We start from the raw sequence: 72,089 nt of genomic DNA, 5'->3' as shown, positions 1-72,089 counted from the left end.
TCTCTGTGTTTTCCATGGGATCGTATTTTTGAACAAGTCTTTCAAAAGGAGCAGAGCATTTCCCTAATCATTCAAAACCATAATCTTTCAGTTAAATTACTTGAAAATGAAGCCTGGATCACCTGAATCATGGCCTGAATTCTATCCTTTACTCACTAGTAGGGACATGGCTGGAGAATAATAATAAGTAAGCAACATAGCTAAAGAACTTCATTTGATTTTTCATGAACAGAGGGCTCAAAATCTAAGCCAAGAATAACATAAAAAACAGTGATGAGGGACTTCCCTAGTGGTCCAGTGGGTAAGACTCTGTGCTGCCAGTGCAGGGGGCCCAGGTTCGATCCCTGGTCAGGGAACTAGATCCCACGTGCATGCCACAACTAAGAAGTCCACATGCCACAACTAAGACCCCGTGCAGCCAAAATAAATAAATAAAATAATAAATAAATAAATATTTTTTAAAAAACAGTGATGAAAATACGTTGCACCATGAAAGTAAACCCTTATAAAAGATGGCAACCTACAATTTAATGGGCTCAGTTACTCTAATCTTTTCATCTCTAGATATCCCTCATTATTAAAAGCCATTATATGAAGGTACATATATGAATCAGGCAAAGTGATTCACAAAGGTACCCAGAGAATTTTGGACTCCTAACAAATTCTAGAAGTCTGTAGCATTACCCAGATCACAGGAGGCAACTAGATAACTAGGCAGGTAACCGGTAACTAGGCAGAAATCTACATATTATTTTCTGAACTTGATTGTTAAGACTAAACTGGTTATACATGTCTAACTTCTCCAGCTAGTCAGACATTCAAATATAGATTAAGGAAATATACTATTTGTTTATGTAGACTTGTACATGGCTATAACAACAGGTACCCCTTATTGAAAACAATATCAAAATATTTATGACCCCCCACTAAACCAGTCCCAAACATTTAACATGTTCTACTCTCCTTTGTCCCTAAGTCACCATCTTAGATTGTAATTTATACTATATGACATTAACCCTTTGAAGACACCAAGATAGACTTTAGTTCTGTGCTCTGATATACTAAATTAGCGGCATTTAATTATGAAATTCTGGACATTTGACAGTCCTCTAGCAGAAAAGTTGCAGGTTTCTATATGTCTTCTAATGTATTGCTTCTCAAACTTTATTGCATATATGAATCACATGAGAATTTCTGATTCAATAAGAATGGGTGGGACTTGAGATCCTGTAGATGTAGCAAGCTCCCAGGTGATGCCAATGCTGCTAGCTCATGTCACAGTCACAGTGACACAGAAAAATGATTTGAAGAGTTTCAGTAGATACTGTGTTCTAAGTAAAATTGCTCTCCCTGGTATTCTCAATGAATACCTACTGCACATAGCACTGGACACATTTAACCAAAACAGGAGTAATTAAAGATCTTTAAAGTAATTAGAAATCTTGTCCTTGTAAATATATACATATATGTGTGTATATATATATATATATATATATATATATATATACACACACACACACACACAATTTCCACTAAATAACAATAATAAATAAGACAATTTTATTTTACTGTTTTAGATATCTTTAGAGTAATCTTTTTTGAAGTAGGGAAAAATTTATTGAAGAGGAGGTACCAAAATGAAGGAAAAGAATGAAAGACATATGAGAAATGAGTTGGAATAGGAAATTAAAGACAAAAATGTAAGTTTTAAAGATGTGAGGTGGCACAACTGGACAGGAGCAGAAGTAGCAAATAAGTAACAAAATGAAGGCAGAATTGGCAGGAGAGTTTTGGGGAAGGGAAGGAAAAGTATTCTTAGTCTACATTCCAAAGGGCTCCAAATAAGCAAACCAGTCACACTAAGAAGTTTCATTTGGCCTCTATTGTTTCCCTGCTTCTTCCTCTGCTCGGTTCTGAGGAGCTAAAGAATGCACATTTAGTCTTTAATGTATGACTGCAACTATTACACTGGCTAAATTATAATCCAACCTCCAGTTTGTAAAAAACATCCATTCTACTCATCATGAGTCCCCACTATCAGGAAATCCTTCCTGGTATATCATTCCCAATTCCTTAAAGTAATTCCTTAATTTTCCTCAAGGAAAATTGAGTTTTCCTGTCAAAATAAAGTCTATACTTGGTATTGTAAAGAAAAGGACAAAATTTTATTGCATCTTATTTTAATCACTTATTTAGAAAAAAAGTCACTATGCCAATACTTTACAAAGCAGCTTATGTCAAAAGTTGGAATATTTGGAAACCTAATTAGTTTAAGTAATTTTTATTTGTTCTATACAAAATAAAAAACTTTTTACCCAAACTTAAACAATTCAGCTTTAGGAGGTAAACCAGCACCATAATTCCAATATATAACTCCTTCCTAATCCAGAAAAAGAAAGAAATAAAGTGGCATCTTTTCACCATCCTTCTGTCTCCAAAAGTAAGGAAAGAGATCACAGCCTATGAAGTATAGGAGACATGACCTAGGCCTTCTCAGAGAGCTTCAAGACACCCCTACTTCAAGAGAAGCAGCAGTTAATTAGTGGGCTGTCAGGACATCACATCCAGAAAGGACTCTCAATCAGTGCACATCACAGGAGAGGGCACTGAAGGGTTCCTAGCAGGCCCCAGAAAGCAGTTTTCCTGGGAGCAGACAATACAGACATGAACTTTAAAGGATGTTAGCATTTATTAATCTTTCCATTTCTGGTATCTTACATAGTATCTGGTGAATATAGGTACTTAATAAATGAATAAGGGAAAGACTCAAGACTTTTTAAGACTTATGATCACAGTAGATATAAAAAATAAAAATGTTAGAGTTTTTCTCCTTCTGAGATCGGAACAAAAAATGATAGTTAAGGAAAATAGTACTCAAAAGCAGTTGGGGCTTTCCTGGTGGCGCAGTGGTTGAGAATCTGCCTGCCAATGAAAGGGACACAGGTTCGAGCCCTGGTCTGGGAAGATCCCACATGTCGTGGAGCAACTAGGCCCGTGAGCCACAACTACTGAGCCTGCGCATCTGGAGCCTGTGCTCCACAACAAGAGAGGCTGCGATAGTGAGAGGCCCGCGCACCGCGATGAAGAGTGGCCCCCGCTCACCGCAACTGGAGAAAGCCCTCGCACAGAAACGAAGACCCAACACAGCTAAAAATAAATTAATTAATTAAAAAGAAAAAAAAAAGCAGTTGTATTCAGTAAGGATACCTAAAGGGTCTGCACATTCATTTGTTTTCTTTTTTTTTTCTACTTTATTTTTCCATGTTTATACCTAGCAAATATTTTATTTATTGTTTATCTGTATATATATTTTTTATTGAAGTATAGTTGATTTACAGTGTTGTGTTAATTTCTGCTGTACAGCAAAGTGACTCAGTTATACACATATACATTCTTTTCTATATTCTTTTCCATTATGGTTTACCCCAGGATATTGAATATAGTTCCCTGTGCTATACAGTAGGACCTTGTTGTTTATCCATTCTATATGTAATAGTTTGCATCTACTAACCCCAAACTCCCAGTCCATCCCTCCCCCATACCCCACCTCTTGGTAACCACAAGTCTGTTCTCTATGCCTGTGAGTCTGTTTCTGTTTCATAGAGAGTTCATTTGTGGCATATTTTAGATTCCACATATAAGTGATATCATATGGTATTTGTCTTTCTCTTTCTGACTTACTTCACTTAATATGATCATCTCTAGTTGCATCCATGTTGCTGCAAATGGCATTATTTTGTTCTTTTTTATGGCTGAGTAGTGTTCCATTGTATATACGTCCACATCTTCTTTATCCATTCATCTGTCAATGGACATTTATGTTGTTTCCATGTCTTGGCTATTGTGAATAGTGCTGCTATAAACATAGGGGTGAATGTATCTTTTTGAATTATAGTTTTGTCCAGATACATGCTCAGGAGTGGGATTTCTGGATCATATGTAACTCTATTTTTAGTTTTTTAAGGAACCTCCATACTGCTTTCCAGAGTGGGTGCACCAACTTACATTCCCACCAACCATATAGGAGGGTTCCTTTTACTCTATACCCTCTTCAGCCTTTGTTATTTTTGGACATTTTAATGGTGGCCACTCTGATCGATGTGAGGTGGTATCTCATTGTAGTTTTGATTTGCATATCTCTAATAATTCACGATGCTGAACATCTTTTCAAGTATGCCTTCTTTGGAGAAATGTCTGTTTAGGTCTTCTGCCTATTTTTCGATTGGGCTGTTAGTTTACCTAGCAAATATTTTAAATGGTTAAATATGCATACTATGTATGTTTTATGTTCACAGAAAAATATATTGATATTGATTGGTAATTACTGATATTAATATAAAATGTTAACAATGGTTATTTTGTAGGAGGTAGAGGAGTGATACTTAGAAAATTGGGATAACTTTCACCTACTACATTTACCCACATCTGTTGAATTTTTATGTACAAACATGATTTTTTATTGGAAGAGAACCTCCATTCCCTTGCCTCGTGTTTACTTAAAGGGACCATACTAGTATTTCTTGCCCTTCTCCCTCCCTTATAGGCTCAGGAATTATCTGATAACTGAATTAGGACAAGAAACCAAGACATTTCACAGGAACTTTCTCAATCTTTTCAGAGCCAGTACGTCAGTCAGAGGCATGCATTTCTTTATTCTCTCTATTGCCCCCTTTTACCTCCCCATCCCTGACCTCCATAAATGAGTAAATAAAACCATGCAGGAGAGCAAAGACTTTGTCTCTTTCCTTCACTGCTCTGTCTCGAGAACCTAGAAAGATGCTAGCATTCATAGAATGCTCAATAAATAAATACTTTTTGAATAAGTTAATAAGTTCCCTCCACTCTCTACCATGTGGTGAGGGGCCTGCCCCCTCCAGAGTGGCTGGCAGTTGTGCAGCTGTGCTGGGAACTGAGCTGGTTGATGTGATTCAGAGACAAAGTTAACAAGTCCACTGAGGCTGCACGGAGGCTGTGTGTGTGTGTGTGCTTAGTCCAGTGCTGTTCAGCACTGTCTGCTGACTACTGAATTCATCTCTCATTTGGCTCCAAGTTCAAAAGAATAAGAAAGATATTATTTTGGGGTATCCTCGAATCCCAACATTTTTATCATTAAAACTTTTCATTTTAAGTGGACTTATTTTATTAGAGAGCTATATTGCTTTTTAAAAGCAATGTTAACTAGATCATGTACTTCTATTACTCTCTAATACACATGGGTAAAGAGTATTTGTCCAATAAGCAAATATATTCATTTCTAAATGCACCATGCAAACGGGGGGCAGTAAAAAATGAGAACCTGAATATAAAAATCAGCAGTTTAAAGGCCCAGAATAATTTTCAGCAACTAAGGCTTACGCATAACTTGAGACTCATTAGCTTCTTAAATTCTTAAATTTTCAGAGCCTATGAAAGCAGTATAGCCTGGCTATATATTTCAACCAACACTCAAAGCACGTAACACCAGGTAGCGTCAGAAAATTTTTTAAGAAATTGATAAAATGCCTCAGCTGCCTGCTGGAACAGAGGGAGGAAACAGAGCAGAAAAAAACAAAAGACAAATACAACCAATAACAAAACCATTCATCTCACAAACTTTTAGACTGAAGGCCTACCTCCAGATTCTTGCAGGATTTCCTCCTTTACCTGATTCCTTTTAGATGTAATAATTTATATGGTGATCCTATGGTAACGTTTTATGTGAGTCACCAGTTTGTTCTATATGTCAAACAACCTAATCCCTTCCACATATTCTTCTCCTGTAACTCAGAGCAGAACAAGACAGGAAACCTGTACTCTCTCAGAGACAAGACTCTGCCAACATAGGCCAACTTCCTGAGAAGATGAGGGTTCCCATATTTTTAATTTGCTGGTAACTTATTGTAAAGGGAGACTTATTTTGTTCTCTGTTTGTTTTGAGGGGACACCTAAGTTAGCTTGAAATTACCTTTGATTTCAAACTCAAGACTAAACTTTATCAGACAGAACAGGAATCTGCCCAGTTCTGCCACTTGCTAACCAGGTAACATTGGGAAAGTAACAGTAACTGAGTGTTTGCTACTAAAGCACTGTTCAAACTGCTTTACTTAGATTCATCCATTTAATCCTCAAAAAGACCCTTTGAGGTGAGACCCAAGGAGACAAGGTAACTGAGTGAGAGAACAGGTAACCCACTCAAGATCACAGAGCTGGTAAGACAAAGAACTAGGATTAAACTAAGGTAACCTTTTTGCTAAAGCCTGTACTCTTAACAACTTTACTGGTGGGTTTAAAATTTTTTAAATGTAACCCACTGTAAGAAATATTTTTACTATGACCCATAGTAAGAAATATGTTCTACAACACAACCCAATACATATATATTTTATCAATTAAGACTCACCTATAACTTGAGAGTCTTTATTATATGTATAATTGAAACCAAATTTTATGAAAATATACTTATTCATTTCATGCAGTACACTGGTATTTTTCTACTGTATTTTATTGTTTAAAATTGCTTGTCAATCCTCACCAAATTGATTTCAATTTCCACTGAAGCTCATGACCTGAACTTTGAAAAACAAAGTACTACATTTCTTTTTACCACCATGAATTTTGTGAGGATTAAATATGATACCGTGTACAAAACCTTTAGCACAATGCCTGACACAGACTGTGCACCCAGTGCATGATAGTGATTATTACTGATCTTGTAAATTAGCAGTAAGTAAGGGAGGTAAGAACACTTAGGGGGAAAACCTGACTGGAGTATAGATGAATTTATGGCCTGTTGGGATCTTTCCCGGGCAGTGAGATAGGGAATTTCCCCAGTATTTTAAATTTATATTGTAATGGAAATCCACATTTAGAAAGAGACCTGGCTTGTAGCTAACTCTGATTTCCTCTTCTTCACTATAAAGGACAATTTACAAGTTGCTATGTCTCTCTGCTGGAACCCTCAGTAAACCCAATTTATTCATTTATGTTCCCATCCCACACTACTCTGGACACTATGAGCTTTACGAAATTGGTCTTCAGCTGGGGAGGTACACACATTTCCTACTGATGCTTTATTAATTACCACTAACTTAGTGGCTTAAAACACAAACTTATTATCTTACAATTCTAAGGGTCACAAATCTGAACCAGATCTTACTGGGCTAAAAGCCTTTCTGGTGGCTCTGGGAGACAATCCCTTTCTTTAGGTTTTCCAGCTTCTTTTTAGACGCCAGTATTCCTTGGTTCTTCTTCCATCTTCAAAGCCTGCAACAGCAGGTTGACTCCTTCTCTCATCAAATCACTCTAACTCTGACACTGATTCTTCTTCCCTGAATCTTCTTTCTTCGTCTTCCATCTATAAAGGATCCTTGTGATTATACTGGGTCTACCTGATAATCCAGAATAAGTTCCCTATTTTAATATCTTTGATTTAATCACATCTGCAAAGTCCCTTTTGCCATGTAAGGTAACATTCAGAGGCTCTGGTGATTAGGATGTGGACATTTGGAGGGGGAAGAGGGTCAACTATTCTGCCCAACACAGGAGACAAACCATACAAAATAGCAAATAAGATTTAACAACAACAACAATAACACAAAGCATTTATTGAACATTTACTATACAGTAGGCATTGTGCTGAGTGCTTTACTTGATAACTCATTTCCTTGTTGAGAAACCAAGGCTCCAAAATATCAGATAGTGTCAAACATAGGTGTGCCTGACTTCAAAGATCATGCTCTCAACCACTTGACTACATAGTTAAGTACTAGATGTGTGTACATTTAGTGGTTTGCAACTTCTCCCCAGCAAGTACTCCTTTTTCTCTTTCCCCCCAAGAACGATATTTTGAAAAATTGTGTATGTTAATTTTTTTCATTAATCAAAGATAATTGTAACAGCTGATAGCTTTGAGCTAAACTTTTTGCCTCTTTGGATTTATATAGTTACAGTCAAATAATGCAACTTAATATTTTATTTAACATATTTTGGCATCATTTTGGAATACTGAAGCATAACTCACTTTGTAGATGCCTATGAGTTCAGAGAAGAAGGAAATCAATGGGAGTGGGTGGAGCAGTCAGAAGAAATAGGGTCTAACTTCAGTCTCAAAGAAGCAGAAATTTCAGGTAGACTAGAGAAGAGAGATGATCATGAATGAGAAGTGAGAACAAGTACATGTAGGAATGAGACATAGGGAGCTTGTTAGGAGAACTGGAAAAAAGAAGTTAAAGAAGAATAAATAAAGCATTGAGGCTTTGAAAGATAGGTAAATAAAGTTAAATTTAACCAGACAGTAAAATGCAGAAGGTGGAAAATTTCTGAGCAGGAGCCTTTGGGCTTGGGGAGATTAATCGGCTAGAACAAAGAGCATGAAAGGAGGAAGTGAGAGACTGGCAATTGTAATTCACCTTCCGAGAGGGAAATTGGTGGCTGGGAGGCATAGAAAGGGGTAGAGACTAACTTTTCACTATACCCCTTTTGATTCTTCTAAATTTTATACAATGTACATGTATGAGTTAATGTAATTATAGATACATATATGTAATATATATAATGTATAAGTAACATATAGAAGCAGACATGTATGTAAGACTATCATTACTGACCCAAAATACCATATAATAAAACTACACATCTACTGTTAGCACACTTAAGAATTAAGGATAAACCACTCCTCAGTTGTACTCTGCACCCCTCAACGCCTGCCCTGAGTAGAGCAACTTCAGCAATTTTCTCATTGGTTTAAAAAATTGATCCTTTAGTCTCTGTCTACCTACCTCATCCTAAGCATCAACTCCAGGTTGGGCTGGTGCCCAAGGAATTATATATTGCTCTTACATGTTTGCCCAACTTGAATGAGAACCTACTTCAGAACTGACTCAGAAATCTCACAGGATGCTGTCATTCACCCCCAGGATCAATGATCGATAATAGAGTTATATGGTCTATACCTCCTGACCCAGCTCAAGGTCCTGACTCAGACAATGCCTGCTAGCTGGCCTCATCCCCACACCCGAGGCTCCACTTCATCACCAGTGTATTGGCATCAATATTTATCTTTTCAAAGGAAATTTTTTATCTCATAAATCAATAGGTATCCTGTTGTTATCCAGTTGTTTTGTTTTTAAGAGATAATTAATGAAATAACTTCATCAAAGTTTTTGTGGGAAGATGTTGAACCTTTGTACTTTCTGAATAATCTATGTTTTATTTGTAGTGTTAGAAAGCTCAACAGTGAAAGCAAGTACCCCATAATGCCTAGGCACACAACCTGCTGCATTAGTGCTCTGAGCAGTAACTGAGACAAATGGAGGACTATAGAATTATTCAAATGTTTTGAGGTTTAGGGAGAGTTGCATTAGAAAACAATTCCTTAATCATACTGTGACTTAATTACATTCAAAGCCATAGTGTCTAGCTCTTGCAGTTTAGAAGTTATACATGAAGATTACATAAATAAATACAAGTTACAGCAGGCAGAGGAGAGAGATAATAAACCAAAACTGACTGACACAGCTAGATCCTAAAAGCCAGTTTGGTTACTCTTTGAACATTTTGCCAATTTTCATGTGTAAGATAACATGCTATATTGTATGAATGAAAGTGTTATATCTAATTATTTGATCTGCCTGTCTTATGTTAGTCAGTGGAGAAATATTTATTGAGCTCCACACAGATGAGTAATTTTAGAAACCATGTTAGTAAGGAAACATCCAAGGGTGGAATAAGTGCTAAGCCTCTAAAAACTGTTCTCTCTTTTCTTAAAACTCCTGGAAGGCAGGAAATACCCTGTGTTTTTCTATATGTGCCTTGTCCAGTGTTCACCCTCAAATGACACTAAACTAGAACAAAGAAAACCTTAAAGAAGAGCCATGATTCAGAACTAAAATTAATTAATATGTCACAGTTCATAAAGTACTTCCCTTACGGATGAGGAAAGCAAGTTTCAGTAAGGATAAGCAATGCAGGTACTAAAATAGAGACTGGGGTTAAAACCAAACATGATCCTGTTAACGTGTTTTTATATGTGTGATTAAGGCCAAGCCTTTGCCCATCTACCCACAAATTATAGATAAGATGTTACAAACTCATATTATGGAACCTTAAAACATTTTATTGCCCCAGAGTGTAGTGAGGTACAGACTTCATTCACCATGCTATTGCTTCTTTGCAACATGCAGACCCACCAGTTGTACTGGTGGGACATGGTTCTCATACTTGGATTTTGTAGCCCTCTCTAAAATGTACCAAAAACTCTCTGGAAGCAACTAAAAATGATTCTCTCCTTTGAACTGACCTTCAAATCACCTCTTTCTGTAAGTTTTTCTCAATCATTTCATTTACACTCTACAAAATAATAGTGATTAAATTCCTCATTCACTAACTCTCTGGTAACCTCCATACTTCAGCATGAATATAATTGAACATCTTTACAGTGTTTCTGTTAAGTATTTGTGTGCATAAACATATGTACACTCTATTACGTCTCCAATGATAGCTTCTTAATAACTGAGATATTTCAGGCATTTAATTCAGATGTATGCACCATTTGAGTACTCACTAAATAAAAATATATACAATGCTTTTATTCTAGTAAGTTCATTACCTCATCACAAAGCAAATATAAAGAAAGCTGCAAATTTATGATATTTGGCTCTGACTTTTACATGTATAGGTCCTGGTTTTACTGTGATTCTAGGATACTATATCATGTACCTCATTAATAAGGGCCCTCTGATAAACCTGAAATAAACCATCTGGTTTACTCCCAGTTCTATCACCTTTTACTTGTAATACTTGAAGCTAGTCAATCTACTCTTAGACTTAGTTTTCCCATCTTTAAAATGGGAATTGTTGGGGAGAACACTTACCACCATCCCCTCATTCCAGGTATTTTCTTCCAGGAGGAGTTCTTTCGCTGGAATAACATACCCAGGCTCTCGCTGCACCATCCATTCCCCTTCCCTCATCAGGCCAGTACTCCTTCCTAGAGGAGGAGTTCTTTCGCTGGAATAACATACCCAGGCTCTCGCTGTACCATCCATTCCCCTTCCCTCATCAGGCCAGTACTCCTTCCTAGGGGAAGAAGAGTACCTTACCTGACTTGTAGGTTTGGTAACATAGTAGCTCATCTTTTTTTCTTCCCTTTCTCTTTGGAATCTTCCTGCCTTTATAATATCATTTATTAGCCCCATCATATCTCAATAGGGATAATAGTTACAACACAAGCTTGTCTTAATGATATTGTATTTGGTAGAATGTAAAACACTTTTATGTGTGAAAAGTTAGTATTTCAATTTTAATACTTCTTTCATCTATTTATTTCATAATAAGTTTTTAAAGAAGATTGATATATTCATTCAATCAGATGACTAAGTTTTCACTAAATCTACTAAAAGGAATAAACTTAATACCTAATTATGCTTAAAATAAAATATCTTCTATCTAACATATTCAGTTGTACATGGTTTCTTTAATAATATTTTAATTTTCTAAATAGGTGAAAGAAGATACTACTGCTACTTAGACTACAGTCTAAGAGTTTAGAGATAGAGTTTAGATTCAGAGAGTTATCAGAATATTGGCTGCAAAGATTTTTAAAAATCTGGTACTTTTGTCATAATTTTACCTCTATGAACTATAACGATTTTTAAACATGAACTTGTAACTTTGAAAAAACAAAAACTTGAAGTGAGCACACCAGAGAATTCTGCATGCTTTTCACCCAAGAACTGCAGTCTTCTACTGGCTGTAACATCCTTCCACAGCCTAAGGTGATAGTAGGTGGATTATTATCACTTTCATTGTCCTAGGCACTGTTGAACAAAACAGATATGGCCCATGTCTTCAGAGAGATCACATTTGAAACAAGAGCATGCCTACACAGTTTTTAAGTCATTTTTCACTAATTCATAAGCCAGTCTTGACAATCATAAAGTTGATAATTCTCACTTAGACTAAATTTGGCAAGGCCCAAATATTTTACTTTGAGAAAGAAAACTAATACTTATTGGGTATAATCTTATGCACATTATCCTATTTAATTCTCCTAACACCCTTAAGAAAAGTATTATTTTCACTATTTAATAGATGAAGGAAATGAGACTCACTGAGATTACAAAATACCGAAGAGGTCATACACATAGATTAATGAAGAAGGAGACTTTTAACTCCATTGGGTAACAAAGCCCCATATTTTTCTGCTAGAATCAGATCAGTTAATGTCAATTATATTCCAATTCCAAGTTGTTATTATAATAAGGAAGATTTCTAAACAATAAAAATGATGTATATAAAGACTTAAGTCGGGAGATTAACCAAGATGGTGGAGTAGAAGGAAGTGCTCTCACTCCCTCTTGCGAGAACACCAGAATCACAACTAGCTGCTGGACAATCATTGACAGGAAGACACTGGAACTCACCAAAAAAGATACCCCACATCCAAAGACAAAGGAGAAGCCACAATGAGACGGTAGGAGGGGCACAATCAGATTAAAATCAAATCCCATAACTGCTGGGTGGGTGACTCATAGACTGGCGAACACTTATACCACAGAAGTCTACCCACTGGAGTGAAGGTTCTGAGCCCCACGTCAGGCTTCCCAACCTAGGGGTCCGGCAACGGGAGGAGGAATTAATAGAGAATCAGACTTTGAAGTCTAGTGGGAATTGATTGCAGGACTTCAACAGGACTGGGGGAAACAGAGACCCCACTCTTGGAGGGCGCACACAAAATAGTGTGCGCATCGGGACCCAGGGTAAGCAGCGGTGATCCCGGGGGAGACGGAACCAGACCTACCTGATAGTGTTGGAAGGTCTCCTGCAGAGGAGGGGGGGTGGCTCTGTTTCACGGTGGGGACAAAGACACTGGCAACAGAAGTTCTGGGAAGTACTCCTTGGCATGAGCCCTCCCAGAGTCTGTCATTAGCCCCACCAAAGAGCCCAGTGTTGGGTTGCCTCAGGCAAAACAACCAACAGGGAGGGAACCCAGCCCCACCCATCAACAGTAAAGTGGATTAAAGTTTTACTGAGCTCTGACCACCACAGCAACAGTCAGCTCTACCTACCACCAGAGCCTCCCATCAAGCCTCTTAGATACCTTCAAACACCAGAGGGCAGCCAGCAGAAGCAAGAAAAACTACAAACTTGCAGGCTGTGGAACAAAATCCACATTCACAGAAAGGCAAGATGAAAAGGCAGAGGGCTATACACCAGATAAAGGAACAAGATAAAACCCCAGAAAAACAACTAAATGAAGTGGAGATAGGCAACCTTCCAGAAAAAGAATTCAGAATAATGATAGTGAAGATGATCCAGAACCTCGGAATAAGAATGAAGGCAAAGATTGAGAAGATGCAAGAAATGATTAACAAAGACCTAGGGGGGAGGAAGAAGATGGCGGAAGAGTAAGACGCAGAGATCACCTTCCTTCCCACAGATACATTAGAAATATATCTACACGTGGAATTGCTCCTACAGAACACCCACTGAACGCTGGCAGAAAACGTCAGACCTCCCAAAAGGCAAGAAACTCCCCACGTACTTGGGCAGGGCAAAAGAAAAAAGAAATAACAGAGACAAAAGAATAGGGACGGGACTTGCACCAGTGGGAGGGAGCCGTGAAGGAGGAAAGGTTTCCACGCACTAGGAGGCTCCTTCGTGGGCGGAAACTGCGGGTGGCAGAGGGGGAAGCTTCGGAGCCATGGAGGAGAGCACAGCCACAGGGGTGCGGAGGGCAAAGCGGAGAGATTCCGGCACGGAGGATTGGCGCCGAGCAGCACTCACCAGCCCGAGAGGCTTGTCTGCTCTCCTGCCGGGGCGGGCGGGGCTGGGAGCTGAGGCTCGGGCTTCGGTCAGATCCCAGGGAGAGGAATGGGGTTGGTGGCGTGAACACAGCCTGAAGGGGTTAGTGCACCACAGCTAGCCGGGAGGGAGTCCGGGAAAAAGTCTGCAGCTGCCGAAGAGGCAAGAGACTTTTTCTTCCCTCTTTGTTTCACGGTGCGCGAGGAGAGGGGATTCAGAGCGCCGCCTAAACGAGCTCCACAGATGGGCGCGAGCCGCGGCTATCAGCACGGACCCGAGACGGGCATGAGATGCTAAGGCTGCTGCTGCCGCCACCAAAAAGCCTGTGTGCGAGCACAGGTCACTCTCCACACCGCCCCTGCCAGGAGCCGGTGCAGCCCGCCACCGTCAGGCTCCTGTGATCCGGGGACAACTTCCCTGGGAGAACGCACAGCGCGCCTCAGGCTGCTGCAACGTCACGATGCCTCTGACGCCGCAGGCTGGCCCCGCCTCCTCCGTACCGCTCCCTCCCCCCGGCCTGAGTGAGCTGGAGCCCCCGAAGCAGCTGCTCCTTTAACCCCGTTCTGTCTGGGCGGGGAACGGACGCTCTCAGGCGACCTACACGCAGAGGTGGGTCCAAATACAAAGCTGAACCCCGGGAGCTGTGGGAACAAAGAAGAGAAAGGAAAATCTATCCCAGCAGCCTCAGAAGCAGCGGATTAAAACTCCACAAACAAGTTGATGTGCCTGCATCTGTTGAATACCTGAATAGACAACGAATCATCCCAAATTCAGGAGGTGGACTTTGGGAGCAGGATATATTAATTTTTCCCCTTTTCCTTTTTTTGTGAGTGTATATGTATATGCTTCTGGGTGAGATTTTGTCTGTATAGCTTTGCTTTATAATAGCTTTATTTTACTTCACTATATTTTATCCTCTTTCTTTCTTTCTATTTTTTCTCCCTTTTACTCTGAGCCGTGTGGATGAAAGGCTCTTGGTGCTCCAGCCAGGCATCAGGGCTGTGCCTCTGAGGTGGGAGAGCCAACTTCAGGACACTGGCCCACAAGAGACCTCCCAGCTCCACGTAATACCAAACGGCGAAAACCTCTCAGAGATCTCCATCTCAACCTCAAGACCCAGCTTCACTCAACGACCAGCAAGCTACAGTGCTGGACACCCTATGCCAAACAACTAGCAAGACAGGAACATAGCCCCATCCATTAGCAGAGAGGCTGCCTAGAATCATAATAAGGCCACAGACACCCCCAAATACACCACCAGACGTGGACATGCCCACCAGAAAGACAAGATCCAGCCTCATCCACCAGAACACAGGCACTAGTTCCCTCCACCAGGAAGCCTACACAACTCACTGAACGAACCTTAGCCACTGGGGACAGATACCAAAAACAACAAGAACTACGAACCTGCAGCCTGTGAAAAGGAGACCCCAAACACAGTAAGATAAGCAAAATGAGATGACAGAAAAACACACAGCAGATGAGGGAGCAGGGTCAAAACACACGAGACCTAACAAATGAAGAGGATATAGGTAGTCTACCTGAAAAAGAATTCAGAATAATGATAGTAAGGATGATCCAAAATCTTGGAAATAGAATAGACAAAATGCAAGAAACATTTAACAAGGACGTAGAAGAGCTAAAGAGGAACGAAGCAACGATGAAAAACACAATAAATGAAATTAAAAATACTCTAGACGGGATCAATAGCAGAATAACTGAAGCAGAAGAACGGATAAGTGACCTGGAAGACAAAATGGTGGAAATAACTACTGCAGAGCAGGAAAAAGAAAAAAGAATGAAAAGAACTGAGGACAGTGTCAGAGACCTCTGGGACAACATTAAACGCACCAACATTCGAATTACAGGGGTCCCTGAAGAAGAAGAGAAAAAGAAAGGGACTGAGAAAATATTTGAAGAGATTATAGGTGAAAATTTCCCTAATATGGGAAAGGAAATAGTTAATCAAGTCCTGGAAGCACAGAGAGTCCCATACAGGATAAATCCAAGGAGAAACATGCCAAGACACATATTAATCAAACTGTCAAAAATTAAATATAAAGAAAACATATTAAAAGCAGCATGGGAAAAACAACAAATAACACACAAGGGAATCCCCATAAGGTTAACAGCTGAACTTTCAGCAGAAACTCTGCAAGCCAGAAGGGAGTGGCAGGATATACTTAAAGTGATGAAGGAGAAAAACCTACAACCAAGATTAATCTACCCAGCAAGGATCTCATTCAGATTTGATGGAGAAATTAAAACCTTTACAGACAAGCAAAAGCTCAGAGAGTTCAGCACCACCAAACCAGCCTTACAACAAATGCTAAAGGAACTTCTCTAGGCAAGAAACACAAGAGAAGGAAAACACCTACAATAACAAACCCAAAACATTTAAGAAAATGGGAATAGGAACATACATATCGATAATTACCTTAAACGTGAATGGATTAAATGCTCCAAACAAAAGACATAGACTGGCTGAATGGATACAAAAAGAAGACCCATATATATGCTGTCTACAAGAGACCCACCTCAAACCTAGAGACACATACAGACTGAAAGTGAGGGGATGGAAAAAGATATTCCATGCAAATGGAAATCAAAAGAAAGCTGGAGTAGCAATTCTCATATCAGACAAAATAGACTTTAAAATAAAAACTATTACAAGAGACAAAGAACGACACTATATAATGATCAAGGGATCGATCCAAGAGGAAGGTATAACAATTGTAAATATTTATGCACCCAACATAGAAGCACCTCAATACATAAGGCAAATACTAACAGCCATAAAAGGGGAAATCGACAGCAACACAATCACAGTAGGGGACTTTAACACCTCAGTTTCACCAATGGACAGATCATCCAAAATGAAAATAAATAAGGAAACACAAGCTTTAAATGATACATTAAACAAGATGGACTTAATTGATATTTATAGAACATTCCACACAAAAACAACAGAATACACATTTTTCTCAAGTGCCCATGGAACATTCTCCAGGATAGATCATATCTTGGGTCAAAAATCAAGCCTTGGTAAATTTAAGAAAATTGAAATCGTATCAAGTATCTTTTCCAACCACAACGCTATGAGACTAGATATCAATTACAGGAAAAGATCTGTAAAAAATACAAACACATGGAGGCTACACAATACACTACTTAATAACGAAGTGATCACGGAAGAAATCAAAGGGGAAATCAAAAAATACCTAGAAACAAATGACAATGGAGACACGATGACCCAAAACCTATGGGATGCAGCAAAAGCAGTGCTAAGAGGGAAGTTTATAGCAATACAACCTACCTCAAGAAACAGGAAACATCTCAAATAAACAACCTAACCTTGCACCTGAAGCAATTAGAGAAAGAAGAGCAAAAAAAAACCCAAAGCTAGCAGAAGGAAAGAAATCATAAAGATCACATCAGAAATAAATGAAAAAGAAATGAAGGAAACAAGAGCAAAAATCAATGAAACTAAAAGCTGGTTCTTTGAGAAGATAAACAAAATTGATAAACCATTTGCCAGACTCATCAAGAGAAAAAGGGAGAAGACTCGAATCAATAGAATTAGAAATGAAAAAGGAGAAGTAACCACTGACACTGCAGAAATACAAACGATCATGAGAGATTACTACAAGCAACTCTATGCCAATAAAATGGACAACCTGGAAGAAATGGACACATTCTTAGAAATGCACAACCTGCTGAGACAGAACCAGGAAGAAATAGAAAATATGAACAGACCAATCACAAGCACTGAAATTGAAACTGTGATTAAAAATCTTCCAACAAATAAAAGCCCAGGACCAGATGGCTTCACAGGCGAATTCTATCAAACATTTAGAGAAGAGCTAACACCTATCCTTCTCAAACTCTTCCAAAATATTACAGAGGGAGGAACACTCCCCAACTCATTCTAAGAGGCCAAGATCACCCTGATACCAAAACCAGACAAAGATGTCACAAAGAAAGAAAACTACAGGCCAATATCACTGATGAACATAGATGCAAAAATCCTCAACAAAATACTTGCAAACAGAATCCAACAGCACATTAAAAGGATCGTGCACCATGATCAAGTGGAGTTTATCCCAGGCATGCAAGGATTCTTCAATATACGCAAATCAATCAACGTGATACATCATATTAACAAATTGAAGGAGAAAAACCATATGATCATCTCAATAGATGCAGAGAAAGCTTTCGACAAAATTCAAAACCCATTTATAATAAAAGCCTTGCAGAAAGTAGGCATAGAGGGAACTTTCCTCAACATAATAAAGGCCATATATGACAAACCCACAGCCAACATCATTCTCAATGGTGAAAAACTGAAATCATTTCGACTAAGATCAGGAACAAGACAAGGTTGCCCACTCTCACCACTATTATTCCACATAGTTTTGGAAGTGTTAGCCACAGCAATCAGAGAAGAAAAAGAAATAAAAGGAATCCAAATCACAAAAAAAGAAGTAAAGCTGTCACTGTTTGCAGATGACATGATACTATACATAGAGAATCCTAAAGATGCTACCAGAAAACTACGAGAGCTAATCAATGAATTTGGTAAAGTAGCAGGATACAAAATTAATGCACAGAAATCTCTTGCATTTCTATACACTAATGACGAAAAATCTGAAAGTGAAATTAAGAAAACACTCCCATTTACCATTGCAACAAAAAGAATAAAATATCTAGGAATAAACCTACCTAAGGAGACAAAAGACCTGTATGCAGAAAATTATAGGACACTGATGAAAGAAATTAAAGATGATAAAAATAGATGGAGAGATATACCATGTTCTTGGATTGGAAGAATCAACATTGTGAAAATGACTCTACTACCCAAAGCAATCTACAGATTCAAAGCAATCCCTATCAAACTACCACTGGCATTTTTCACAGAACTAGAACAAAACAGTTCACAATTTGTATGGAAACACAAAAGACCCCGAATAGCCAAAGCAATCTTGAGAACGAAAAATGGAGCTGGAGGAATCAGGCTCCCTTACTTCACACTATATTACAAAGCTACAGTAATCAAGACAGTTTGGTACTGGCACAAAAACAGACATATAGATCAATGGAACAGGATAGAAAGCCCAGAGATAAACCCACGCACATATGGTCACCTTATCTTTGATAAAGGAGGCAAGCATATACAGTGGAGAAATGACAGCCTCTTCAATAAGTGGTGCTGGGAAAATTGGACAGGTACATGTAAAAGTATGAAATTAGAACATTCCCTGACACCATACACAAAAATAAACTCAAAATGGATTAAAGACCTAAGTGTAAGGCCAGACACTATCAAACACTTAGAGGAAAACATAGGCAGAACACTCTGTGAGATAAATCACAGCAAGATCCTTTTTGACCCAGCTCCTAGAGAAATGGAAATAAATACACAAATAAACAAATGGGACCTAATGAAACTTAAAAGCTTTTGCACAGCAAAGGAAACCATAAACAAGACCAGAAGACAACACTCAGAATGGGAGAAAATATTTGCAAATGAAGCAACTGACAAAGGATTAATCTCCAAGATTTACAAGCAGCTCATGCAGCTCAATAACAAAAGAACAAACAACCCAATCCAAAAATGGGCAGAAGACCTAAACAGACATTTCTCCAAAGAAGATATACAAATTGCCAACAGACACATGAAAGAATGCTCAACATCATTAATCATTAGAGAAATGCAAATCAAAACTACAACGAGATATCATCTCATTCCAGTCAGAATGGCCATCATCAAAAAATCTACAAACAACAAATGCTGGAGAGGGTGTGGAGAAAAGGGAACACTCTTGGACTGTTGTTGGGAATGTAAACTGATACAGCCACTATGGAGAACAGTATGGAGGTTCCTTAAAAAACTTAAAATAGAACTACCATACGACCCAGCAATCCCACTACTGGGCATATACCCTGAGAAAACTGTAATTCAAAAAGAGTCATGTACCAAAATGTTCATTGCAGCTCTATTTACAATAGCCAGGACATGGAAGCAACCTAAGTGTCCATCATTGGAAGTATGGATAAAGAAGATGTGGCACATATATACAATGGAATATTACTCAGCCATAAAAAGAAATGAAATGGAGGTATTTCTAATGAGGTCGATGGAGTTAGAGTCTGTCATACACAGTGCAGTAAGTCAGAAATAGAAAAACAAATACAGTATGTTAACACATATATATGGAATCTAAGGGGGAAAAAAAAGGTCATGAAGAACCTAATGGCAAGACGGGAATAAAGACACAGACCTACTAGAGAATGGACTTGAGGATATGGGGAGGGGGAGGCTTGAGATGTGACAGGGTGAGAGAGTGCCATGGACATATATACACTACGAAATGTAAAATAGATAGCTAGTGGGAAGCAGCCGCATAGCACAGGGAGATCAGCTCGGTGCTTTGTGACCACCTAGAGGGGTGGGATAGGGAGGGTGGGAGGGAGGGAGATGCAAGAGGGAAGAGATATGGGAACATATGTATATGTATAACGGATTCACTTTGTTATAAAGCAGAAAATAACACACCATTGTAAAGCAATTATACTTCAATACAGATGTGAAAAAAAAACCAAAAAAAAAAAAACAAAGACCTAGAAGAATTAAAGAACAAACAAACAGAGATGACCAATACAATAACGGAAATGAAAACTACAGTAGAAGGAATCAATAACAGAATAACTGAGGCAGAAGAACGGATAAGTGACCTGGAAGACAGAATGGTGGAATTCACTGCTGCGGAAGAGAATAAAGAAAAAAGAATGAAAAGAAATGAAGACAGCCTAAGAGACCTCTGGGACAACACTAAATGCATTATAGAGGTCCCAGAAGGAGAAGAGAGAGAGAAAGGAACAGAGAAAATATTTGAAGAGATTATAGTCGAAAACTTCCCTAACATGGGAAAGGAAATAGCCACCCAAGTCCAGAAAGCGCAGAGAGCCCATACAGGATACACCCAAGGAGAAACACACTGAGACACATAGTAATCAAATTGGCAAAAATTAAAGACAAAGAAAAATTATTGAAAGCAGCAAGGGAAAAACGACAAATAACATACAAGGGAACTCCCATAGGGTAAACAGCTGATTTCTCAGCAGAAACTCTAGAAGCCAGAAGGGAGTGGCATGATATACTTAAAGTGATTAAAGGGAAGAACGTGCAACCAAGATTACTCTACCTGGCAAGGATCTCATTTAGATTTGATGGAGATATCAAAAGCTTTACAGACAAGCAAAAGGTAAGAGAATTCAGCACCACCAAACCAGCTCTACAACAAATGCTAAAGGAAATTCACTAAGTGGGAAACACAAGAGAAGAAAAGGACCTACCAAAACAAACCCAAAACAATTAAGAAAATGGTCATAGGAACATATATATCGATAATTACCTTAAACGTGAATGGATTAAATGCTCCAAACAAAAGACACAGGCTTGCTGAATGGATACAAAAACAAGACCCATATATATGCTGTCTACAAGAGACCCCCTTCGACCTAGGGACACATTCAGCCTGAAAGTGGGGGGATGGAAATAGATATTCCATGCAAATGGAAATCAAAAGAAAGCTGGAGTAGCTATACTCATATCAGATAAAATAGACTTGAAAATAAAGAATGTTACAAGAGACAAGGAAGGACACTACATAATGATCAAGGGATCAATCCAAGAAGAAGATATAACAATTATAAATATATATGCACCCAACATAGGAGCACCACAATACATAAGGCAACTGCTAACAGCTATAAAAGAGGAAATCGACAGTAACACAATAATAGTGGTGGACTTCAACACCTCACTTACACCAATGGACAGATCATCCAAAATGAAAACAAATAAGGAAACAGAAGCTTTAAATGACACGATAGACCAGATAGATTTAATTGATATTTATAGGACATTCCATCCAAAAACAGCAGATTACACGTTCTTCTCAAGTGCACACGGAACATTCTCCAGGATAGATCACATCTTGGGTCACAAATCAAGCCTCAGTAAATTTAAGAAAATTGAAATCATATCAAGCATCTTTTCTGACCACAACGCTATGAGATTAGAAATGAATTACAGGGGAAAAAACTTGAAAAGCACAAACACATGGAGGTTAAACAATACGTTACTAAATAACCAAGAGATCACTGAAGAAATCAAAGAGGAAATCAAAAAATACCTAGAAAAACATGACAATGAAAACATGACGACCCAAAACCTATGGGATGCAGCAAAAGCAGTTCTAAGAGGGAAGTTTATAGCTATACAAGCCTATTTAAAGAGACAAGAAAAATCTCAAGTAAACAATCTAACCTTACACCTAAAGGAACTAGAGAAAGAAGAACAAACAAAACCCAAAGTTACCAGAAGGAAAGAAATCATAAAGATCAGAGTGGAAATAAATGAAATAGAAACAAAGAAAACAATAGCAAAGATCAATAAAACTAAAAGCTGGTTCTTTGAGAAGATAAACAAAATTGATAAGCCATTAGGCAGACTCATCACGAAAAAGAGGGAGAGGACTCAAATCAATAAAAGCAGAAATGAAAAAGGAGCAGTTACAACAGACACCGCAGAAATACAAAGCATCCTAAGAGACTACTACAAGCAACCTTATGCCAATAAAATGGACAACCTGGAAGAAGTGGACAAATTCTTAGAAAGGTATAATCTTCCAAGACTGAACCAGGAAGAAACAGAAAATATGAACAGACCAATCACAAGGAATGAAATTGAAACTGTGATTAAAACTCTTCCAACAAACAAAAGTCCAGGACCAGATGCCATCACAGGTGAATTCTATCAAACATTTAGAGAAGAGCTAACACCCATGCTTCTCAAACTCTTCCAAAAAATTGCAGAGGAAGGAACACTCCCAAACTCATTCTATGAGGCCACCATCACCCTGATACCAAAACCAGACAAAGACACTACAAAAAAAGAAAATTACAGACCAACATCACTGATGAATATAGTTGCAAAAATCCTCAACAAAATACTAGCAAACAGAATCCAACAACACATTAAAAGGATCATACACCATGATCAAGTGGGATTTATCCCAGGGATGCAAGGATTCTTCAATATACACAAATCAATCAATGTGATACACCATATTAACAAATTGAAGAATAAAAACCATATGATCATCTCAATAGATGCAGAAAAAGCTTTTGACAAAATTCAACACCCATTTATGATAAAAACTCTCCAGAAAGTGGGCACAGAGGGACCCTACCTCAACATAATAAAGGCCATATACAACAAACCCACAGCAAACATCATTCTCAACGGTGAAAAACTGAAAACATTTCCTCTAAGATCAGGAATGAGACAAGGATGTCCACTCTCACAACTATTATTCAACATAGTTTTGGAAGTCTTAGCCACGGCAATCAGAGAAGAAAAAGAAATAAAAGGAATACAAATTGGAAAAGAAGAAGTAAAACTGTCACTGTTTGCAGATGACATGATACTATACATAGAGAATCTTAAAAATGCCACCAGAAAACTACTAGACTAATCAATGCATTTGGTAAAGTTGCAGGGTAAAAAATTAATGCACAGAAATCTCTTGCATTCCTATACACTAACGATGAAGAGTCTGAAAGAGAAATTATGGAAACACTCCCATTTACCATTGCAACCAAAAGAATAAAATACCTAGGAATAAACCTACCTAGGGAGACAAAAGACCTGTATGCAGAAAACTATAAGACATTGATGAAAGAAATTAAAGATGATACCAACAGATGGAGAGGTATACCATGTTCTTGGATTGGAAGAATCAATATTGTGAAAATGACTATACTACCCAAAGCAATCTACAGGTTCAATGCAATCCCTATCAAATTACCAATGGCATTTTTTACGGAGCTAGAACAAATCATCTTAAAATTTGTATGGAGACACAAAAGACCCCAAATAGCCAAAGCAGTCTTGAGGGAAAAAAACAGAGCCGGAGGAATCAGACTCCCTGACTTCAGACTATATTACAAAGCTACAGTAATCAAGACAATATGGTACTGGCACAAAAACAGAAACATAGATCAGTGGAACAAGATCGAAAGCCCAGAGATAAACCCTCGCACCTATGGTCAACTAATCTATGACAAAGGAGGCAAAGATATACAATGGAGAAAAGACAGTCTCTTCAGTAAGTGGTGCTGGGAAAACTGGACAGCTACATGTAAAAGAATGAAATTAGAACACTCCCAGCACCATACACAAAAAATGAACTCAAAATGGATTCGAGACCTAAATGTAAGACTGGACACTATAAAACTCTTAGAGGAAAACATAGGAAGAACACTCTGTGACATAAATCACAGCAAGATCTTTTTTGATCCACCTCCTAGAGTAATGGAAATAAAAACAAAAATAAACAAATGGGACCTAATGAAACTTAAAAGCTTTTGCACAGCAAAGGAAACCATAAACAAGATGAAAAGACAACCTTCAGAATGGGAGAGAATATTTGCAAACGAATCAACAGACAAAGGATTAATCTCCAAAATATATAAACAGCTCATGCAGCTCAATATTAAAGAAACAAACAACCCAATCCAAAAATGGGCAGAAGACCTAAATAGACATTTCTCCAAAGAAGACATACAGATGGCCAAGAAGCACATGAAAAGATGCTCAACATCACTAATTATTAGAGAAATGCAAATCAAAACTACAATGAGGTATAACTTCACACCAGTTAGAATGGGCATCTTCAGAAAATCTACAAACAACAAATGCTGGAGAGGGTGTGGAGAAAAGGGAACCCTCTTGCACTGTTGGTGGTAATGTAAATTGATACAGCCACTATGGAGATCAATATGGAGGTTCCTTAAAAAACTAAAAATAGAATTACCATATGATCCAGCAATCCCACTACTGGGCATATACTCAGAGAAAACCATAATTCAAAAAGATACATGTACCCCAATGTTCATTGCAGCACTATTTACAATAGCCAGGTAATGGAAGCAACCTAAATGCCCATCGACAGACGAATGGATAAAGAAGTGGTGGTACATACATACAATGGAATATTACTCAGCCATTAAAAGGAACGAAATTGAGTCATTTGTTGAGACGTGGATGGATCTAGAGACTGTTATACAGAGTGAAGTAAGTCAGAAAGAGAAAAACAAAGATCGTTTATTAACGCATGTATGTGGAACCTAGAAAAATGGTACAGATGAACCAGTTTGCAGGGCAGCAGTTGAGACACAGATATAGAGAACAAACGTATGGACACCAAGGGGGGAAAACCGCAGTGGGTTGGGGATGGTGGTGTGCTGAATTTGGCGATTGGGATTGACATATCTACATTGATGTGTATAAAATTGATGACTGATTAAAAAAAAAAAGACTTAAGTCATTATGATGTATATAAAGACTTTAGTCATCACTTTTGTAGATAGCATTGTAGAGCTTATTTATTCTGTAGATAGCAATGTAGAGCTTGTGTCCCATACTACATACCAAAGAGCCATTCACATCATAGACAGTCAATAAATGCTGAATTAAAATGTTAATATGTAAAAGAAAAAGCAAATTATAGCCAATGGAATTAGTTCCATAAAGTTTAAATTATTCCTAACAGACACTATTATTAAAGAGACACATCAACATTTTAATATTGCTAGACTGAACTTCTTTAAAAGATATCCTTGCTCACATATAAAATAACTCTTCATATAAAAGTGTGTTGAGTGGTGCCAAATCATTCACACTCCATCTCTCAGTACTCTATTACTTCGTGAGAACAGATAAACTGATTCAGAATACAGCAATATAATTTCCTTTGTTCAACTGCTGGCTATGCCTCTTAATAGCTGTGGGACCTTACACAAGTAATTAACATCTCTGTGCCTCAGTTTCTACATCTGCAAAGTTAGAGTGATAATAGCATCTATTGCATATTGTTGGTGTACTAAGTGAGTTACTCTATGGAAATTGCTTAGAAGAGTCCCTGACACGTAGCAAGCATTATATAAGTGTTAGGGTTTGTTTTTTTTTTTTAATTCATTTATTTATTTACTTATTGGCTGCATCGTGTCTTCGTTGCTGTGAGCGGTCTTTCTCTAGTTGCGGCGAGAGGGGGCTACTCTTTGTTGCGGTGCGTGGGCTTCTCATTGCGGTGGGTTCTCTTTGCTGTGGAGCACAGGCTCTAGGCACGTGGGCTGCAGTAGTGGTGACACGTGCACTCAGTAGTTGTGGCTTGCAGGCTCTAGAGAGCAGGCTCAGTAGTTGTAGCGCACAAGCTTAGTTGCTCCGCAGCATATGGGATCTTCCAGGGCCAGGGCTTGAACCCGTGTCTCCTGCATTCGCAGGCAGATTCTTAACCTATAAGTGTTAGTTATTATTGCTGTTGTTGATACTGTTGTTGTTGTTGCTGTTTTAGAAATTCAGTACCTCATGTCCATATCCCCATAATCCACAAAGGACTTGAAGGGTGATATTATGGCCAACCAGAATCTCGTCCTCAGGAGTTCTGGGCTATGAAAAAGAACCAACACCGTTGACAAGTCCCTAGAGAAGTTAGAGGAGCCAGTTCTTTAACTGAAATGCAGATAGTGAGGGCTCCAGGCTGGGTAATAACTGCTCTATGAATCTGCCAATGTCCTCTATCCAAAGACCACCAGGAACACATCTGCAGTTCTATAAATCTGGGTTTACTGACTCATTGCAAGCAGGAGTTATGTGTACCATGAGGAATCAGGACATCTCAGTAAGAGGATGTTTGTTAGAAATAATTTATTATAGGATTTGGACTTCTTGTAGGTGATTCTGAGGAGCATTCAAGGAAACGGGTATCTTCCCTGCATTGGATGCTCTCCAGGAGCAGGAGTGATTCTCTGATCAGGTATCTTAATAACTTATATCTAGACAGTGAGAATAATGAAATTGAGATAAAGCTATAATTGGTAAAGAAGAAGCAGGTACTCATTATTAGCCAGGAAAGGGCAATGTTTGCTCATTTTTGTGGTTTGAACAATGTTTTTACCTCTGTCTGTTCAAACACGATAATGAAGTGGTCTTATTTTTTCTTGCTCCACTACAGTGACAAAATAGTCTTGTCTGAGGTTGGTGTTCTATGAAAGTGTTTATATTGAACAGGAGAATGCCACAGATTCATTGGGAGTGCCAGGCCAGCTCCCAGCTAATAAGGGCTGCTTTTCTCTTTCTTAAACTAGGTAAGAATGTTTTGCTTGAAGGGCAGAGCTGGCCAGGAAAATAACTATTATTATTATTATTTACATAGATTGACAGGTTTATAACTTATAAAGTTCTTTTATATTCATTGTATAACTTGAGTCTCTCAGAACAATCCTAGGAGATAGGTAGGCTATAGGGCCTCCACATCGCACAACTCTAGGGGGCCCATTCATAACGTATTCCACGTGAATGACACCTCCCCACTGTGAATAGTGTCCTTGGCAGGAGTTGTGCAACAAGGTTTCCCTGGCAGGGCAGACATTTCTATTCCTTTTTACAATTATAAAAATTAAGTCAAAGAAGCTTCCTGAGTGTTCCTTAGTTCCCAATAAACCTTAGAGTTCTCTCTGGCAACCTGTTCAGCTGCTGACGTTGGATCCCTGCTTCAGTCATGTTTCCGATTCCAAATTGCACCAGCCGGCGCTGCTATGACCTAGACTAGAGGTCCCCAACCTTTTTGGCACCAGGGACCAGTTTTGTGAAAGACAATTTTTCCACGGACTGGGTGGGGGGAATGGCGAGTGATGTGGAGCGATGGGGAGCAGCAGACGAATCTGTGCTCGCTTGCCCGCCGCTCACCTCCTGCTGTGCAGCCCGGTTCCTAACAGGCCACGGACCGGTACCAGTCTGCAGCCCGGGGGTTGGAGACCCCTGACCTAGACTATATTAGCTACTACAGTAAGAAAAGCTCTGCCTTCTTCCACAACTTTTTCTATGCTTGCCCAAAAATGGATGCTAAAAAGGGTACTGAACTTATAATCTCTTTCATATAGCCACTGCCTAAAGCAGAAAAGAAAAAAAAGTGTGTCTTTGTCTGTGTGTGTGTGTGTGTGTGTATTGCCTAAAAAATATATCTTAGTATATTTTGCTTACAAGCTAGGAGTGACAGCTGGAGAAAATGATTTTGAGTTCTGAAGACATTTGAAAAAGCAAAATATCCTGCTTAATTCAGGAGCTAAAATTTTTAAATGCAGACTGTGCTACTGGTAACATATCTTTCCACACTCTTGGAAACCTGCCAAGTAAAATGTCAAAAGAAAATGGAATTTCCCATGAAATGTCCATTAATAATAAATTTTTGTCCATCACTGTCTTTTTGTAGCTGGGAAATTCCCTCTTGCTACTAAATTCCTCTCCTGAGACATCATATAAAGTGAAACCGAAAATGTACTACCCTAGTGATACAGCAAGCAGTTCCCGGAAAGAATATGAGCTTTAATTCAAATAGATTTGTGCAGGAATCATGTCTCTGTAATTTAAAAACTCTATGACTTTGGGCAGTTTGCCTTACCTCTCTTCATTAAATTACCATGCATTGCTTCTTTCCCCTAATTTCTGAGTGTGCCCTGGACTTCACTATCAGACCCTGGACTTCCCTATCAGAACATTTATCGCACTCTACTGTAATTGTATGCTTAGGTTCTATCTCCCTTAGAACACTAAAAGCATTTTAAGGACAGAGACCATGTGTCTTTTGTTATCCCTGTATTTCCAGCACCTAGCATTATGGCACATAATATTTGTTAAATTCATTTGTTGTCTTAGGGGAGGTGAACTGGAGATCTGAAGAATCAGGAAGGCTTACTTTTCATTTACATACCTTTTTATAATTCTTGTGGTTCTTTGTTATGGCAGTCCCTGGAAACTAATACACCCAGGTACAACCTTTTAAAACTTTTTATTTGGACATAATAATAGACTCACAGGAAGTTGTAAAAATAATACAGAGCAGTCCCACATATCCTTCACCCATTTTCCCCCAATGGTTACCAGATGCTTTTAGACCAAAAAATAGAAAAAAATAGAATATGAGATGTTTTTAATTCTTGCATTTGTACTTTTTTAAGTAGTTTATTTTTCAACTTTTCTGTCTTGTTTCTAATTTAAAAGACTATGAGATATATCCCCTCTTTTTTTGGATTTCCTTCCCATTTAGGTCACCACAGAGCATTGAGTAGAGTTCCTTGAGCTATATACAGTAGATTCTCATTAGTTATCTATTTTATACATAGTATCAATAGTGTATATATGTCAATCCCAATCTCCCAATTCACCCCACCCCCCCACTTCGTCCCTTGGTGTCCATACGTTTGTTCTGTACGTCTGTGTCTCTATTTCTGCTTTGCAAATAAGATCATCTATACCATTTTTCTAGATTCCACATATAAACGTTAATATATGATATTTGTTTTTCTCTTTCTGACTTACTTCACTCTTTATGACAGTCTCTGGCTCCATCCACATCTCTACAAATGACCCAATTTCATTCCTTTTTATGGCTGAATAATATTCCATTGTATATATATACCACATCTTTATCCATTCCTCTGTCGATGGACATTATATGTATACATATAGCTGATTCACTTTGCTGTACAGTAGAAACTAACACAACATTGTAAAGCAACTACAATAAAAATTAATTTAAAAAATAAAATTAGAAAAATAAATAAATAGCACTTACAGGAATAAAAGGCATTGAAGCTTAAAAAAACAAACAAACAAAACAAAAAACAGACTATGAGAGATTTCAAGCATGCCATTTGAAGCTACCATGTCCCTAAAATAGCACATGCAGATATAAATAACCTTTATTCTCAGTAAATGGAAAATATGACTTAATATGATTCTACAGAATTTTGAATAGATGAATTCAACATACAGGTGTTGAGGCTTGTTTTTTAGCCTAATTTGCATAATTTTTCTCATTTTTTTGTTTCTCATTTAGTTGATGTAGTTTAGCATCAGTATTCTTTAGGTTTTCTGTCATTAGCCATTCATTATGGGCATTAATTAAACAATGTACATATCACTAAGAATACATATATTTTAAGCTGTATAATGGTGAAACTATCATGAAAGCTAAAGGTTTGAGGTTGTGATAAACAAATTGAAGCCAGATATTTAGAAGGGCTGCAATAAAAAGAATCTTAGCATTTAAATGAGTTTAGAAGCACTGAAATCCAGGAATCAGCAGATCAACATTATACTATCTATCTCGAAAAGAAATGAAAGAAGGTGTGTGGAGAAACAGCACTCTCATTTGTCTGCAGAAAAAAAAAATTGGAAGAACCTCAGTGAAGATCAATTCAACAGTACAAACCAAAATTACAAATGAACATAACTCTTTTGTCCAGCAATTCAGCTTCTAGGACATATATATGGATACACTTGCACATGTATGAAATGACATATGTAACGATTACTTATTGCAGCATAATTTGTAAGAGTAAATATGTGGAAACCAGCTAAGTGTCCACCAATGAGGGGTAAATTATGGTATATCCATCATCTAAAAAAAAAAAAGATGAGAAAGCTTTTTATGCATTTGTATGGAAAGATATCCGAAATAGATTACTAAGTGAAAGACAAGCAAGGTGAACAGGTATATACTGTAATACTAATTAAGTAAAAGTAAGAGACATAATATACACCCACATATATTATTTATTTTGTATTTAAACCTATTAACCTTTTATTGAAGTATAACATATATATATACAGAAAAGTGCACATTGTGTAACCTCAAAGAATTTTCATAACTGAACATACCCATGTAACTGGCACCAAAAGTCTAGGTCCTAGATCAAGAAACAGAACATTTCTATCACCCCAGAGGCCTCATCATGTCCCTTCTAGTCACTATGACCACCCTACAAGAGTAGACATTATCCTGATTTCTAAAAGCATAGGCTAGTTTTGCTTATTTTTGTACTTAATAGGAATTGACTCATAAAATGTATACTCTTCTGTGTCTAGCTTTTTCATCCAGTATTGTATTTGTGCAATTCATCAATATTGTACACTGCTCAATATCATTGCTGTTTAGTATTCCACTGTGTAAATGGGCCACAAATCATTTACCCATTCTACTATTTATGGATATTTGGGTAATTTCCAGTTTGAAGCTATTATAAATAGCACTACTATGAACTTTCTAGTATATGCATATGCATGTCCATATACCTAGGCAAGGAATTGCTGAGGATCTGCATATCTGCAATTTTAATAGTACTGCCATACAGTTTGTAAAATTGATTGTACCAACTGACACTCCCACCAGCAATGTACAAGAGTTCCAATTGTTACAAAACCTCACCCACACTTGCTATATTCTGTCTTTTTAATTTTAGTTATTCTTGTATTTGTGTAGTGATATTGCACTGTGGTTTTAACTTGTAGTTCTCTAATGACTGATGATGTCGAGCACCTTTTCACATTCATTTGCTATTTGCTATTTAGATATACCCTTGTGTGAAGTATCTAGGTCTTTTGCCTAATTTTCTATTGAATTATCTGTCTGTTACACTTTTAAATTTTGAACCATGTGAATACTAATTTTTTAAAATTTAAAAGTAATGTAATTAAAAATTTAAATAGGGGTTTCCCTGGTGGCGCAGTGGTTGAGAATCTGCCTGCCAATGCAGGGGACACAGGTTTGAGCCCTGGTCTGGGAGGATCCCACATGCCGCGGAGCAACTGGGCCCGTGAGCCACAACTACTGAGCCTGCGCGTCTGGAGCCTGTGCTCCGCAACAAGAGAGGCCACGATGGTGAGAGGCCCGCGCACTGTGATAAGGAGTGGCCCCCGTTTGCCACAACCAGAGAAAGCCCTCGCACAGAAACGAGGACCCAATATAGCCAAAAATAAATATAAAAATAAATTTTAAAAATATATAAATAAATTTTATAGCATTCTATGCTGCATGTTCTCTCCTTCTGGAATTATAATATACTAGTATTTCAGAAGCTCTAAAAAGTCTTAAAGTTTTCACCACCACAGAACAGTTGGAGAAACGCTGTTTCCATTCTTGTCTAATTTTTAGTTTTCATGGAATTAATAATTGCTTCCTTTTTTCACTTGCTTATATTTTTTAAGTTCTCTCTCGAATTTTATCACATATTTCTTTAGCTCTATCAAACATCTATCAATATAACTACCCAAATACTCAAAATTAGTAATCTAAATAAATTCAATTACACTAACCAGTCTTCCTTCTTGGAGTCTGCCATCTTCCTTCTCCAGTGAAAACGATTGCTCTCTAATTCTGCCACATATCTTTCACCCTGGCATTTCCCTTCACATTCTCCTGGTCCTTTTTTCTGGATCCCAAGTCTTTCTCTTTCTTGTCTTGCTCTCATGTTTTGTTGGAGCACATCCTCTAGTAACTTTCCCTAAAAAAAAAAAAAAAAAAAAAGGTGGATGGATGGATGGAAAATAAATGTTTTCATCCTTGTATATGTGAAAATGTTTTTATTCTACTCATACTTGATGGATAGTTTGACTATAGGATTCTAGGTTGGAAGTTATTGTCTTACAAAACTTGAAATTTCACGGTAGTGTTTTAGCATAAAAGTGTTATTGTTGAGAAACCCAATGCCATTCTAATTCCCATCCGTTTATTCCTGCTTCTTCCCTCTGAAAACTTTTAGAATCTTCTCTTTGTTCTTAATGTTCTGATCTTTTTAATGGTGTGCTTTAACATAGGTCCTTTTTCATTCACTGTGGGTAGCTGGTGGGCCCTTTCAATATGAAGATCTTTGTCTTTTGGTCCTGGCAAAAATTCTTGAATTATTATTTTGATCATTTCCTCCCTTCTTAATTTTTGTTCACTTTCTCTAGAATTCTTAGTTTGTAAACTGACTGGATGAATGAATGAATGGGAAAAGTTTTCTGAGCACTTTTTGTAGCAAAAAGCTTATTAAGGAATGAACCACAGATTATCAGACCATATCTTTAAAGCTAAGTATTTTATTTTAAATTATCAAATTTTAAAACACACTCTTTCATTACAGCTTCCATTTATTGTAAAATGTAACACTGCTACTCTCATTTCAGGCAATACAAAAATACAGGAAGCACTGATTTTCTGTAGGCAGAATTCCCTGATTGAAGTCAGGCATTCCCTATTACTTTTGCTTTAGAATTCATTAAATGCCTAGCATGGACTTGGTCTTGTGTATAATATTTGCACCACACTTCGCAAAATAGTCATTTCAGGTGTAGAAAAGTGTTTGTTTAAGGTAAAAAGACTTTTGCAGTCTTTTTTGGTTGGCATTAAACACCGCATTCTTCCCAGATCTATAAGAAAGAAATGTTTGCAGTCTTACCTGGAATCAAGGGAGGGACTCTCTCAAGGTTACTTTTCAATCTCTGTCTATAATTATGGACGTCAGGAGAGAAAAAAAAAAAAAGAGTCAAAAATACGTCCCTAGTAGAGAAGGACTCAACAGGAACTAAACATCTGAACTTTTAGACAGCATTAAACTCTGACAGGGCTTATCAGCCACCCCCACACGACTGAAGTAGTTGGAAGTGAGGTTAGATTGGAGTCCAGATAAGCAAGTGAATCTACACCCCTACCTGACTCACCGGGCTGAGAAGTGCGGAGCCCTAGTAAATCACGACCGCACTCCCTCAAAGGGCTTTCCGCGCAGGCGCGGAGTCAGGAAACGGCAGCTGCCACACCCACCCTGCTACCTCCGGTGTTTGGCGACTCCCGGAAGACGCGCCGATGGGACCAGAGGAGATTCCTCCTGGATGGGAGGGTCCGCTGACTGGGTGTGAGGCTGCGGAGAGGAAATTTCCCCAAAAGAAAACCTTTCCAACCTAGCGGGTTGGGGGGAGAGAAGACAAATTGAGCGCCCCTGGCTCACTTCCCCACTCCCAAGCCCCCGCCCGAGCCCCGCCGGTGTGGCACACGTCGTCTGGGCACCACAAAGCGGAGATCTCGGGCCTCAGGCCGAGGCGGGAGCCTTGCTGGGAGGATCGCGGGCCAGGGGCCCTCATCCACGCCTCGGCATCCGCCGCTGACGTCGCCTGAGAAGTCTGGGGAGGGAGGAGCTCCGACAGGCAGGCTCGGGTGGCTGGTAGCGCCTGGGAGGGCCAGGTCGGAGAGAGGAAGCTCCTCCCCTCTGCGCCCCGCCGCCGCAGAGTTGACCCGTCTCTAGAAGAGAAGAGTCCGCTCCGGCTCCGGGTAAGCAGCGGCTTGGCGTGGGCTGCGCGGGGAATGGACGACCTCGTGACCTAGTATCCCGCAGCCTGTAGGGCCTGCCGACCCGGCTTGCGCAAGGGGTGGAGCCGCGGGAGCGGCGGGCACTTCCGGAATCGACCGGCTTGCCTGAGTGCCCGCGCCACCCGCTACCATGAACGAGGAGGCCATCTGCAGCGCCCTGCCCACCATCCCGTACCACAAGCTCGCCGACTTGCGCTACCTGAGCCGCGGCGCGTCCGGCACCGTGTCTTCTGCCCGCCACGCAGACTGGCGCGTTCAGGTGGCCGTGAAACACCTGCACATTCACACCCCGCTGCTCGACAGGTAGGGCGCCCCGGCGGCTCCACCGCGGAGCCCCGAAATCTTCGTCCCCCACCCCACTGGCTCTAACCCCGGGCAAGCGGGCTCTGAAGCCCAAACGACGGTGACCACTTGGGATCGGCCGCACACCTCGTCACCTCTAGGCAGCCGTTCAACGCTTGGGCTAACATGGTGGGGAGAGCAGGCTTCTCTGGAGATGCAGCAATCACGCTTCTTTTCACTGCCCTCTCCTTTTTTTCTTACTCCTGGGCCTCCTTTCTCCAGACACCAAAAATCAGCAATCACAGCCCAACTCTAAACGTCCTCTTTATTGAAATTGGGTTTTTGTTTGCTTTGTTTTTCCCTTTTTTTCTTTTTTTTTCTGAAGTCGAATTCTAGGGCTGCACTGCCCAACAGGTAGCTCTTAGCCACAGGTGGCTATTACTTTTTTTTAAAGTGGCTATTAGAAAATTTCAAATTGTATATGTGGTTCACATATTTTTATTGAACAGCACTGCTCTAGAGTCTGGGACGTTTTGGTTTGGGCTTTTTGTTGTTTTTGGTTTACACATGTAGGCATGAAAGTTTAGATATCAAACTCAATTTAGTTTCTCCTCTTACCGTCACAGGGAAGGAAACCTGTCTCTAGAGGAAACTTGTATTATTTTTGCTAACAATAAACTGAAATCAGAAAGCTGTTAAATGACCAAAAATTTTGAATGTCTCTCCCATCCTGGAACAATTTTAGTGCAATGTCCAGATTTCAAGGGTAGGCTAGATTAGTTCTTGTTTCCAGAGAAACCTTTCAACCATATATATTAATCAGTGAGTCTAGTCACTAGTCTTGTGTATTTTCCTTCCAATAGGAATTTAACTAGACCCTGCATTCAATTCTTAGTGAGTTAACATCCACGATTGCAACATTCTCCTCTCCTCCCCCAATATCTAATGTGAAAATATGTCATGCTAGATGCCTGATTAACCAGAGGCTGTCAGTATCCAACAGCAGATAAATTCCTCAGCTTCAGCCCTGCTAATGTTATTGACTTTCATCTGCCTGTGGCTTTTATTTGCTCTCTTGCTATCAGGCTTGGATGGGCTAGATCTCACAGTAAGTTTGAGACACCTCTAGAAATTGTTCCCGCTTTTAGTGTACCATAATCCTGATTTAGTGATATACAGGGTATATTTACCCTGGGTCTTGAATTCTGTGGAACAATTACTGGGAAATTATGTGTATGTGTATGTAGTCAACTTTGAAGGGTGGTGGTTGATTAGACAGGGTAGATGTATTTTAGAATCAACTATTAAAATATATGGAAATCTAGCACTGATGGACTCATTAGGTATTTTAAAGGAGATTGATCCTCCTATTTTGGATGCTGCTTCTCAAGATTTTAATTTATCTAAGTTTTGTGCCATTTGGGGCCAAGAAATGAAGAGAGTTCCCTTTCGTGCTCATTAACAATTTCATAATCTAAAATTCTTCACTAAATCGGGTAGGAAATTAATTCTGCTGTCAAAGAAGCCATAAGGACCAGTGCAACACTCTGGCATTACTGCATCACATTTTTTCTTCCACTTGTTACCTAGAATGTTAACATTAGCAGTATTTATGTAGTCTGAGCATAGGACTGGGCTATGCAGTTGACTCACAGGGTGTCTTATGTCCTTCACTTACAAAGTGGGAATAACAGATACATGTACTTCTTGGGCTCTGGTGTGGATAATGTTTGCATTGTTCTTTGGGATCACAAAAGAAAAATAAGTTTATGTGCTGTAACATGTTCTTATTTTAGCGATTGGTGAATTATTCTCTGTAACCTGACTTCTGCCCAGTGAGTGGACCTTCCCGAACAATCTCCCAACTCCTTATGGTAGATGAGTCTGATAGGTTGTTCAAATACCTTGTGTAAACAGTGTAACTGTTTTGTAACTGAAATTTGCTATGGGTAATTTTGGGAATATCTCTATAAAAGCTGTTTTACATTTTTATTTTTTAAAATATGAAAACCTATTTTTAAACTGTTTTGGCTTTTTCTGTTTTCCCACTCATTCTTCCTGAAATCTGACTTCAAGAATTTTCCTTCTCTGATTAAGCAGTGAGTGGAAAAAACAAAGGCTTTAGAGTCCCACAATTGCAATTCAAATCTGATTCCAAATCCACCACTTACTGTTGGCATGACCATTAGAAATTATTAATTTATGTGAGCCTTAGTGCTCTCATATATAAGGTAGGGATAATGAAACCAACTGTAGTAGAGTGGCCGACACATAATAGGATCACAAGAGAAGGAAGAATACATCATACTCTTAATGGGAGGAAGAATTAGTATATTAAGTATCACTAAGATATCCCCTAGCATGCCCTCTCTATAATTCTTTCTCCGAGTATCCAGGAACCTTCCCGGCAAAGGTGCCACTCAATAACTGTCTTGTTGACCTACATTTCATGAGGTAAATACAGACCTGTTTCAGCTTAGGAAATATAAATTTAATTAAAGCAGGTCTCACAAATTGGTATAATTGGTTGCCTCACAGTTGGGATATTAAGTGGCTAAAGAGCAGGGAGAAGAAGAGAAACTCTTTATGCATTCTTGTAATTCTTGTATTTTGAAACATGTAAGTATATTACCTATTCAAAACATAGATGACTAAGATTTTTTTGCTTTATTGTGCTTATTGTTTGTTTTTAAAGGAGGCTTCATAGTCTGGTCTGGAATGTCTGTTGCTTTTCTTATTTCAGCAGCCATTCATCAAGAGCTTGGGTGGTTTAAGCACCAACTAATCATCATCGCTTACCTAATAAGCTTCTCCTAGAGACAATTCTCTTTCTATTACTGCTGCTACCAATACCAAATCATCCATGGTAAAAATTGATGACAAATCCAGTTCCCTTCATATATATATGTACACACACACGTACACACACACATACATACACACACATATACACATATATATATATGTATATACCTCCCTTAGTCAATCAGGTCAGTCAGTCAGCCACCAGAGCCTGGGTATTCTATTCAGCTAGTGTTTTTCTTTCTATTTCCACTGCAACCTTTATAGTTTCAGACTCTCATTGCTTCACATCTTAACTAGTATTATAATCTTCTAACACCTGGCTTTCAAACTCTACCTCCTTCTGCTGATCCTACACCTTGCTGCCAAGTTAATCATCCTAAAAGTTTGTTCCACTCATGTCATTCCTGTGCTCAATAACCTGTAGTCACAACTCAGTGACTACCAAATAAAGTGTAAACACTCTCACCTGGCTTTAAGGCTCTGAGATGAGGCGCTACCCTACCCTATTCACCTTCACTCCCTTTACACACGCTGTTACACATCCTGATTCATATTAAACAATTTGCCATTTTCCAGATATAGCCTGTACTTTAACTTCCTTGAATTCATTTGATACACATCTATTAGACAAATTCTGTGTGCCAGGTACTGTTCCAGATCCTGGGGATACACAGATGAAAAAGAAAGGCAAAATCTCTCCCATCTTGGAGAGGGACCACATATCTTGGATGCCCTTTTTCCAATGGTTGAAATTCTATCCATCCTTAAAGTACTGTTGACATCTCTCTCTAAAGGCTGTAGCAACTCCCTTAGCCCAAATTTACTAGTTCTCTGAGCTCCCTATATTTATTTATTTATTTATTTGCTTGCTTATTTACTTGTTTTTGATGGCACTTATCACATTCTGCCTTATATTTTAAGTATTTGGTTTGCTTTTCTTATTTGCTTTTCTTATTTTTTAACTTTATTGAGGAATAATTGACAAATATAATCATATATATTTAAAGTACAAAACATGATTATTTGCTATACATATACATCATCATGGAATAATTACCAATACCAATATAATTAACACATCCAAAGACATACAAATGACCAATAGGTATATGAAAAGGTGCTCAACATCACTAATCATTGGAAAAGTGTAAATCAAGACCACAGTGAGTACTTATTTTTCTTAAAAAGATTTCTGGACAGTTTGAGGTCACAGACTATGTGTTTTGTTTTTTGTTTTTTTTAAACTTAATAGTCTCCATAATGCTGAGCACAGTTCTTTATTCATAATAAATGTTCAATATTTATTTGTTTTATGAATGAAAAATCAAATGAACCTGGGATCCAGAGTTAGCCCAGGGATCCATTATAAGCATTTACCTGTTCTCAGTGTCCTTTTCCTGTGTTCCAGTATATAATTTCTAAGCATTATTGACCCTATGCAACTATTATCATCTAGTCATTAAAATCTACAACATTTAAGTGTTTTAGTATTCAGGATATTTAGAAAATTTTTACATGGTATGCAACCATAAAATTTAATATAACAGTCTAATCAAATTTGATCATTTTAATACAACATAAACTTAATGTAATTAGTTCAAGCACCTATCATTCTAATATAGATAGACTTTATAAACTTAAACATTGTATTCTTTCCCTTTCCTGAGAAGAGTACAATAATAATCTGTATGTAGCACTTTTTTCTGTCAGTGGCTTATACAGGTATTTTGGTCTCTAAACAGACCTATGGAATATATAGGGTAGATATTATCCCTACTTTAAACGTGAAGAAACTGAGAGAAACTACATAATTTACAGGAGGTCAAAAGCTAATGAATGAAAAAATCCAGGATTAATTAGTATTTATGGGCATGATTGTATATTTTTCATTACTTTGAAATAATTATACATTTTCTTTCTTTAGTGAAAGAAATGATGTCTTAAGAGAAGCTGAAATTTTACACAAAGCTAGATTTAGTTACATTCTTCCAATTTTGGGAATTTGCAATGAGCCTGAATTTTTGGGAATAGTTACTGAATACATGCCAAATGGGTCATTAAATGAACTCCTACATAGGGTAAGTATTATACATTTTCAGTGGTTATAATTCTGTTATTCAACCTATATAGTGCTTTGGTTTTACAAATGATCAGATTATTTGGGGATATATAGATGAATCAAAATAAGAATAATGAAAAACGTCACCATTTATGGCTTCTTTTGTGTTGTTAAAAATACTGTGGAGTCAGACCCTGCATTCTAAGTGACCTAGATTATTTTGCTTAGGTTACTGTTCCTGAGGTTTGCACTGAATTCTAATATCCACATGTATATATATGTAGGAGAGGAGCAGGAGAGAGAAAAGATAAACTCTGCACATCATACAATTTATTGTTAGTTTAAGCCAGATTTCATTTTATGTTAAAGACAATTTAGGGTTCAAATTAAATGTTAATAATACCAGTTCATAATGTTCTGAATTAATAGGCCAAATAAATCTGAGTATCAAATATATGAGCTTTTCCAATAATAGACAATGGCATGAGCCATGTACCTTTTTCTCAAGGTATCAGTTATCTGGCTTTAATTGTGAATCCCATCAGTAAACAAATATGGCCGGGGTGGGGGGTGTCCTCATTCTCAAAATATGTGTATTCATCTATTGTTGTTTGCTTGATCTCATATTACTAAGATTATCTCTAGCCTGCAGTTTCTGTCAAGAAATATTTTTAAAGAACTCGGTCTATTTTGTGAGGGTTGCTTTAGTTAAAACTGAGTAGTAACATAATCTGTAAAATCTAGTCACTGGACACTCCTAAATTCTGATACATCACAGTGTTCTATAAGCAAACAAGGGAGAATGGGTGCCACTGTCACCACTCATGGAGTGACTTCCTCTTTATTTCAGGATACTACACATTCTGTTTGTGACAGGACCATCTGAAACAAGGGCAGAGTAAAGTAACTAGTGTCAGTGTATAAGATCTGTGTAACCAACACAGCAAGTAAGACACAAATACTAATTAAACACAGTTTCCTTTTGTTAAATGAGTATAAGCATAAATTCTAATGTTGTCTTCCCATACCCCAGCACCCCAGTAGATGCTCTGGTACCCAAATTTGGAGCCCACTAGAAATTCTAGAGCCTCCTACAGGGGGATTGCTAACTCCTGGAAGGAATCATAAAATACATAGTGAGCACTCATCTACCTTCCTCTCCATGATCAAAAGCTTCCATATAGCACTATACTGCAGAGAGGCCTTGTTACTTCTTTAAACTATATAATTTTCAGAAAAAGTTACCTTTTTAAAGATTAAAAGATTCAGTTACTCAAGGGGATGGGAATCTGTGTATACAAGAGGAATTAATGTTGAACATTTGTGTTTTGTGTTTCTTTTGGTGTCCTGTATTATTAGGTCAGGATTTATCTTGAAGCACCTTCCCCCAACCTCACAAAAGATTGTTGAAAAAAATCAAAATACTATGTAAAGACAAGTATTTTGAGCCATTCCCCTGCCAAGTTAGTTAAGCTGACCCATTTGCAGAAAAATTCTTAAGAACAGTTTTGAGCTCAGTGGAAGCATACTTTTTCATATTATTTAGTAAAATGTACCCAGTGGCATTGTCCCTGATGATTCATTGTTGGATTTTCCCAGATTATCTAATTTTTCTGAGTATGTTCATTCTCCTGGGAAGCTGTATTAACTTTTATGTTCAGAAAACATTTAAGAAAGTTCAGATGACTATCACTTGTAAGTACCAGGAAATATGAAGATGATTTTTGTCTCCTTCACAAAAGCAAAACTCCCAAATGCTAATTTTTCAAGCTGAAATGCAAGTAAATATATGATTTTAAATTATGAAGTATTAGTGCTTAGTAAGTAAATATGGTCATAATTTTAATTGATGCAGTGGTTATCATAATCAAGTATGGTTTTATATTAATAGGAAATTTAAAATATAAGTTTTGAATAGAAACAAATTGTGTGTGTGTGTGTGTGTGTATACATTCATGAGCACAAGTTATTTGATAGAAGCCATAGAATGGGAAGATGGGTATGAGTATAAATATATGTCTGGGTATTATACAGATAAAAAATGATTTAAAACTGTCTCAACTGAAGAAAGACCCCATACCATGTAGTTGCATTACCAGTATAAACTAAAAGGAAATATCAGTACTGTAAAGTCATTATTTTCTCTAAAAATTGAGGAAAGTAAGATACAAGGATGTTAAATAACGTCAAATTGATACTGTATAACAAAATGAGTATTTTTTGCCCTGAATTTAGTTATACCAGATATTTAGTTTAATACTATATTTCCTCATGGAATATTTCATTTTCTAAGTGGAAATAAATTTGGCCACTAATTTTAGTTTTGTTTCTTTCCATATATATGAAGAAAAATGAATATCCTGATGTTCCTTGGCCATTAAGATTTCGTATTCTGCAAGAAATTGCACTAGGTGTAAATTACCTGCACAATATGAATCCTCCTCTACTTCATCATGACCTGAAGACTCAGAATATCTTATTGGATAATGAATTTCATGTTAAGGTAGTTACTTTTTTTAAAAAAAAGCTTATCTGCATCCTTGTGTTTAATAGTTTTAAAGACTTTTTAGTTATTTCTTCTACCTTGCCAATTTAATATCTCTGCCTTTTCCATAGCCCCTAATTCAGTGCCACTTCTTCCTGCTGCAGTGAGTTAGTTATTCCTAGACTACAGACATTGGTAAAATAATGGTTCAAAATATAGTCATTATGTTCTTAATTTAAATTGTCAAGTAGACCTTTGTTAACTTTTTATTTTGAAATTATTATAGATTCATAGATGGTTGCAAAGATAATACAAAGAAGTCCCATGTACCCTTCGCCCAGTTTCTGCCAGTGGTTACATCACATATAATTATAGTACTATTTCAAGACCAGGAATTTGGCATTGGTACAATGCATGTATATAGTTCTGTATCACTTTAACATGTGTAAATTTGTGTAACCACCACAGCAATCAAGATATAGCAGTACTCTATCACAAGAAAGATATCACTTATGCTACCCCTTTATAGTCATACCTTCTCCCCTCCGTCATACCTAACTACTGTCAACCACTAACCTGTCTTCCATCTCTATAATTTTGTCATTTTGAGAATACTATATGAATGGAATCATACAGTCCGTGATATTGTGAGATTGCTTTGTTCACTTAGCATAATGCCTTTGAGATCCATTTAAGTTGTTGCTTGTGTCAATAGTTGGTTTCTTTTTCATTGGTGAATAGTATTCCATGGTATGGGTGTACAAAAGTTGTTTAACTGTTCACCTATTGAGAGATATTTTGGTTATTTTTAGTCTTTGGCAATTACAATAAAGCTCCTATGAACAGTCCTGTGCAACTTTTTGAACAAACATAAGTTTTCATTCCTCCTAGATGAATGCCCAAGAGTGTAACTGCTTGGTCATATGGTAAGCATATGTTTAGCTTTTTAAGAAACTACGTAGCTACTTTCCACAGTGGCTGTACCGTTGTATATTCCACGAGCAATGTATGAAAGACCCAGCTTTTCTGCACCCTCACCAGCATTTGGTTTTATCATAGTTTTCTATTCTAGCATTCTAATAGATGTATAGTGATATATCACCATGGTCTTAATTTTCATTTTCCTATAATGTTGAATATTGTTATTTATTTATTTGCCATCTCTATATCCTTTTCAGTGAAACATCTCTTCATATCTTAAGACCATTTTCTACTTGGATTCTTTGCTTTTTTACTATTGGGTTTTAAGAGTTCTGTATATTTTTTAGATATAAGTCCTTCATCAGATATGTAGTTTGCAAAAATTTTCTGCCAATCCAAAGTTTGTTCTTTTCATCCTTTTAACAGAGTCTTTAACAGAGCAAAAGTTGTAATTTTTTTCTTTTATGATCATGCTTTTGCTGTCATGTCTAAGCACTCTTCACCAAGCCACAGGTATTGCAGATTTACTTCTATGTTATCTTCTAAAAGTTCCATAGATTTATATTTTACATTTAAATCTGTGATCTGTGATCTATTTTGAATTAATTTTTTGCATAAAGCGTAAGATTTAGATACCTAAAGGCACCAGAGGAGTAGTGATTTCAGTTACCCTATATGTAACTGATGACAGCAAATAAAAAGTAGTTGCTGAGAAATTAATACTAAATGTAACTCACTTTATTTTTGCATAGTATTTTGCTACACTTCTTCAAATAATATACATAATTGAAGATTATTATAAGTATCCAAAAATGTTCAAATAAGTAATAAGGAAGTTGGAACAATAGAAAAATAAATATAAAAAGTGTGAGAAAAGTTAAGTGAAAAAATAAACCTTTATTGAAGGCACTTCCTCTCCCTAGAATAAAATGGAAGGAAAAGGAAGAGAGAAGCAAGCTGCTGCCTCAATATTGCTTAAAAAAAAGAGACAAATCTATTATATCAGTTACAGAACCATACAGGTAGAAGTGACTTATTCTAGTCCCCTGATCAGCTGGTCCCCTGAATCCTCACTACAACAATCCCTCATCTCCCAAGGGAGTTACCCTGTGACAGCAGAGTCTTTAAGATCCATAACTGAATGACTGTGACATTTTTTTATATGGTCAGTCAAAACTCCTTCTCTGTTGCTTCCACTCAGCGGTCCTAGTGATAAAGTGAGTTCAAAGTCCAATTTTATTTCCACCTGACAGCCCTTCTGAGATTTGAAGTTAGCTATAATCCCCCTACTTCTCACATACACTTCTCCCTTATACACATCTTTAGTTTATTCAACCAATTTCCTTATTACATAGGTTTTAATCCCAGGTGCTATCTAGATGCATCTGTGTTTAAATCTCTCTTAAATTTTGATCCTCAGAACTAAACAAAGTACCCATATTACCTAACACAAGTTTGTATGGCCAACACATAGTGAGGTCAAACAAACCAAAATGTCAGAGTTTGGAGCAGAGAAAGGTTTATTGCAGGGCCAAGCAAGGAGAAGAGGTAGCTCATGCTGAAAAAACCCTAACTACCCAAAGGGTTTCAGCAAAGCATTTTTAAAGGCAAGGTGAGGAAGGGGCACACCTTGGGTATGTGGTCAGCTCTTGCACAAATTCTCTGGTTGGTTGATGGTGGTCAATCCTTAGGTGCTAGAAGGTCTGGGGGTTACATGTCCATGATCATCAAGTAGTTAATTTCTTCCATTTGGTGGTGGTTTTAGCATCTGAAAAACTCAGGAAATATGCATCGGATACTATTATCTAGGTAGTTTGGAAAGGAGCTAAAGCAGAAGATATGGGGTTGGGGGGGGAGGTCTATCCCAGGAAGGCCTCATAGGGTCCTGCTCAGTTACACCCTTGATGTGGTGTGATAAATGTAGAATGGTCCTTAAGTACTTTACTTCGTATTCATAGTTCCTTACTAATTCGTCTTTTGGGGGGCAGTCCTATAACAACATTCAAATTGGGCTCAGTGTCAACAAAAAGCACTGAGAGGTTTTCTTTCTTTTTTTTTTAATGTATTGTTACTTAAGTCATGTCTCCTTGTCATGTACTTTACAGAATATTTTCTGGACATCATCAAAGTTTATCTTGTTAGATTTGGGTGATAACTTCAGCTCTTAAGACCTTTTTGAATGTTTTTTCTGTAGTCCAAGGATTTTTAACTTTGTCCTCCAGCTTTGTGTCATCTTCAAATTTAATTAGCTGCTTTTTTGTATCTTCAAGTCATGATTAACTATTAAGCAGTACAGAGCTCAAATCAGAGCTACACAACATGGTCTGAAAACCTCCCTTCAGGTCAATATCAATCCTTTTATTAATTAGGACTTTTGGAGAATAAGCATTCATTTTGTTTGGAATACTCCTAAAAGAGCTGTTATACAGCCCATATTTCTCCATTTTTTTCCATTAGAATATTACAAAAGTCCTTGCTTGACTGCTTTCCCAGGTGTCCTTGTTACCAAGTCCAAGTTCATACTGCTCACTGCAGGACAGGGCCAGTAAATCAACAGACGAGGTGTTGGGGCAAGGAATAGCAGCTTTATTTAGAAAGCCGGTAGACCAAGAAGATGGTGGACTAGTGTCCCAAAGAACCACCTTACCCAAGCTAGAATTGAGGCTTTTGTTTTTATACTAAAAGGGGAGAGGGTGTGGTTGGTTGTTGCAAATTTCTTGGAATCTTTTGTTCTTGCAGCAGTCCATGTAGGTCAGGTCTTGATGTTCCTGTAAACCTCCAACAAGACAAATGTAATTGTCTGTTCTGTAACTTTTTATCCCTGTATGAATAGAAAAGTGTTATACCCTTAAAGGTCAGAGCCTTGAGAATGGGCTGTCTTGTATATTTCAGGCTATAGGCAACATTCTTAACTTGTAGCAAAAGCAATAGAATACAAAGGTTAAAGTAAAAGAAACAGATCCAATATGGAGTCAGATTTATTCTTCCTTGTTACATACTCATGACTTACTCCCTTTCCTTTTCTTCCTCATTATCAGAGTGGCTTTCCCTGACAACCCACCTAGTTCCTCTGTATCCTCATACCTTGATTAATGCTTCTCCATAGTATTTTTCACCATCTTACAAAACATTTTTTATTAATGTGTTTATTGACCATCTCCCCCAATTATAATATAATAAGCTTCACAAAGACTAAAATTTAGTCTGTTTTATTCACTGCCACCTGCTTAGCATATGCCATATAGAAGCATTCAATAAGTAGTTGTTGAATGAACAAATGAATGAATTCCAGATCTTCTATATATACCCAATAGGCCTGATAATTTAATAGTCAAGGATATTATTAAAGTACCTCAGAATGTTTTATAATATACAAACTGTTTTAACATTTACTCTTTGACAGTAGTACTACTGACAAAAAAGGAAATGAAGTCTGTCATTCCTTTATTAAGTGTTTGTGGAGCAACAGTGTTGTGCTAGATACCCCAAGTACTTGGGATATGTCACATGAGGTCTGAAATTGATCACTGGGCTGATATAATTTTTCATTAGTTCTTTCTGGCTCTTTTATCAATTAGTCATAAAGTAACCCTTTCATTAAATTTTCTAAATTTTTAAACCTGGGATTAAGGATAGTCTCTGCCAATATATAGATTTGCAAAATCAATACTATTTTCCCTTTTTAAAAATCAGAATGACATTTGCTTTTCTCGTATCCTGTAATACCTCCATCACCATGGAGGTATTTGCGAGTATTCTAACTAAACCTGAAATACATGTAAAATGACCTGAGATTTGTACTTTATAAACTTTTCAACCTCCTTGGACTTTATTTTCTTCATCTCAGTCCAGAAACTATTCTTGATAGAGAAAACAGAAGCAAAGTAATAGGTGATGATGATCCCTACTTTCTCTTTTTCATTGATCAGTAGGGTACCCATGGTCTTTCTTTGAAATAAATAGAATTTAAAATAGTTTGGCTTTGTGTGTATTTTTAACTTTTATTAGCTTTAGCACATACAAAACTGTGACCTTTCTAATACATTCTTATAAATTATGACACTCTTTTATATGCATCCTGTGTGTCTCTACTTTTTATTTTATAAATGTTCCTTAAAAGTCAAAGTTTAGGGGCTTCCCTGGTGGCGCAGTGGTTGAGAATCTGCCTGCCAATGCAGGGGACACGGGTTCGAGCCCTGGTTTGGGAAGATCCCACATGCCGCAGAACAGCTGGGCCCGTAAGCCACAATTACTGAGCCTGCGCGTCTGGAGCCTGTGCTCCGCAACAAGAGAGGCCGAGATAGTGAGAGGCCCGCACACCGCGATGAAGAGTGGCCCCCGCTTGCCGCAACTAGAGGGAGCCCTCGCACAGAAACGAAGACCCAACACAGCCATAAATAAATAAATTAATTAATTAATAAAAATTAAAAAAAAAAAGGCTACAGGGCTTGTTGATGGATGGGGAGTGAAAGAAAGGGAGTCAAGGATACTTCAAGTTTAAAAAAAAAAAAAAGTCAAAGTTTATCAGTGACTCATGAAAAAGTAACAGTTACCTGATCTACCTATCTTCTTGGAAGGGCCTTTAGATGAAGTGCAAAAAATCTTTTAAAATACTTAATGAAATTAAATGGAAACACACCTTGCTACAGTTTTTTGAAGTAAATTTTTATACTGGAATGCTAACCAGAAACATAGTATCTAAAAGAAAAACATTTACTACCAATTAAGATCAACCAGGACTTTTCTACTTTAAAAAGAATACATTCAATTTGTTTATCTGCTGGTCAGTATCAATTAGTGCACCTTAAATACAAATGAACCTGTGGTAGGCTTATTTGAAATAAATATTTATATGTACCATGTTTGATTTCTCAACTGTTCTGTCCGTCATGTGTGGAAACCAGAATACTTAGAAGTTATTCCTCATAGCTTCTTACTGATAACTTTATAATTTTACAGACATGGATAGTATTATGTAAATGAAAATAGGTATTCCGGTAGGTAATAAGATTATGGATGATTTTTATGAATAGTATGTTTTAATTTCCTCTAGTTTTTTAATCTTTTTTTAAATTGAAGTATAGTTGATTTACAATATTGTGTTAGTTTCAGGTTTACAGCAAAGTGATTCAGTTTTATATATTTTTCAGATTATTTTCCTTTATAGGTTATTTTGAGATACTAAATATAGTTTCCTGTGCTAATACAGTAAATTCTTGTTGCTTTTATCATCTTTTTTAACTAAAAAGAACCTTTACCTTTGAAATGCATGTTAAGATCTTGTATAGAATAGAAAAGTTCCTATTCTCTGTCTTCGTTGCTGAATGATATCAGGACCCTCAAGAAATCATGGAACTTGTATTCCTCTCATCATATTCTTCACTTTTTTTTCTTCTCTGGAAGATCCAGATTTAATGAATCGTGTCTTTGGTATATGGTGTTTGTAATAGAGAAGGGGAGAAATATGGTTCCATGTGAAAGCCAAACTAAATTAGCTGATAAAGGGAATTCTGATTCAGTTTTCTAGGTGAGATTTGAAAACATAGATGAAGACCTTAGGTGAAGTAAAAGGAGCACATAAGGAAGCAAGCTCAGAATACATTTTCTCCAGCACTGTATTCAAACCAGTATTTAGCCCAGTAGTTTGCAATTTGTGGGTCAGGTATAAGATGGACCACATCCCAATTTTTTTTTTTAACATTTCTCACTGTGGCACAGAAATAAACTTTGCTTCTCATAGTAATGCTTATTATCCTAGAAGATGTGCAGCTGAAGTACTGTTTTTGCTTTTAGAGAATGAGTGGGAGGAATAAGAGTTTGTAGTGGCAAGTAGAAGTAGGATATACGGTTCCCCAGTCTTAATACCACCTCAAAGTGTATTAAAGACCCTGAAACTATGTACTGTGCTTGTTGGTATTGTATGAATAAGAGCAATCTTTAGAGGTTTATTCCCATGTACAAAACGTTAATAATACTAATACACAGGGATCATTTACTATGTGTCAGATACTGTTCTGAGTGCTTCACTTAGAATAACTAGTTTAATTTTCTCAGTACAACCCTGTGTTATGTTATTATCCCCAGTTTAAAGATGGGTAATCTGAGGCACAGAGAAATTAGAAAACTTGTCCAAGGTTGCACAGCTAATTAAGGGGTAGAAATGGAATGTAAATCTAAGTAATCAAGGCTCTAGAACCCATGTTCCAGAACACATATTATATTGCCTTTAGAAATCAATCCAACTTATCTTCATGTAGCGGCACCATGTTTCCTCTTGGTTTTTTCTAATTTTTTTTCTTAGACTTACCCTTTTATTATGATAATGTATGAAAGATTCATATAGGCTACCCCCTCCCTTTTTGGAGTGGGGCCATAATTTTTTTTTAATCTCAAATTCATCTAAACACTAAATAAATTATTTCTTCTCTTAAAGCTAGTAAACATTTTAAGAGTTAAATGATTGAACCACAAATGGTGTGCTGGATGGAGCTCATTCCACTCTGTTGACTCCTAAATTGTGCCGTGTAAAGGTCTAAGTGATTTAAATTAAATGTCTTCAAAGTTTTCCTATACTCTTTTGTTCACTAAATATTGTTTCTGTTCTTATATTTTTGTCTCCCTTTAAAAAAAAAAAAACATTGGAACGTTTTAGATACTTAGTTATAAGATATTGTGTATTGACAGTATCTGCACAAAATTTACAAGTGAAGTAAAACTGTAAAGGACATATCAAAAGTACAGAATGTTTGTCACTGATAATGCTTTAGGCACTCCTTGTCATGGACATAAATATGTTTTATATGCTAACTATACTATTGTCAACAGGTATTCTTTTAGTGGTAGGCATAAATCATATAATAATGAGTTATACTATATTGGAATTTTACTTATTTCAAAATTTAAGGAAACTATTTTTAGCACATTATAAATAAGAACATATAAACCTGAGTTGTAAACAATACCCAGTGACAATCATATTAGATATGAGTAGTTTAGCAGTTCTGTGAGGTATAGGTAAATTTTGAAAGCACATGATATAAAGCTACTTGTCACAAAAAGTGAAGTGTATATACTCGTTCAGAATAAAAGGCAAAAATACTCCTGTTTAATTTTTCAAAACTTAGTCTCTTTTAAAATTTGTAATATTATGCTGAACTTCAAGTCAGTTTATATTACTTTTAGAGTTGTTGGGTTCAGCACTATGGAATCCAATTTGTTAAGAAACTAATAGACTATTATAGAAATAAAATATTAATATATATAGCATTTACTCTGGTCTCATGTTTAAATATAATAAATATAAACAAAAACAATCAATTCTTGAATTTTTTTAAAGAGAAAATTTAAAAATTCAATTACTCTTTTCCCTTCCAGATTGCAGATTTTGGTTTATCAAAATGGCGCATGATGTCCCTCTCACAATCACGAAATAGTAAATCTGCACCAGAAGGAGGGACAATTATCTATATGCCACCTGAAAACTATGAACCTGGACAAAAATCAAGGGCTACTATCAAGCATGATATATATAGGTACAGCATGTTACTTTTGCTCAGAGTTAACCTTGTCTAAAAAACAAGATTAATCAATCAGAATTTTGAAGCTACATTTTAAAAGTACGATTTTTATGCTTCTGTCATAAGTGTGGTGAAAATAAATTAGAGACAGTGGTTAATGTTTTTCAGATTAAAGATGCCTTGCTTTGGGAGTTCCCTAGTAGCCTAGTGGTTAGGATTTCAGTTTTCACTGCCGTGGCCCATGTTCAATCCCTGGTCAGGGAACTGAGATCCCACAAGCTGTGTGGTACGGCCAAAAAAAAATAAAAAATTAAAAATATGAAAATAAAGATGCCTTGCTTTTTTTAAAAAAATATATTTATTTACTTATTTATTTGGTTGTGGCAGTGGGCTCCTTAGTTGCGGCACATGGGCTCCTTGGTTGCAGCATGAGGGCTCCTTAGTTGCAGAATGCATGTGGGATCTGGTTCTCTGACCAGGGATCAAACTCGGACCCCCTGCATTGGGAGCACGGAGTCTTAACCACTGCGCCACCAGGGAAGTCCCGATGCCTTGCCTTAAGCTACTTTTACATCCTTAAAAATTATTAAAGCATATCTTATTGTCCTACCAATTTATAATATTCAAGGGTTTTTATCATATGTGACCTTGATAGGGGGAGGGAAACAGTGCAATTAACATTTAACACTACCAAAAGAGACAGTACTTACACCAGAAAAAGAGTCAATAGAATAGGGCTACATGAGACAGCCTTTTTTATTGCTCTTTATTTTGTGTGAATAATAGAATCATGTAATTAAAGGGCATAGCTTATCTAGGTGTTAAAGAATCATCCACAAGTTATCCTTGCCTATAACTTCAAGTTTTTATTACAGTAATTTCCTGATTTTTCAAATTGAATTAATTCCCTTTCAAAACAAAACTGTATATGAATATTCATCATCTTGGTTCTATATAGTGATTCTTTAAGCAGCATTTCACTACATTATTACTTTAAAAAATCTTATCTCCACAGTCAGCTTTTAAAATCAGTACCATTTTAGTTTATCATGAATAGTTTATAAAGTACTATATGTATATTTTTATCTTAAACAGCTATGCAGTTATCACATGGGAAGTCTTATCTAGAAAACAGCCTTTTGAAGGTAAGTGTACTTTGACTTCCTTATTCTAGGTGACATCATATTGGTAAGTCATACTCAGAACTATCTGAATAAAGACCACTTATTTTAAATCTGCCTAACAGTCATTTTGTGGAAAACACACTAGAAAAACATAACAATTTATCAATGTGAATCCACTGTATGTTGGAAAGTACTGGATTAAGGATCAGAAAAATGTAGATTCTTCTTGTTCTGATAGTAATTAACTCTATTATAAGCCACTGAATCTCTTAAGTCCTCATTTTTTTTCATCTGCAAAGTAAGAATTTTGAATTCTTATTTCTAAGATTCATTCCAACTATAAAATCGTTTGTATGAAAATTTAACTAGTGCTTCTTCCAAAGACCAGCAAACACTGAAGAATACTTTTCAAGTTTTCTGATAATAGTGTCTCTTTCTTTACTTTGAGGTTCATTTAGGTCAGTTTGCTGTGTAACAACCTCAAAATCTCAGTAGTTTACAAACTAAACATTTATTTTTCATTCACATTCGGTTATTAGTTGCTGTGGCCCTTCTTGGCTCTGCTAGGTTCTGCTCAGCTCTGCTGAGCTCTGTTTTACTCTACTCTCTTCATACTCCATTGGCCAAATCAAATCGCATGGCCAAGCCCAGAATTAAAGAGGTGAAGATATAAACTCCTCCCATGAGAGGCAGCAGGTCTGGCAGTAGCTGGGATATAAATATTCCTTTGACAGAAAGGGAAGTAATGAATTATTCCTAAGATTTTAAGATTCCCTCATGCTCATTTGGTTGGCTTTAGAATGTATTTAATATATTAAATCATAATATATTTCTAATGAATGAAATATATTTGTTTTGACAGAAGTCACCAATCCTTTGCAGATTATGTATAGTGTGTCACAAGGACATCGACCTGACACTAATGAAGAAAGTTTGCCATTTGATATACCTCATCGAGCACTTATGATCTCTCTAATAGAAAGTGGATGGGCGCAAAATCCAGATGAAAGACCGTCTTTCTTAAGTTAGTGTACAGTTTTAATCTGGACCTTTTGAATTACAAAAATAACAAATACGCTATAAATAAAATATTCCTTGAACAACTATACAAGTTAGATGACAAGCTCAAAGTTTTTTTTAATTCAAAGTTGTTTTTATTTTATGAGATGAGCTTGAAGTGGTAAGGAGAGGCTGTTGACTATCATCATAAAAAGGTTAGAAATTTATTCCAAGTACAATGGAAAGCCATTAAAGTGAGTTTTTCAGGGAAATAACATGATTAAATTTAAGTTTGAGAGATATCACTCGCTGCTATGTATAAAATTGATTGGAGAAGGGCAAGAGTAGAATTTCCAGACCAATCCTGGAGATCGAAAAATCAGATAGAATTAAGATTTATTTCAGAGGTAGAATGAATCATCACCTAAATGTAAACATAGAAGAAAATCTTCATGATCTTGGGTTAAGCAAAGAGCTCTTATATATGACATCAGAAACAAGATCTGTTAAAAAAATTCTTTGATAATTGAACTTCAAAAAAATTGAAAAATTTTACACTTCAAAAGATGCTATAGAAAATGAAAAGACAAGCTGTAGACTGGGAATCTTCTTTCCAACTAAAAAAAAAAACAAATATATTTCCCATTCAAAACTTATGTCTAGTGCTCATCAGCATTGTATTTTAAAAAAATCAAAAGTTGCTCTAATAATGGATTAACATTTTATCTCTTATCTCCCAGAGCCATGTAATAGGGTGTGTGTGTGTGTATGTATGTGTATATATATGTATGTGTGTATTGGCTTGGCCAAAAAGTTTGTTTGGGTTCTTCTATAAGATCTTACAAAAACCTGAACGAACTTTTTGGCTATCCCAATATATATCTCCTTTGTCCCCAGTGCCACTTCCAAACTGTAATTTCTTCTCCATTCCCTAAAGACTCCAGCTCTTCTGAAGATCATGCCATTAGGCAGTACTTCTCTACAAACTTCCTGGTTTTTCCCTATTGTTCATTGCAGAACAGTGGCTTTTGGCTTACTGACTTCTACATCCTGCATTGATCAGTGCTGCTGAATATTTGAGAGGAACACTCTGCGGATCTCTGGAGTTCTCTCTCTGTGTACCTCTCCTCTTTGGTGCTTTGTCCTATAAACTCTATCTGCCTCCGTCTACCCTAACTCCCAGCCCTGTCTCTTCAACTCTGAGCTTCCACTGGGCCCCGCCTTACTTCCCTACCCTGTAGTATAGCTGGAAATTCTCCCAAGGCAGTAAGCTTGGGTAGTCAGGCTGTCATAAGGCTGACCTGCGTTGTTTCCTGTCACTTAGAGATCACTGTCCTTTGTTGCCTGATATCTAGTGTCTTGAAAACCACTGTTTCATGCATTTTATCTGGCTAATGGTTGTTTAAGGCAGGAGGGTGAATTGGTCCTTGTTGCTTCATCTTGGCCAGAAATGGAATTCATTGTTTTCTTTTTAAATTAATGGCTAAAACTGGGCACTAAACACTACTTAGCAATTCTGTTATGTTTCTCAAATACATCTACTATTCCATTCTCATAGATCACCTGTTCTTAAGTTGTGGTGCAGGGACCTCTGGAGGTGGGGTTGGTTCCTGAGACTTATAAGGGGTTCATAAAATCAAAACTTTTCAAAATAATAAATATTAAGGTATTATCTTCCCTTTTTACTCTCATCCTCTGGAAAAATCTTTCCAGAGACTAAATTAAGTTTGATGATATCATTGCTCCAACAGATAATGGAATGTGTTTTCATATACTCTGATGTGTTAAAATTTTGTTTTAATCTAATGTAGTAAATATCAATAGATATGATCAACATATACAAAAGCTCTTAATAATTTTGAAGAGTTCTGAGACCCAAAAGTTTGAGAATTACAGACTTAGATGATCATCTTGTACTACTGTAGGAGATGCCTAAGTCCCATACTTCATGTTTCCAAAGTGAAGATGAAATTCCATTTCAATCCCCAGAAGGAAAGCATGGGAGGAACATTTCTAGGTCCTATCTGCCCCTCAGCACTCCTCCTCATTTGTTAGTCTTAGAGAAAAAGAAAGCACACTTATCTAGTCCCTTCTCAGTTTTCTCCTCCTTTTAGAAGTAAGCTTGTCTAAAGAATGCATATTTTGTGCTTCCCCATATGGAAGCAGGTAAGGCCTGTAGCTGAGTGAGTAAAACTGTCAACTGAAGGGACAAAGTATTCCTAAGCCCATATGCTACAGATCTAAAAAGGGACATATTCCAATTAGCTTTATCAGTAATAAAGGTGATATTTTGATCATCATCTATCATTATTGTGTGGCCTTTCTTAATAGATTCTGAACTTAGGAAGAGAAGACAGGGGTAATGCATATTGTACCTTATCTTCCCTTCTTAAACCTCCTACACTCTATGTTCTGTATTTCTTTTGAGCATTGAGAAAGTAGAAACCATGAGAGAGCACTCCCTCATAGTTCCACTACCAGATCTATAAACTTAGTTGTACTTGACCTGTCTTTCCTGCTTTATCTCTTTTACAGTGGGAAAAAAGTGTTCTTATACAATTGTAAACAGTATTACTTGCGCTCTGGATGCCATTCCCTTACTCTCTTCAGCATTCTGTTCCTTATATTCTCTCTCTGCTCTTGCATTGCCAATCTCTGCCTGTCTACTGGATCGTTCATCTGTCATACAGATCTATGCTATTATTATATCCTATCTTTATATAGGAAAAAAATTCTTGACCCCATATCATCCTTCAGCTACCACCTCATTTTTCTACTCCCATTTAGATCTAAACACCTTGTAGGAATTGTCCATACTTATTGTCTCTACTTCTTCATCTCTAATTCAATTTTTAACAAACTTGCATCAGTCTTCTGTTTTCATATCTCCACTAAAGCTGCATTTGTTCAAGTTACCAAAGATGGCAATTTTGGAAAATACTGCTTATCTTACTTGGCCTCTCAGCAGATTAGATATGGCTGACTCTTCCCTCCTTGAAACTTTCCCTCTGATAGCTTCCAAGACACAAGAGACCATACTCCCTATTATCCTCTCTTCCTCTATCTCTTTTTTTCTTCCTCTGCTCAGTTTCTAACTGTTGGAATGCCTCAGAGCTCTAATATGGGTCCTTTACTGTTTGCCATCTGTACTTTCCCCCTAGATGATCCAGACCAGACCATGGCTTTTATACCATCTATATGTTAGTGATGCTCAGTTTTATATCCAGAGCCCTGGCCTCTCCCTTAAGCAACAGGTCCATATATTATTGTAGTAATAGTGGTAATTATGATTGTTTCTACTCGTTGGCTATTATGAATCATGCTGCTATGACTGTTCATGTGCAAGTCTGTGTGTGAACATATATGTTTTCATTTCTCTCAGGTAACTGCCTGAGTGGAATTGCTTGGTTGTATGGTAAATTTATCTTTCATTTTTAAGAAACTGCCAAACTGTTTTCCAGAGTGGCTGCATCATGATACATTCCCACCAGCAATGTGTGAGGTTTTCTGTTCTCTACATCATTGTCAATACTTGTTATTTTCTGTCTTTTTAATTATACCTATTTTAGTGGGTATGGAGTGATGCCTCACTGTAGTGTTAATTTGCATCTCCTAATGACTAATGGTGTTTAAGCATATTTTCATGTGCTTTTTAGCTATTTGTGTGTCTCCTTTGGTGAAATTCAATCTTTTACCCATTTTTAAATTGGGTTGTTTGTCTTAAGTTGTTAGAGTTCTTTTTATATTCTAGATATAAGTTCTTTAGCAGATACATGATAGGTAAAAGTGTTCTCCTAGTCTGGGGCTTGTCTTTTTGTTTTTCTAAATAGCATCTTTTTAAATGCCAAAGGTTTCACTTTTTTTGAAGTCCCATTATCAAAAAATTTTTATGGATCCTGTTTCTGATGCCATATCTAAGGATTATTTGCCAAACTCAAGGTCATGAAGATTTTCACCTATATTTACATTTAGGTGCATAGTCCATTTCAAGTTAATTCTATGTATGTTGTGAGGTAAGAATCTAAATTTTTCTGTTTTTGTGTGGATATCCAACTGTCCTAGTACCATATGTCGAGAAGACTATCCTTTCCTCATTGAGTTGCCTTAGCAACTTTGTCAAAAAACAATTGCCCATACTTGTAAGAGCTTTAGACTCTCAATTATGTTCCATTGATCTATCTTTAGATATGTCTATCTTTATGCCTGTACTAAACACTCTTAAGACAGTTGAATGTCATCAGTTTGGGGAAAAATTTACTTAGGGCCTTATCAGTTAAATATTAGCGTTTATGTTTTTCATTTTAATGGTTATAAGCAACCTGAACTCATTTTTTTTTTCCTGAACTCATTTTATTTATCTTATTTAGAATGTTTAATAGAACTTGAACCAGTTCTGAAAACATTTGAAGAGATAACTTTTCTTGAAGCTGTTCTTCAACTAAAGAAAACAAAGGTAAATTGTTAAATGTAATACCGGAAATTAGAATGTTAAATCATGGAGAGTTTTAGTTTAGTTTAATTTAGTTTTTTTCTACATACCTTCCACAGATACAAGCTACAGTACTGGGGCAGTAGTTATCAGAGAGTATGAATGCTGTCTTGAATCTGTCACCAAAGAACTTTTCCATTTCATTCAAACAGCCACCTCCAGATTTCAAGGGATTTTCAGACCTCTCATATAGCAAATGTAAATTTAAAATGTGTAATGAGTGCCAGTTGTATACAGTTAATGCCCTAAATTACTACAGTTGTTGTTGTTTTAAATCTATGTTTATTTCTCTGAAGTTTTGATATATAGAGAGTAAAAGATGTCTGGGTTATTGCACTTTATTGCCAAGTTAAGCTGTAGAATTTTTATTAATAATTGAGGCCCAAATGTGTATTTTCTATGGCTTGTTTATATCTTTTTGTTTTCCCACTCAAACACTCCATGTTGCATAGACCAAAGTAGCAGTTGATATGAATTACCTAGAACAATTGTCTTATTTACTCATTCTGCTCTTGTAGATCAGAAAAACAATTGAAGGAACCCATTACTGCAAGGTTTTCTTGCTGCTATCAAAAATTGTTTAGAAAGCAACTACAGTCCTTTAGGGACAAAGTTAGCCTAGTTTAACACTTTCTGGGTTTCATTAAGTTGCATTTGAGATATGATAATAAAAACCATCAGTTATTAGCCAATCTCTTAGGTTGTGAACAGGCATAATCTACAATTGATTTATCACTAAATGACATTGCTTGCCTCTTGCAGTTTGCTGTATCTGTTAACATAATCTTTGGTTTAAAAGGGAAGTGCATAAAGGAAACAACTGCCCTTAACCAAACTTAAAATTGATGGTGGCAATATTAGTGCCTGAGTTTTTTAAGGAACTGAGGAGGAACTCTGCTTTAATCCTTTGATAAGTTTTCATTGACTTCTCCGCTTCTGAGTAGGTAGTCTTTTCCAGAACATTCCAATCTCTCCACTTCTTAGTAGATACAAACTTCTGTTAACATTTATTTTTGCTTTGTCTTTTCAGTTCCCTTTTCTCTCTTCACAACTTTCTCCTCTTCTGCCAAGCAAAGGTGGATAGAAGCGTCTGTTTTCTTGGTTCTAAGAAACTGAACTGGAAGAGAACCAATTCAGTTCCTTTTTTTGTCCCCAACCAACTTAAATACTAGGATCTATATTTAAAACTGTTAATATGGGGGAGAAATTTTGCTTCTTAAATAAAGTAATTTCGTGTATATTTTTAAATACTTGAGTATCATTTAATAGCATTACTTTCTTTGGTCACTGTTTTAAAGTTGCTGTATTGTTTTCACTCAGAGTTGTTGTTATTTTTTTCTTTTTTTTTTAAATCCTTGTGTTAATTCTGTAAAACTGTTAGGGAAAGAATATCATCTCCATTTTATAGATGAGATAACTGAGGTATAGGGAAGTAAGTCACATAACACTCTACACAGCTAACTAATGGCAGGGCCAAGGGTAGAATACAAATTTATTAAGATAATAAGATTTTTCATAAAGAAATTTCTGAAAACAAAGATCACAGTTTAGGGTGACTTGTTTTGTTTGAGTTTCCTACATTTTTTTCAGTTCTTTGAACTGGCTCCTATAATTCATGTTTTCACAGATAGTATCTCTTATGTCTTGAGCAGTAAAAACTGAATCAAAAAAAGTTTTTCTTTGATATGTCATTTTATTTCTTTCTAGGGACTGACTCACTAGTTCATAAATAATTTGAATTATCATTAACTGATTGGTTATGAAAAGTGATGTTAGTAATTAATGATACTGTATAACAAGAAATATTTTAATAAATTTAAAAGAACAGAAGAAATTTATATAACAGAAATGGATCCAAAGATGAATTTTAAAGGTTCATATAAAAATGTATTTAACAAATGTTCACTGGACTGCTGTGTGTAAAGTACTATGCCCCATAGATTATATACATAGATGAATAGTAGTTTTTTTCTCCTAAAACTTCTTAGACATGTTATGGAGCAGACAGTTGTTGAGTATGAATAATGAAGGGCTGGGTGTGGATCCCACCAATTTCTAAAGTTCTGTAGAACATTTGACGTTATGTTGGTTTGGGGAAGAAAAGCAGACTAATGGTTTTGTTTTTAAATCACTCAATAGTGATGGCAGCTAATCCAAGTCTGGCTTAAAGAGACAGGAGTGAATCACTAAACAATTTTAGTACAAAGGCATAGTGTTTAAATAAATCATCTGTTTAATAGCTACCATTTATTGAATGCTTACAAAGTAATCTTAGGGCCTCTGCATGTATTATAATCCTTCTTACAGTGATCCTGCAAAATATGTATTCTCATCTCCAGTTTACAGATAAGTAAACTAAGTTTAAGTCTCATGCCCAAAGTCAAACAGGTATCCTGGGATCTAAACCAGATCTCATTGGCCCCCATTGTTCCATTAGGGCACTCTGCCTCCTTTAATTAGTCCAGCCCTCAATTTCTTATCTATAAAATGAAAATAATAATAGTACTTAGAATCATGGTGCCTAAATTATAGTAAATGCTTAATAATTATGGATAGATAGATACACACACAAATTGAAATATATTAAGTACCTAGTTTGAACCAGATACTTTATATTCATTATCTCAATCTCTAGAATGATCCTGCATGTAGATATTATTCCATTTTAAAGGATGAATTTGCTCAAGGTTACCAGTTAATATGAGGCAGGATTCAAAGACTGTGTCTCTAAAGTTATTTCCCCTATTCTACACTATCTCTACCTTTAAGTTAGATATTATATTCTCAACTGATTGAGATTTTCTTTCTATTGATTTTGTATAAACATACAAAATATGTTAAGTAGATTGTATTTTACTCATATAATTTTCTAATTATCTCTAATTCAAGTACATATATTCATTCTTATTACAGAGTGCTTCAAGTACCATTCACTTATGTGACAAGAAGAAAATGGAGTTATCTCCGAACATACCTGTAAATTATGGTCCACAGGAGGTAAAAATAATTATGTTGATTAAACTCAAAATGTGAGCAGAATATGAGAAATCATTTAGTCTATCTCAGTCTTTTATAGATGGGAAGCTAAAGTCCAGGGAGGTTTTAGGATTTTAGAATGGGAATCTCCAATTTGAAATCCAGCTCTTCTGATTCTTAGTTCATTGTTCATCTCATCAAATCACAGTCCTTTCTTTCTTGGGCATTGACTTCTGTCCCTGTCCTTGTTTTATGTAATGGATGGTGTTCCAGGGTAGTACATAGACAAATCATTGGTACAGTTCTGCCACTATATTTATACCTTCTTATTCAAATGTAAAAAAGCTATAATACCTGCCTTGTTCTTAACCTCTTACAATGATTAATAGAAAGAAAATGTCATTTGTGTGGCTATCCAAAAAGAAGGATTTCTTTAGTAGCATTCATTCAGAATTATTTCATATTAATGATTTCTTTTAAGAATATATAAGATATGTTCTCTTTACAGATTCAGAAAAGTAATAATACCTTCAAAATGAATCTTAAAACACAGTATGTAGTCTTTGAATCACCTTTATATTCACTATCTCATCACTGGATCTTTGAGCCCATACATGCTCATTTTTAGATAAATACACAGAAAAAGAACCTGAGAGCCAAATTATTTAAATGCCTTGTCAAAGCTTAGGTAGTAATTCCATGACAGAGCTAGGATTGGATCCAACTTCTATATTACTTTTTCCATGGATTCCCACTCCTCCATGTTGAAGGAACCTGAGGCATTGAGAATAGGCATGTGCTCTAAATCAGTAGGTAATCAGAGTTGCAGATCTCAAATTTCTCATGAGCTGGACAGAGTCTCTGAGATTATGTACAAACTATTGAAAAAATAATGATTTCTAATATATTTAACTATTGCCCCACCCATCCAATTGACCTGATAAAGAAATCAAGTTCACTTTTTTTGTTACTTCACATATGTGTTTAATTTTGTAAAGTGTAATTTGTATTAGTTTTGATTCTTTGTTTATAATAAGCCAAAAGCAGGAACTGTTTAGAAATTAAAGCTGTATAACTTTTAAAATGATTTTTCATTAACCTAAGTCATTTATCTTCTATTTATTTTAGGAATCATGTGGATCCTCTCAGCTCCATAAAACTAGTGTTTCTCCTGGAACTTCAAGGTCCCTGTCAGCTCCTCAAGACAATGATTTTTTATCTAGTATGTAAATTTTTCAGTCAGTATTACTTGCAAGTTTTCAGTTTTCTTTCAAGATCGTATTCTTGCAAGCAGTCTTGGTTTGTATGGAACATGTCTTTCATTTGCATTTATAACTCAATTTTTAAAAGTGACAGTCTAAAGATGTGAAAATAGTAGTGGGATGTTAAACAAATTATTTAAGTATTAAAAGCATTATGTTAGACACTACAGAAAGATATTTTTAAAACTCTCTTATAAGAAACAGGAGAAATGTTTCTAAGTCACCATAATATTAGACAAAGAGCAATGTATTGTAAAAGATATAGGGATATAGAACTATGGTAGTATAGTGGAAGAGTAACATTTTTTACAAAGTACTGTCACAACAACCTTGTGAGGGAGATATTCCTCATTTTACAGATTCTTAAGATCAAGACTTCTGGATCACATAGTTAGTAGCTGGCAAATCCAAGATTCGAAGCCAGGTCTTTTTGATAAATATTTTCATGTCACTACTACACCATGTTATCATCATGAAGAAATTATTTCTGGCTGAAGGTTGGACCTATAGTTATAAAGGATGGGCATTCCAGGCAAAAGGAACAGCATAGAGGCAAAGAAGCAAGAAAACAGAGAACAGTGAGTAGTAGTTGGGTTTAGCTGGTGAAGAGGGTGAATGAAAGGTGATAAAAGATCAGGAGGGTGGAGTCATATCATGATGAATTCTAATGCTATGCTAAGCCATTCAGGCTCTTTTGCTTGGGTAGGGAGCAATTACTGCAAATTTTTGAGCAAGGGTGTGACATGATAAAATTTTTTGCTTTAGGAATATTTATCCTGGCTGGAATATGTAGGATATTTTGGAAGGGAAAAGGAGATTCAAGGTGGGGAGACCAGTTAGGAGACTATTGGTCTATTATCGTACTACAGATGAGAGATTATGAGACCTGCTCCAGAGTGTGAAGGAGAGAATAGTGTGAGAGATGTTACAGAGGACACACTTTTCACTTGCAGGAAGGAAGAGAGAAAACAAGATAAAGCTGAACAAGTCTAGCTGGAAGAACATTGGTGCTATTAACAGAAATAGGAGTTGAAACAGGTTTTAAAGTTAAGATGAATAATTAAGTTTTTAATTTTTTTTCTTTTTTAATTTGAGCTGTTGAAAATGTAAGGTTCACTGAAGACAGAAAATTTAATTACATGGATTTGGGAAGGGAGGTGACAATTGAGGCCCTGAGGTTGAATAAGTTTACCAAAGGAGAGTGTAAAAAGACACATCATATGTAAATTTAGAGGACACATTTGAAGTGCAGAAGGAGGAAGATGACACAGAAGAAAAAATATGGTACCACACGAAGAAGTAAAATTCTATGATTTATAATTTACATAAGACAGAAATATGGTAAAAACATTAAGCATAAACCTTTTTGTTCCAAAAAATATTTACTTGTGGAATTAGGTTTATGAACCAGCTTATGCAATGAAAAATTAAGAGACACTGAATACTACCCTCTCTATGACCCGGATGTTCATATTTTAGCTAATAGGAGTAGCTAAGGAATATTCTACCCTTAATGAAAATGTTGTGTTTTATAGGAAAAACTCAAGACTTTTCTGTGATGCGTCAATGTCCAGTAAATCACAGTTGTGACAGTAACATTTCTGTGGCTCAAAGAGCAACATTCTGTGATCACAGGGCTGCTCCATGCTCTTTAGCAATAATAAATCCACTCTCAGCTGAGGGAAATTCAGGTAAATATGTACTATGAGACACTTTGTAAATGATGCCATTTATCTCACAACCATATGTTCAGTAGATCTGCTATACGATGTTTTATTTGTCTTTATTTCTTTAGTATGATATATACATACCATAAGTAGGAAAGCACTTCCAATCCCCGAAGACATGAGTGTTGATATGTAATAATAGGCCAAAGTGGTATTCCATGAACATCTATCTAGGGAGGGAGTGCTAAGAGGAGGTGTGACTTAATATGTTACTAAAGGTAAATATATTTTTTGTTTATCAAATATGCAAGTATTCTTTATGTTTAAAAAAAAACCTGAGAAAAAGTGACATTTGCCCCCATGATTTATAGTGTATAAAAATGCAGTGCTTTTTCTTGGAGGGAAAGGGAAGAGATAACCCAAATATCTGAATGTTTCTTGAAAATAAATAGCATCCCTCAAAATACTGGTGTTCCATATGAGCACAATCATAGTAAAGTTAGGTTTTATGCCTTATTATTTTGTTTTTCATCTAATTTTACTCATAGCTATATATCTGTCCCCACCTTCTTACTTGTCATCCCTTGCTTTTCTACAGAGCGATTTCAGCCTGGTATAACCCAACAGTGGATCCAGAGTAAAAGGGAAGATATTGTGAACCAAATGACTGAAGCCTGCCTTAACCAATCTCTAGATGCCCTCCTATCCAGGGATTTGATCATGAAGGAGGACTATGAACTCATTAGTACCAAACCTACAAGGACCTCAAAAGTCAGACAATTATTGGATACTAGTGACATCCAAGGAGAAGAATTTGCCAAAGTTATAGTACAAAAATTGAAAGATAACAAGCAAATGGGTCTTCAGCCTTACCCAGAAATACTTGTGGTTTCTCAATCTCCATCTTTAAATTTATTTCACAATAAAAGCCTATAAGTAACTCTCTTTCAAGAAGAAAAGTCAGTGCATAAAAGGGTATTTTATATTTCTTTTGCCTTGATAATGTTGTTTTTATGAGATTCATATGAATATTAGAAACTTTAATGAAATTTCTTCTTCAGATAAATATTAGTCTCCTTCCAAGACATTATAGTATTTTTAAAATTAATACAGTAGAAAGTTTGATTTTTGCTGCATAGTTCAATTCTTTTTATCTCTGGTTAATTGAAGCTATTTTTTCAATGTAATAATTATATTTTTATTGTACAAAACAGTGTCTTCAGGTTTCATGTGTTTCTCATGGAAACCATTTTCACATATACTTTCTTTGTGGATTATTTATTGTTTAAGATGCTTGACTTTCTGAAGACTTAAATCAAAGAAACTTTTAAATGTTATTTATTGAGTTCTTTAGAAAATTGTTTCAAAGATAAGCAATACAAAGTGTATAAAGAAAAAATCCTTCAACATGTGTTTCTACTTCTATTTCTAGCCTCAACTAACAACCAAGGTAACAACCAAAGTTAACAGCATGATGTGTATCATTCTATCCCTTTCTTCCTGCTCATATTTAAAGTATATGCCCGGGGGGGACCTTCAAGATGGTGGAGGAGTAAGACGTGGAGATCACCTTCCTCCCCACAAATACATCAAAAATACATCTACATGTGGAACAACTCCTGCAGAACACCTACTGAACACTGGCGGAAGACCTCAGACTTCCCAAAAGGCAAGAAACTCCCCACGTACCTGGGTAGGGAAAAAGGAAAAACAGATACAAAAGAATAGGGAGGGGACCTGCCCCTCTGAGAGGGAGCTGTGAAGGAGGAAAAGTTTCCACACACTAGGAAGCCCCTTCACTGGCGGAGATGGGGGGTGGGCAGTGGGGAAGCTTCAGGGCCATGGAAGAGAGCACAGCAGCAGGGGTCCGAGGGCAAAGTGGAGATATTCCCACACAGAGGATCAGTGCCTACCAGCACTCACCAGCCAGAGAGGCTTGTCTGCTCACCCGCTGGGGCAGGTGGGGGCTGGGAGCTGAGGCTCAGGCTTTGGAGGTCAGATCCCAGGGAGAAGACTGGGGTTGCTTGTGTGAACACAGCCTGAAGGGGGCTAGTGATCCACAACTATCTGGGAGGGAGTCCGGGAAAAAGTCTGGACCTGCCTAAGAGGCAAGAGACCATTGTTTCAGGGTGTGCGAGGAGAGGGGATTCAGAGCACCGTCTAAACGAGCTCCAGAGACAGGCATGAACCACAGCTACCAGTGTGGACACCAAAGGCGGGCATGAGACACTAAGGTTGCTGCTGCAGCCACCAAGAAGCCTGTGTGCAAGCAGAGGTCACCATCCACACCTCCTCTCCCGGAGCCTATGCAGCCCGCCACTGACAGGGTCCCGTGATCCAGGGACAACTTACCCAGGAGAACACACAGCGCGCCTCAGGCTGTTGCAACCTGACAGGCTCGCCCCGCATTCCGTACCCATCCCTCCCTCCCGGCCTGAGTGAGCCAGAGCCCCCTAATCAGCTGCTCCTTTAACCCCGCCCTATCTGGGCAGGGAACAGACACCCTCAGGTGACCTACACGCAGAGGCGGGGCCAAATCCAAAGCTGAACCTCAGGAGCTGTGCAAAGAAGAGAAAAGGAAATCTGTCCCAGCAGCCTCAGGAGCAGTGGATTAAATCTCCACAATCAACTTGATGTGCCCTGCATCTGTGGAATACCTCAACAGACAACAAATCATCCCAAAATTGTGGCGGTGGACTTTGGGAGCAACTGTAGATGTGGTGTTTGCTTTCTGCATCTAATTTGTTTCTGGTTTTATGTTTATTTTAGTTTAGTAGTTAGAGCTTATTATCATTGGTAGATTTGTTTATTGATTTGGCTGCTCTCTTCTTTTTTTTTTATATGTATTTTTTCCTTTTTCTCTTTTTGTGAGTGTGTATGTGTATGCTTCTTTGTATGATTTTGTCTGTATACCTTTACTTTTACCATTTGTCCTAGAGTTCTGTCTGTCCATTTTTTTGGTTTTTTTGTTTTGTTTCTTTTTTTCGGATAGTTTTTAGGCTTTTAGCATCGGTGGATTTGCTTTTGGTTTGCTTGTCCCTTTTTTTAGTACTTTTTTTTTTATTTAAAAAAATTGTTTTTTAATTTTTTCTAATTATTTTATTTTACTTTATTTTCTTTCTTTCTTTCTTTCTTTCTTTTTTATTCTCCCTTTTCTTCTGAGTCAAGTGGCTGACAGGGTCTTGGTCCTCTGGCCGGGTGTCAGGCCTGAGCCTCTGAGCTGGGAGAGCCGAGTTCAGGACATTGGTCCACCAGAGGCCTCCCAGCCCCACGTCATATGAAATGGTGAAAGCTCTCACAGAGATCTCCATCGCAATGCTAAGACCCAGCTCGACTCAACAACCAGCAAGCTACAGTGCTGCACACCCTATGCCAAACAACTAGCAAGACAAGAACACAAGCACCCATTAGCAGAGAGGCTGCCTAAAATCATAGTTCACAGACATCCCAAAACACACCACTGGACGCAGTCCTGCCCACCAAAGACAAGATCCAGTCTCATCCACTAGAACACAGGCACTAGTCCTCTCCACCAGGGAGCCTACACAACCCACTGAACCAACCTTAGCCACTGGGAGAAGAAACAAAAGCAATGGAAACTACGAACCTGCAGCCTGTGAAAAGGAGGCCCCAAACACAGTAAGTTAAGCAAAATGAGAAGACAGAGAAATACACAGCAGATGAAGGAGCAAGGTAAAAACACACCAAACAACTGAAGAGGAAACGGGCAGCCTACTTGAAAAAGAATTCAGAATAATGATAGTAAAGGTGATCCAAAATCTTGGAAATAGAATGGAGAAAATACAAGAAACGTTTAACAAGGACCTAGAAGAACTAAAGAGCAAACAAACACTGATGAACAAAAATAAAATTAAAAATTCTCTAGAAGGAATCAATAGCAGAATAACTGAGGCAGAAGAACAGACAAGTGACCTGGAAGATAAAATAGTGGAAATAACTACCGCAGAGCAGAATAAAAAAAGAATAAAAAGAATTAAGGACAGTCTCAGAGACCTCTGGGACAATATTAGACACACTAACATCCGAATTATAGGGATCCCAGAAGAAGAAAAAGATTAAAAAAGGGATTGAGAAAATATTTGAAGAGATTATAGTTGAAAACTTCCCTAATGTGGGAAAGGAAATAGTCAATCAAGTCCAGGAAGCACAGTGAGTCCCATACAGGATAAATCCAAGGAGAAACACTCCAAGACACATAATAATCAAACTATCAAAAATTAAAAAGGACAAATTTTAAAAGCAGCAAGGGAAAAGCAACAAATAACATACAAGAGAATCTCCATAAGACTAACAGTTTATCTTTCAGCAGAAACTCTGCAAGCCAGAAGGGAGTGGCAGGACATATTTAAAGTGATGAAAGGGAAAAACCTACACCCAAGATTACTCTACCCAGCAAGGATCTCACTCAGATTCAACAGAGAAATTAACACCCTTACAGACAAAAAAAAGCTAAGAGAATTCAGCACCACCGAACCAGCTTTACAACAAATGCTAAAGGAACTTCTCTAGGCAGGAAACACAAAGAAGGAAAAGACCTACAATAACAAACCCAAAACAATTAAGAAAATGGTTATAGGAACATACATATCAATAACTACCTTAAATGTAAATGAATTAAATGCCCCAAACAAAAGACATAGACTGGCTGAAAGGATACAAAAAGACCCGTATATAGGCTATCTACAAAAACGGAGCTGGAGGAAACAGGCTCCCTGACTTCAGACTATATTACAAAGCTACAGTAATCAAGACAGTTTGGTACTGGCACAAAAACAAGAAAGATCAATGGAACAGGATAGAAAGCCCAGAGATAAACCCACACACATATGGTCACCTTATCTTCGATAAAGGAGGCAAGCATATACAATGGAGAAAAGACAGCCTCTTCAGTAAGTGGTGCTGGGAAAACTGGACAGCTACATGTAAAAGAATGAAATTAGAACACTTCCTAACACCATACATAAATATAAACTCAAAATGGATCAAAGTCATAAATGTAAGGCCAGATACTAAAAAACTCTTAGAGGAAAACATAGGCAGAACACTCTATGACATAAATCACAGCAAGATCCTTTTTGACCCACGTCCTAGAGAAATGGAAATAAAAATAATATTAAATGGAACGTAATGAAACTTGAAAGGTTTAGCACAGCAAATAAAACCATAAAAAAGACGAAAAGACAATCCTCAGAATGGGAAAAAATATTTGCAAACAAAGCAACTGACAAAGGGTTAATCTCCAAAATATACACGCAGCTCATGCAGCTCAATATCAAAAAAACAACCCAATCCAAAAATAGAAGACTTAAATAGACATTTCTCCAAAGAAGATATACAGATTGCCAACAAACACATGAAAGGACGCTCAACATCACTAATCATTAGAGACACGCAAATCAAAACTATAATGAGGTATCACCTCACACCAATCAGAATGGCCATCATCAAAAAATCTACGAACAGTAAATGCTGGAGAGGGTGTGGAGAAATGGGAACCCTCTTGCACTGTTCATGGGAATGTAAATTCATACAGCCACGATGGAGAGCTGTATGGAGGTTCCTTTAAAAACTAAAAATAGAACTACCATATGACCCAGCAATCCCACTACTGGGTATAAACCCTGAGAAAACCATAATTCAAGAAGAGTCATGTACCACAATGTTCATTGCATCACTATATACAATAGCCAGCACATGGAAGCAACCTAAGTGTCCATCAACAGATGAGTGGATAAAGAAGATGTGACACATATATACAATGGAATATTACTCAGCCATAAAAAGAAATGAAATTGAGTTATTTGCAGTGTGGTGGGTGGACCTAGAGACTGTCATACAGAGTGAAGTAAGTCAGAAAGAGAAAATAAATACCGTACGCTAACACATATATGAAATCTAAAAAAAAGGGGGGGGTTCTGAAAAACCTAGGGGAAGACAGGAATAAAGACACAGATGTAGAGAATGGACTTGAGGACATGGGAGAGTGAAGGGTAAGCTGGGACAAAGTGGGAGAGTGGCATGGGCTTATATATACTCACAAATGTAAAATAGCTAGTGGGCAGCAGCCACATGGCACAGGGAGATCAGCTCGGTGCTTTGTGTCCACCTAGAGGGGTGAGATAGGGAGAGTGGGAAGGAGACGCAAGTGGGAGGAGAAATCCAGATAATTGTATATATATATAGCTGATTCACTTTGTTATACAGCAGAAACTAACACACCATTGTAAAACAATTATTCTCCAATAAAGATTTTAAAAAGAAAAAAAAAATCCTATGATAAACCATAATGGAAAAGAATATTTAAAAAAGAGAATGTATATATATGTATGACTGAGTCACTTTACTGTGCAGCAGAAATGAACACAACATTGTAAATCAACTATACTTCAATTTTTTAAAATTAAGGTTAATAAATAAATAAATAAATAAATAAATATATGCCCATTTGGGTATGGATCTTTTCTAATATTATCATCCTTATAACACATCATACTGCAACCTGATTTTTGCGCTTAATAGTACATCATGTGCAGCCTTCCAGATCACATATAAGCTTAACTCATTCATTTTAATTGCCACATAATATTATCAGGGATGCTTTTTTCATTTTTTTTTTTTTTTTTTTTAATTAATTTATTTATTTATTTATTTTTGGCTGTGTTGGGTCTTCGTTTCTGTGCGAGGGCTTTCTCTAGTTGCGGCAAGTGGGGACCACTCTTCATCGCGGTGCGCGGGCCTCTCACCATCGCGGTCTCTCTTGTTGCGGAGCACAGGCTCCAGACGCGCAGGCTCAGTAATTGTGGCTCACGGGCCCAGTTGCTCCGCGGCATGTGGGATCTTCCCAGACCAGGGCTCGAACCCGTGTCCCCTGCATTGGCAGGCAGATTCTCAACCACTGAGCCACCAGGGAAGCCCAGCTTTTTTCATTTTCTTAACTCTTTCACACCAGTAGTATACAGTGTGAGTTCTTTTTTTGTTTAGTTTGTTATGTCACTAACGTGAAAACTTACAAGTAGTAATAGCCCTTTTCTGAAAATGTTTATTAGCAGTGTCAGCAAAAAGTGTGATACAAGATAAATTTGAAAGTACAAGTTTTCAAGTTGGGATATACAGTATGACCCACAGTTTGAAAAAAAGAAAAAATGAGTAAAATAACTAGATGGCATTGAGGCAATTAAATATTTTATTAAAATAAGTATTTTAATCTCCATTTTGGAGCTGGACCTGTGGTGCCTCATTACTGTGTCTCTGAGAAATATGGAAATTACTAGGGAAAGTTGGAAACTAAGCATATGAATTATCTTTTATTATATCTTATTTTTTAAAGTGTTTGGATAAAGATTATTTTGGGAAATGGGAGGAAAAATTTTTTGGAGGCTTTACCCGTTTCTCTATACAACTTTTTAAGTATTTTGAATTTTGATGGTTTCAAATTGACTTTTATCATTTGATGATGTGGTACCTGGATTGATAAAGTGAACTTTGCCCTTTTTTTTTTTTTTTTTTCATTTTCTGCGTAGATCTAAAAACTCAAGATTTCCAATCAGTCTGTATGCTTATGGCTCCATGCATACCAACCACTTTCTTCCATAACTTAGGGAGGCACAGATGCAGTCATCCATCATTGCAGCTCTGCAAACTTTTTCTGCACAAATAACAACAATGTACAATGAAGAAGATGATGACAAGGATCAAGGTGAATCTACAATGAGCTCTCAGCCATTAGTAGAATTGTTACAGTCTCAGCAACCAATGTTCATTATACCAGTAATTGATAACACAGTGATGTTTAGGGGAAGGTGCAACAAGGTATTCTGAGTATGACCTGTCAGTATAGAACAGGGCCTGGCGTAGACACTTTCTAAATATCTCTTTAATGAATGGTTCAGTGGAATGAAAGCAGGAGAAGGGAGGAGGAAGATGTTTCCTTGAAATCACATTTCCCAGGATGTAATGTGAATACAGCTGGTAGTAAATGGGATTGTTTTAGGTAGTACCCAGACAAACAGCACTAAATTAACATTTGAGTCACAGAGGAATTTCTTTGTAATTCTTTATCGAGTCATCTAGTTAAGTAAAGCAGAATGTTACAGTTGTGCTATCATCCTTTATTGTTAACAAAAAGAGACTAGGCTTCAGGAAAAATAGTAGGAATTTTTATAATTTAAAAAATCATATTTCATTTGAAAATTACATATAACAAGTGGTACTGGTTTTCTACTTATATAAAATTTTCATTTTATAATATTTAAATAAAAAAATATGAAGTACTAAATTATAGGTGGTATACATGAATGTGAACAATAGAATTAATAAGAAAATGACTAAGATTCAATCACTCTAAGAAGGGGCCTAAAATTTTATAATAATCTACTTTTTAACTAGATAGTAATAGGTAATGCTAATGCATTCTTTGCACTGTATGTTAAGGCAGTGCTACGCAGAGGAGTAGTCCACAGAGCAGCTGCATTAGCATCACCTGGAGCTTGTTAGAAATGCAAACTCATGGCCCCTAACAGACCTTTTGAATCAATCTCTGGTAGTGAGTCCAGGAATCTGTTTTAACAAACTCTCCAGGCCATTATGCATGCTATAGTTTGAGACCCTCTGTTTTAAGAAACACATAGAGGAGGGGATCAAGATGGCAGAGTAGAGTGATATGGAACTTGCCTCCTCCCACAAATACATCAAAAATACATCTACATGTGGAACAATTCTCGCAGAATACCTACTGAAAGCTTGCAGAAAATCTCATACAACCTAAGCTACAAGTAAGACTGCCACATAACAAGGCAGAATGAAGGGAAAAGAGAGAAGAGGAATCAGGATGAGAACTGCACCCCTGGGAGGGAACTGTGAAAGAAGAAAGATTCCCTCACCCTGGGAACCTCCTTCACTGGCTGGGAAGTCTGGTAGGACAGATAGGGAGCTTCAGAAGCTCAAGAGGAGAGTGCAGAGCTGGCTTACAGCCCTGCAAGATAAAGAGAGACCAGCACAGACAGTCCGTGACACATCGCCACACTTCCCTGCCCCAGAGGTGCACCTGCTGACGTGCACAGCTACTCAGTGCTGATATTCAGGCTTCAGCAGACAGATCCAGGGAGGGGACTCAATTTGGCTGCACAGAAACAGCCTAAGGGCCTGGAGTGTGGCCCAGCTGCAACCTGGGTTGTGCACAGGACAGAGCATATGTCTGCTATAGGAGCCCCATTGTCAACACAGGAAGGGAGGGGTGGGGCGTGAGTTCACCATAGCAGCCTCATTATCAGCTTGCTCACAGTGAAGCGGGGTGCCAGTCACAGCAGGTTTTGCCAACTTTGTGGGTGTGAACACATGGAGGCAGGCTGAAATCTGAGCCGATTACTGGCACTCCCACAGTGGGCACAGGGACCAGCTTCTGCAGGTTTTCATGCCAGTGGCTCTGTGAGTGCACATGCCTGCCTAAAGG

The 72,089-nt window shown here is 37.2% G+C and overlaps 1 protein-coding gene and 1 long non-coding RNA gene across 5 annotated transcripts; one reads left to right on the top strand and one right to left on the bottom strand.

The window, feature by feature from the left end:
- Positions 1-28,679: 28,679 nt before the first annotated feature.
- LOC118883504 lies at positions 28,680-34,047 on the bottom strand. Its single transcript, XR_005017035.1, has 4 exons — positions 33,392-34,047; positions 33,130-33,176; positions 32,006-32,193; positions 28,680-30,311 (listed from the first exon to the last, which is right to left on the bottom strand). It is a non-coding gene; the product is annotated as an uncharacterized LOC118883504 (long non-coding RNA).
- RIPK2 (receptor interacting serine/threonine kinase 2) lies at positions 33,498-64,199 on the top strand. Of its 4 annotated transcripts, XM_036830423.1 has the most exons (12): positions 34,138-34,337; positions 39,046-39,199; positions 41,528-41,683; positions 49,961-50,118; positions 51,199-51,248; positions 52,090-52,251; positions 56,594-56,679; positions 59,629-59,712; positions 60,820-60,913; positions 62,489-62,644; positions 63,219-63,595; positions 64,053-64,199. In XM_036830423.1, exons 1-11 carry the CDS (start codon positions 34,165-34,167, stop codon positions 63,554-63,556), a joined length of 1,611 nt encoding a protein of 536 aa, XP_036686318.1. In that variant the 5' UTR covers positions 34,138-34,164; the 3' UTR covers positions 63,557-63,595; positions 64,053-64,199. The 4 variants fall into 4 exon arrangements, with proteins under 4 accessions (XP_036686317.1, XP_036686318.1, XP_036686320.1 ...); XM_036830422.1 differs by lacking the exon at positions 64,053-64,199 and having other exon boundaries at positions 33,498-34,337; positions 63,219-64,026; XM_036830424.1 differs by lacking the exons at positions 34,138-34,337; positions 64,053-64,199 and adding an exon at positions 34,349-38,284 and having other exon boundaries at positions 63,219-64,008.
- The last annotated feature ends 7,890 nt before the right edge of the window (positions 64,200-72,089 follow it).

Source organism: Balaenoptera musculus, chromosome 17 (genome assembly GCF_009873245.2).
Source record: "Balaenoptera musculus isolate JJ_BM4_2016_0621 chromosome 17, mBalMus1.pri.v3, whole genome shotgun sequence".
NCBI lineage: Eukaryota > Metazoa > Chordata > Mammalia > Artiodactyla > Balaenopteridae > Balaenoptera > Balaenoptera musculus.
Note: the sequence above shows the minus strand (reverse complement) of the source record. Positions and strands in the feature narration are given on the sequence as shown.

Bases quoted from the DNA above. Each gene is read 5' to 3' on its own strand.
- RIPK2 (XM_036830423.1), top strand. From the start codon at position 34,165: ATGAACGAGGAGGCCATCTGCAGCGCCCTGCCCACCATCCCGTACCAC. The intron at 50,119-51,198 runs GTACAGCATGTT...TATCTTAAACAG, and splicing joins ATCAAGCATGATATATATAG to CTATGCAGTTATCACATGGG. The intron at 52,252-56,593 runs GTTAGTGTACAG...TATCTTATTTAG, and splicing joins TGAAAGACCGTCTTTCTTAA to AATGTTTAATAGAACTTGAA.